The 72089-nt window shown below is 42.2% G+C and overlaps 2 protein-coding genes across 4 annotated transcripts; both read left to right on the plus strand.

Annotated features, from left to right (window-relative positions):
• The first annotated feature begins 22450 nt into the window (after window positions 1–22450).
• On the plus strand, window positions 22451–27683 carry psmb4 (proteasome 20S subunit beta 4). The gene is made up of 8 exons (XM_030063711.1): window positions 22451–22609; window positions 23579–23705; window positions 23968–24047; window positions 24448–24594; window positions 25212–25293; window positions 25748–25864; window positions 26512–26600; window positions 27530–27683. Exons 1-8 carry the CDS (start codon window positions 22494–22496, stop codon window positions 27540–27542), a joined length of 771 nt encoding a protein of 256 aa, XP_029919571.1. The 5' UTR covers window positions 22451–22493; the 3' UTR covers window positions 27543–27683.
• A 1990-nt stretch (window positions 27684–29673) lies between these two features.
• rfx5 (regulatory factor X, 5) lies at window positions 29674–50554 on the plus strand. 3 transcript variants are annotated; one of them, XM_030063682.1, is made up of 12 exons: window positions 29762–30043; window positions 33080–33100; window positions 33176–33330; window positions 34467–34500; window positions 35051–35133; window positions 35533–35658; window positions 36563–36679; window positions 36985–37063; window positions 37693–37891; window positions 39198–39292; window positions 39377–39508; window positions 39669–50554. In XM_030063682.1, the coding sequence occupies exons 3-12, from the start codon at window positions 33209–33211 to the stop codon at window positions 40932–40934; spliced, it is 2253 nt and encodes a 750-aa protein (XP_029919542.1). In that variant the 5' UTR covers window positions 29762–30043; window positions 33080–33100; window positions 33176–33208; the 3' UTR covers window positions 40935–50554. The 3 variants fall into 3 exon arrangements, with proteins under 3 accessions (XP_029919541.1, XP_029919543.1, XP_029919542.1); XM_030063681.1 differs by lacking the exons at window positions 29762–30043; window positions 33080–33100 and adding an exon at window positions 29674–29745; XM_030063683.1 differs by lacking the exons at window positions 29762–30043; window positions 33080–33100 and adding an exon at window positions 29674–29745 and having other exon boundaries at window positions 35536–35658.
• The last annotated feature ends 21535 nt before the right edge of the window (window positions 50555–72089 follow it).

Here is a 72089-nt window from a genome sequence, read left to right on the forward strand (position 1 = left end):
ATTTCAGAATTATACAAAAAGGCCTTTTTCAGGGTACACAAAATGGGTTAACAATTTAAAGCTGTTCTGCAGCAATGGAGGTTGATCAAGCCTTGAAAGCTGGTGCTACTAATTACTACAGGTGTTCCAACTTTTCTTGATTGCTTACAACCCCTTCTGTCTGCATAAAAGCAGTGTTGGAACACACTGTGGGACCATACCCTCATGAGCATCATTTGGACAATATTGTACTGCAGAAAGTTAGTGTGTTGCTACAAAAATGGAGAGAAAAAGGCAATTAACTATGGAAGAGAGACATACTATCATAACACTTAAAAATGTAGGTCTTTCCTTAAGAGAAATTGCAAAGAAAGTCAAGGTCTCAGTGAGTACAGTTTCCTTCACCATCAAAAGGCACTCAGAAACTGGGGGAAACTCTGACAGGAAGAGGTCTGGCAGACCCAAAGCCACAACTGAATCAGAGGAAAAGTTTCTGAGAGTTAACAGCTTGCGTGATAGGCGGCTCACAGGACAACAGCTTCAAGCACAGCTTAATAGTGGTCGTAGTAAGCAAGTCTCAGTTTCAACTGTGAAGAGAAGACTTCGAGCTGCAGGTTTAACAGGACAAGTTGCAGCAAGAAAGCCATTGCTAAGACGTCAGAATAAGACAAAGAGGCTTGCCTGGGCCATGAAACACCGCCACTGGACTACTGAAGACTGGAAGAAGGTATTATGGACTGATGAATCAAAATTTGAAATCTTTGGTTCATCACGCAGGATCTTTGTACGCCATCGAGTAGGCGAAAGGATGGCTCTACACTGTGTGACATCAACTGTCAAACATGGAGGAGGAAGTGTGATGGTCTGGGGCTGTTTTGCTGGATCCAGGGTCGGTGACTTGTACAGAGTGAGAGGCACCCTGAACCAAAACGGCTACCACAGCATTCTGCAGTGCCATGCCATACCCTCTGGTATGCGCCTAGTTGGTCAGGGGTTCATCCTAAAGTAAGAGTGAGAGGCACCCTGAACCAAAACGGCTACCACAGCATTCTGCAGTGCCATGCCATACCCTCTGGTATGCGCCTAGTTGGTCAGGGGTTCATCCTAAAGTAAGATAATGACCCAAAACATAAGTCCAAGCTATGCCAGAACTACCTCAGGAAAAAAGAACAAGATGGTAAACTTGAAAACATGGAGTGGCCAGCACAGTCTCCAGACTTAAACCCCATCGAGCTGGTTTGGGATGAACTGGACAGAAGAGTGAAAGCAAAGCAACCTACAAGTGCCACACATTTATGGGAACTTCTGCAACAGATTTGGGAAGAAATTTCTGAAGAATATCTGATTTCTATTGTAGAAAGAATGCTTTAACTCCAGTTGCTTATTTGTACTATGCTTTCATTTCAGAGTGCAATGAGACATTAAACTGAATAATTTTCAATAAAAAAATGGAAAAATTGGGTTGTTCTAAAACTTTTGACCGGTAGTGTGTGTGTGTGTGTGTGTGTGTGTGTGTGTGTGTGTGTATGTATGTATATGTATGTATGTATATATATATATATATATATATATATATACAAGTAAAAAATGGCAGCAACAGTAATATCCATAAACTCTCTCCAAATACACATATACATACACATACATATACATACATACATACATACATACACACACACACACACACACACACACACACACACAAATCAAATTTAACTTCTAAAACTGATTGTGTGAAGGAATGAACTGATTTCCAGAAACTTATTAAAAGATCACATTCCCAAAACATATGCACAAATGTTCCGTCGGACCTTTTACATCTTGGACATTTTGAAGAGATATCCTTTGAAATTTTGAGCATTTTCATTGTTGTTAAATACAGTTTGTGAATAAATTTGAAATTAGCTTCTTTAATTTTATTACTAGTGAATGGAAAATGTATTTTTCACCTATATTTAACCAACTGTTTTCTTCAAAAACCATTCCCAGTTCCTTCTCCCATATCTTCACTAAAGTCTGGAAAGATAACAAACCTCCTTGTGACAAAATATTATAAAATTCACTGATCTGATTGGAGTGAAATTTATGTTGAAGACGTAGATGAATCTTATCTGCACGAAAATAAAAGTAATGTTAAAGGAATTTGGAAAATTCTGAATGGAGTTATTAATAACAGGAATACCAATACTATTTATCCTGATCATTTTAAAGTCAAGGACAGACAGGTTACACACATTCATGAGATAGTTGAGGGATTTAATGATTTTTTTGTTAATGTGGGTCCTAATCTAGCTAAGGAAATAGCCGCAACAAATACCAGAGACAATTATAGGGAGATGGTGAGTGTTGATCCAATATTTGATTCAATGTCACTGGGTCCGGTTGACAGAAAGGAGATCATTGAGGTGGCAAACGATTGTTTGAACAAATTTTCTACCGACGTGGATGATGTAGACATGCACATAGTTAAGGCTGTAATTGAGGGAATAGCGGATCCTTTGACTTACATTTGCAATCTGTCTTTTAAAACTGGAATATTTCCCCGAAAGATGAAGATAGCTAAAGTAATACCACTCTTTAAGGCGGGTGATAAACACATCTTTACTAACTATAGACCAGTATCCTTGCTGCCACAATTCTCAAAGATTTTAGAAAAATTATATGAAAGAAGACTCATTGGTTTCATTGAAACCCACAATATATTAATGGATAGTCAGTATGGCTTCAGATCAGGAAGATCTACTTCAATGGCCCTGATGGAACTAGTTGAAGAGATAACATCTTGCATTGAGAAAAGGAAATATGTCCTTGGAATCTTTATAGATTTAAAGAAAGCCTTTGATACAATCAACCACGAGATTCTATTAAAGAAAATGGAAAAATATGGTATAAGAGGAGTATCCCTTGACTGGTTAGAAAGCTATATTAGTGATAGGCAGCAATTTGTCCAGCTTGGTAATTATAGATCAAGCTACTCCACCATTAATTGTGGGGTTCCACAAGGGTCAATTTTGGGGCCGAAATTGTTCATTTTATATATTAACGACATCTGCAAAGTATCTGATGTAATTAAGTTCATTGTTTTTGCAGATGATACAAATATTTTATGTTCTGGTCAAAATCTCCAGCAACTTGCCGATATCACCAACAAAGAATTAATCAAATTAAAACACTGGTTTGACAGTAATAAACTTTCGTTAAATGTAATTAAAACAAAGGCTATGATTTTTGGTTTGCGCAGATGTGAGCAGGAATTTCGCCTTGAAATTGATGATACTGAAATTGAAAGAGTTGTTGAGATAAAATTTTTGGGTGTATTAATCGATAACAAATTATGCTGGAAACCACACTTAAAATATTTGTCATATAAGATTGCAAGGAGCATTGGGATACTGTGTAAAATAAGGTTTTTCTTGAATCAAAAAGCACTTGCAACATTGTATCATGCACTCATAACTCCTTACTTGTCATATTGTGTTGAGATTTGGGGCAACACCTATAAAAGTAACCTTCAGCGGATATGCACTTTGCAGAAAAGAGCCATTAGGTTACTCCATAATGCAGGTTATCGGGACCATTCAAATAAATTATACTTAGCCTCTCAAATTTTGAAATTCCCGGACCTGGTTAAGTACAAAACAGGCCAATTCATGTACAAAATCCTAAACAACAATGTACCAAGGAATATTCAAATCCTTTTCTCTCGTAGAGAGGGGGGTTATCAACTGAGGGGAATTCAAATGTTAAAACATCCTGTGGTACGTACTACTCTCAAAAGAATGTGCATGTCCGTTTGTGGGGTAACACTTTGGAATAACCTTGAGATGAAGATAAAACTGAGTGGTAACATGATCATATTTAAACGTAATTATAAACAATTCTTTATGAATCATTACAAGTATATGGAGCTGGTTAAGCATTAGTTGACTTGCTTGTTATATTGTACAGGTATGATGTGTGATATGATAACTGTCTTTCTTTTGTATATTGATACATAGTACAGTCTAAGTACTTTCGCTTTAGAGCGCTTTTGTGTCTTCATACCAACTGTTGTGACACATATCAGAAGTTGTTTTTTTTTCTTTCTTTTTATATACGCTTTATATACGTACCTTTGTACTCACAATTTTGTGGACACACGACATTGAGGAATGTAATCTTGTATTTGGAAAAGGGGGGCAGGATACAGATAAGCTACGCTTCCTCCTGTCCCTCCTCGAGCCTTTTTTTTTGTATCTTTTTTTTTCTTTTAATCACTTCTCTTTTTGCTGTGTATAGACCTTGTGTCTTGTGATTGTTGTTTTTCTGGCATCGAGGTAAATAAAGAAACTGAAAACTGAAACTATAAGACATTCAACTCAATTATATCTAACCTGTACGATAAACATTGTCCGCTTATGATTAAAACTGAAGAAAACAAATATGTGGATAAGCCATGGATAACAAAAGGGATACAAAATGCTTGTAAAAAGAAACAATTATTGTATAAGGAATTCATAAAACATAGAACAAAGGGAACTGAAAACAGGTACAAGACATATAAAAATAAACTAAGTAGTATTATGAGAAACAGCAAAAAAAAAAAAACACATTATGGTAAACTACTTGAAAAAAACAGGTCCAATACTAAAAACACATGGAAAATTCTGAATGAAATCATTAAAAAATAAAAAAAAAATAAACGAAATTACCCACAGTGTTTTTATTTGGACAATAACTTGATTGATGAAAATAAACAGATAGCAGATAGTTTTAATGAATATTTTGTTAATGTAGGAAGAAACTTAACAAATTCCATTATCCCTCCAAGCAGTACAGATGGTGTAAATTGTGATATTATCAACAAAATTACTCAGTCAATGTACATCAGAAAAAACTGATGAAAAAGAAATATTTGATATTGTTTATAAGTGCAAAAATAAAAAATCAACAGATTATAATGGTTATGATATGTCACTGATTAAAAAAATTATTGATTGTATTATAAAACCTCCACATTATATCTGTAATCGATCTCTGATGGCTGGGAAATTTCCCAAACAAATGAAAGTAGCTAAAGTCATTCCACTTTACAAATCTGGTGATAAAAATCTGCTGTCTAATTATAGACCTATCTCATTGTTACCACAGTTCTCAAAAATTCTAGAAAAAATATTTGTTAGGAGGTTAAATGATTTTATTTCAAAACATGACATACTTAATGAACAACAATATGGATTCAGAAAAAAAACGAACCACTTCACTAGCACTGGTAGATTTTGTTGAACAAATTGCAGAAGACACTGAGAGAAAACAATACAAAATAGGGATATTTTTAGATTTACAAAAAGCTTTTGATACGGTTGATCATGAAATATTACTATCAAAACTACAGAGCTATGGAATCAGAGGTTTGGCCCATGATTGGCTAACTAGTTATTTGGAAGACAGGTATCAGTATGTCCACATTAATAATATAAATTCAGGTTTTTTAAAGGTTAGGTGTGGAGTGCCACAGGGTTCGGGACCATTGCTGTTCATCCTGTATATTAACGACTTATGTTTGGTTTCAAAGTCACTTAAGTGTATATTATTTGCCGATGATACTACTATTTTCTGTAGTGGGGAACATTTGAAACAACTTATGGATACAGTGGAAGAAGAATTGCAGATTATTAAAAAATGGTTTGATGTTAATAAACTATCTCTTCACCTTGGTAAAACTAAATATATGATATTTGGAAATCATGCTCCAAACATTGACAGAAAAATTTGTATAAATGAAATTGGAATTGATAAAGTAACCAATATAAAATTTTTAGGAATAATTATCGACAATAAACTCAGTTGGAAACCACACATAGAGCATGTCAAATCCAAAGTGTCAAAATCGATTGCAATCATGCACAAAGCTCAAGATTTCCTAAATCAAAGCTCCCTATACACACTTTATCATTCATTCATAGTCCCTTACATGACGTACGGAGCAGAGATATGGGGGAACACTTACAAAACAAACACAAACTCCATTTTTTTATTGCAAAAAAAAGCTATACGTATTGTAAGCAAAAAACCCTATAATGAGCCAACCAATTCACTGTTTATTCATCACAACATTCTCAAATTCCAAAACTTAGTAAATTACAAAATAATACAGATTATGTATAAAGCTAGAAACGGACTACTACCACGAAGTATCCAGAGGCTGTTTAAAATGAGGGACAGTGGTCACAATCTGAGGGGAACAATTGTTTTTGAAAAACCAAAGATCCGCACAAATGTAAAAGGTCATTGTCCGTCTGTTAAGGGGGTGAACTTATGGAATAGTTGTTCTGAAAACATAAAAACCTCGACTACATTGGCCAGTCTGAAAAAACTTTTCAAGAATATTTTAATTATGCAGTACACTGTCAAAAAATAGTAAGTACATCTTGTATCACATGAATCCACGCCATGCTGCTTTTTTTTTTTTTTTTTTTTTTGGACGAATCTATACCATGCTGCCTTTTTTTTTTTTGGTCTTGTCCTTTTGGCGTGTGATGTTTTGGTTGACATAAATTTTACCAATTAGTAGCTTAGTTAGGTTTGTATCTGTTGTATGAAAGCTGCATCATTGGTTGACCACTTAGGTAGTAGTTATGTTGAATTAGCTCATATTGTGTGTAAATGGTTTAGATTTGTAGATTTGTAGATTTATTTATTTTTTTAAAAGAAAGAAATGGGACAGTACATGTTAATGCACATATAAATGTAAACACGTGAGATTGTAGCCGTGTGGCTAATTTCCATCTCTAGTCCCATTGGCAGGTTGGTGTTGTACAACGTTCATTCACAATAACAACAAAACAAAACAACAGAACAAGACAAGACAAACAACATAGTTGATCATAAAACATACAGGCCAAGGCTCAGGGGACCGTGTGCATTTCACCACAGCTTAAACACTAAATTAAACACTAGAATTATATGTCGAGGGGCTGGTTAAAGTGCAAAGTGCTAAAGTGTAAAGTGCATTATTGTATTGCAAATTGCCCCCCAAAAAAAATATAAAGTGCTATTTTGATTGCCTAATACTCAATTGCATATTACAATAATCTAATACCAACGATGGTAATTTGATACCTAGAGTATCTAGTTATATAGAAGTATAAAGTGCTTGTTGCGTTGCACATTGCCCCAGTGCCTAATTAGTGAAAATTGCACATTACCCAATTACATATTGCAGTAGATGATTGTATACCAACAATGGTAATTTTATGATACAGAGAGTACCCAATTATGCGAGAATATAAAGTGCGTGTTGCATTGCACATTGCCCTAGTACCTAAAAGAAAAAATAAATGGAGATGTAGCCTAATAAATAGAAAAAAAAAAAAAAAAAAAAAAAAAAAAGGAAAGTTAATGAGGAAGAGGAAAGTAATAATAATGTATGTGCTCAATAGAAATTGCGGATGGAACCCTTGACATATTAGTTACATTGAACAAATATACAGGTTTATGCATGGTTATGGCAACAGTGTTGTTCTTCCAGTAGCCAAGCTTTAAGCTGTTTAGTAAAAGATGTCAGAGTCGGAAGTTCACGTATCGTGCTTGGAACTGAATTCCAGGTGTGAGATGCACGAACAGAAAAAGTGGCTTGACTACGTGCACTTTTTCTAAAAGGAACTTACTTGTGATAAGGGTGGGCGTTATAAGCTCTGCTTCAGCCTACACCCTTTCGGTCAGGCTTTGTTTTGATTACTTGTGCATTGTTGCTGATATTTTCTTTCTTTTTCTGTTGCTTGAATTGACCGAAATAAATCAAATCAAATCAAAATCTTCCCCTTAATTGTATCTGAGGTTATGACTGTGTCCTCTATTTCAGATAACCCAAGGCGCAGTTTATTTTCTTTAATAAGTGATAGAACAATGCTCCGTATCCGTAAATATTTAAAAAAAAAAAGTCTCTGTCAGAAATATTGTATTCTGATTTTAAGTCGATGAATGATTTTAATTGCATGTTCGAATTAAGAAAATCTTTAAACTGTTTTAAACCAAAGTTTGTCCAATCACCTACGCTGATTTGCTTTATGTTCAAGTCTGGATTTTGATAGATAGTGGAATGAATTGACGTACAAGTAGTAATACCGTTTTTTTTTCCTACAATCTCTCCATGCCAACAGGCTATTAAGAACAGAGAAACATTTGTCTATGGGGTTCGAGAAGCTTTGCCTCCATTTGGACCCACAGAGACTCCCGTCTACCCAATACCCAAGATACCAGATTCCTTAGCTGGGCTGCCCAGTAGTAATATTGGAGATTGGGGAGACCAAGACCTCCCATGGATTCCGGTTTCATTAGGGTCATTAGACTGATCCTAGGTTTTTTATTGCTCCAGATGAATTTTGAGATACAGCAATTTAATGATTTAAAGAATTCCATAGATAAGAAATATGGTAACATCTGGAAAAGAAAATTAAATCATGGTAGAACATTCATTCTAATAACATTTATCTGTCCTAATAAAGATGGTGGTAGGGAGGACCATGTTAAAAAGTATGATTTAATCTTTTGTCCAACGGGTGTGTAATTTTCTTCAAACAGATTGTCTAAGTTAGGAGTAATATTTATACCCAAATATTTAAAGCCCCCTGGTATCCAATGGAAGGGACAAGATGTAAGTATTTCTTCCGTTGGTGTCATGTATAAGAGAACCGCATTAGATTTGGTAAAATTGATCTTATAACCTGAGTAACTTCCAAACTATTTGATTGTGTTTAACAAATGTGATATTGTGATACTGTGATATATAAAAGAATATCATCTGCATATAAGGAGATTTTATCTTCATTATTATTGGTCTTCTGCAGCTTTTGGACAATTGTAAATTGTTTTGATCCATTCAAGAAAATTAACACCCAAATTAAATTTATGTAAAATAGAGAAAAGAAAATTCCACTCAACCCTATCGAAAGCCCTCTCTGCATCTAAGGATAGAAGAAGAGAAGGCTCCTGGCGGTTGTTGAGTGACTTAATTATATACAAAACTCTCCTTATATTGTCGGTAGCATATCTCCCCTTTATGAAACCTGATTGGTCTGGATTGATCAATTTAGGCAGAACAGAATCTGGTCTTCTTGCTAATAACTTAGATGAACATCGTAGAGGATCTTTACCACTTTTGTGTAAAACACTAATGTGTGCTAAATTCATTGATTGAGGAAGTAATCTTTTATAAGAGAAATTATTCAACATTGACAAGAAAATAGGCTGAATCTCTGGCCAGAATTCCTTATAAAATTCAACTGAAAAACCATCTGGTCATGGGCTTTTATTTATAGGCATTGTATTAATTGTAGCCAGAATTTCTATTTCTGTAAATGAGGAATTCAAAAGGAGTCAATCTTGAACACTTACTTCCGGTAGATTGACATGTTTAAGATAATCATCTAATTCATCTTGTGAATATCCGCCCTGTGATTGATAAAGATTTTTATAGAATTCAAAAAAAGTTTGGTTTATCTCTTTTGGGAGATAGGTCACCTTATTTACCTTAACATATATATCTTTAATGACCTTTTCTGCTTGCTCCTTCTTTAATTGGTGAGCCAATAATTTACCTGGTTTGTTTCCAAATTTATATTCCTTTTGTCTGATATAGTTCATTTTTTTGTATTATATCATCTGAAATCTTAAGATTTAATTTTGCTCTAGCAACAGTTAATTGTCTCCAATTATCATCTGTGGATGCACTCTCATGAAGTTTTTCACATCATGCTACTTCCTTCTCCAGTTCTTTTCTTTGAGTTAGTTTCTCATATTTTTTAAATGAAGCATATGAAATGATAAATCCTCTTAACGTGGCTTTTGCTGCTTCCCAAATAATGTTGGGATCTAAGGAAGGATCATTGTTTTCGTTAATGTAATTTGTTATCCACGTTCGCATTTTTGATTTAAATTCATCAATGCTGAACCCTTTCAACACTGTTTCTGGGTGCACCAAAACCCAGTGAAAGTGTCTGTATCCTGTCTTCTTCTAGCCGGTGACTACAGAGAAATAAAAGGCAGCCTGAACTGACCTCTTTGGCCAAAGAAAAAAACAAAACAACAGAGAACCCAGGCAGCGAGCACACACACACTTTGGACTGAGTCTAACAGTCCCACCGGGGGCTCAGGCCAATATAAACGGCCTAAGTTCACACACCAGCCACATTCGTCCTCTGGAGCCCCACCGTCTGCACAGGAACGAGTCTGCGGTTTGAGTTCCACGGTTCTAGTATGAGGGTTCTGTACACATCGGCCTTGCTGGCTCTGCTGGCTCTGTTGGGCTCCGACGCCTCAGCAACACTAGAGGACTGTGATCAGCTCAGCAAGAACCTTCTAGCCAATAACAAGGAGCAGGTTGGTTCTGGATCGAGTTTTTCACCTGGTGGTTGAAAGAGAACTACAAACTGCTTCCCCAGTTGAAGTACTATTACTTTGCTGGTATTTGACTACAGTAGAAGTAGAAGTACTGTACCTCTGCTGGTATGTGACTGCAGTAGAAGTAGAAGTAGTGCAGTAAAAATGTCCTGCAGCAAAAGTCCAAAGTGTCTCATTTCAAATGTCCTGGCAGTAAAAGTGACTGAGCTCCTTTTTCCAAACAGTAACTGTGTTAGCTGGGATCTTTTCCAGAGAACACGCTGCACACTGCATGCTTTTAAAGGGACATTACACTAAAACTAAGGTGAGGATCCTGTAGACTCAACTGACACATGTGGTGTAAGCACAGAATGTGATGGTAGAGTCTAAATGGTTCTCATCATCCACACTTGACAAAAGTAGAAGCAAGGAGGTTGCTATTTTCATCTTTGCTGACTTTTATTGTGAAAGGTTCCACAATCTGTCATTGATCATGTTGATCATTTTTTTCCATATTTTTTTTTTCTGCAGATCATAGGGAAATGGGTTCTTATCGCGGCAGATGCAGATTTTCCGTTTGGACACGCACTGCTGCAGACAGCAGCCAGCTCATACATTGAGCTGAAACACGGCCCAAACGAGACAATCACCTTCACTGAGAGGAGCATCTTGTGAGGAAACTCTTTTATTCTGACAAACCATCCATCATTTCAGACTTGCAATTGCTGACATTTGGCTTCTTTTAAAACATAGATATATAGATAGATAGATACTGTATTTCACCAATTAATTGCCCAGGTGTTTAATATGCAAAATCAACTTGGACCCCGGGCGTTTAAAAGAACCAGGCGGCTATTCACTGCAGGCCTTTATTTATTTTTGCACAGACCTGCACCAGGCCATTACTGTGATGACAGTTACTGTCCAACATATTTACAGTTAGTCCAATTAAGATTACGGTACACCCTTTTTTACTAATGTTAGCTAGCGCTCTTATTTTGACAGGAAATGGAAGTGCCGCACAGTTATTGTGCGGCTAACTGTTTACTACTGCAAAAATAAGGTGAATAGCCTTATTTTGGGTTATCTCAATATGATGCAAATAATTGCCCCAGCGGTTATTCGGGTGGGCGTTTAATCCACAAAATGGGTGCAGACCCTAGGAGTTTATAAGAACCAGGGGCTATTTGTGGCCGGGTGATTAATTGGTGAAATACGATAGATAGATAGATAGATAGATAGATAGATAGATAGATAGATAGTTTTGTTTTTAAGTGAGCAACTTTCATCATAAATTCACAGCTAGGGATTCCACCCACTTCCTGTTGTGCTTATTGCAAATCCAAATCTTGTGAGTGAGACTAGTTGGTGAAGTGGACAGGTTTAGTCTCATAAATAGGCAAAGTAGTCATCTGCATAGCCTGAGAGAAGACTGGTGTACTGAAGAGAAATGGGTTTAGCAGACTTGCAGTTTCCTCCAGAGGCCTGTATCACGAAGCAAGCTTAGTTTTCGCTGGATTAGCCAGACCTATCCGGATACACTAATCGAGATCATGGTGATCAGGGATAACCGGTATCACGACGTTGGTTATCAACTCGCTCATTCGATCCAGGTTTGCCTCCTCAAGAGCCGTGAACGCGCACGTATAAGGGGCGGGTTCCGAGGCAGCCGACCAATCACAAACATGAGCCACAAGGAAAAAAGCACAGCGTATGTCACGGCGGAGGTGAGGCATATTATAGGAGTATGAGGAGGAAAAACAACATCTACACACTAAATTGAACGCCGCGGCTGCTGTGAAGAGAAGGCAGAATGCTTGGCAACGAGTTGCCGACTGCATAAATGCGCAAATTACACATCGGTGGCTTAAGTGCATATCTGACGCTGAAACCTATGAACTCACTGCACTGCACAGATGTGCTGCGTGTATGAGAGATATTTAATTCTCTGGGTATAGGCTAATCCCTCAAGGGTTAAAAGAACGTGGGAGCACGTAAAAACACAAAAACACAACACAAGAATATCATTGCATTTTGTAAGTTCGCCATTTTATTATACATTTATTTATTGACATTTATTATACAGGCTATAATAAAATGAAGCGGACGCCAAAATTTAATCACGTCAGTCAGTGCATCAGGTTGACAGCCTGAATAAAATCAGATACTGAGCTGCGTTAGAACAGGAACAAAAGGCAACTATAAATGCCGACTCGCCTTCTTGAATGAAGGGTACAAATGATCCTTTTTCAAATTTGCATCAGCGAGCTGTCAATCAGGCCCCTTCTCTCACCCAGGAATAATTTGCCCCCCAAAAATATTTAGAGCTAATTAATTGAGCCATTTTAAATATCCCTAAAATGTTTTGAAACACCTCTAAAAATACTTTTAATTATCAAATTCCCTTTAATGATCTCTCATTTCTGTTTTCCTCTCCTACAGAGTGTCAGCTCTGTACCGCAGGCAGCTGTTAGCCAGGCCGAAGTGCTGCTTCACATTAGTATTACAGCCTCTCTCTCATATAGAGAGTTGTTGGCAAAATGTTACGGATATGGCCGGTCAAGGAAAATCCTTTAATGCCGTAATGCTCTCCTTATTTGGACTCGTTGTTCAATGGGATCCTCAATGATTGGGCTGGCTACGTTTTGGCAAACAGCTGATTGGCCAGGGGGCGGTGCTTTATGTAGGATTCAATCCTATCCTGAAAGTTAGCCTGCCCCGGAGCAGGCTAGCGTTCAGGATAGGATTAGGACAAGTTTTCTATCCCGATCAGAGGTGAACCAGCTTTGTGATACAGAAAATCCGGAGTTGAGCCTGAAATTATCTCGCTAACGCCTTAATCCCGCTTCGTGATACAGGCCTCAGGTGTGTTGCAGAGAGCTTTATTTGTTTTTATTAGCTTTATTTACTTTTATCAGTCTTGTAGATAGGTGTTTGGATAGATAGAGCCAGTAATCTTGTCTTAGAAATACAGAAGGTAGGTCTTGTCGTCACCATCATATTTTTTGATTTATGCGAGTAGTGTGAATGATCAAGATGTTTTAAGTGGAAAAGACTGAATTTACAGAATGTGAGTTTCATAGTGTTACATGTCAGACAGATTGTGTTTTTGGTTCTTTAGATAATTTTAGTATTCTTGTGGGTAGATTAGATTAGATTAATGGTCCTGTGGATAGTTTGAATTGTCTTATACCTAGTTTTAGTAATCTTGCAGGCAGTATTACTGGTCTCATGGTTCTTGTGTCTAAATGGTTGGTATTGTCTCCAGGAACAAGATATGTGTTTCATTCTACGCCAACCTTACTGTGCAGGACCCGGCCAGCGAGCACCTCACATTGCACGCAGACTACTTCTGTAAGTTGAAAAAATCACCGTTTTGCCTTTTTAACCTAATCGAGATGATGATGATGATGATGATGCTGCTGTAGATGCAGTATGTGTACAAATACATAGTGGAGGCAGTAGTTCTAGTGGTGGCAGTACTTGTTGTGGTGATAGCAGTAGAAGTGGTCATCATTTATATGAACTCTCTGTTTGCAGTTAAAGAGGAGGACGGGAAAGAATCTCTGTTCAACCACTCAGGCAATGCGACTTTCCACCATACTGAAGCCGGCTGCCTGAGCTTCACCTGGGACATCAAGCATGAGGGCAAGCCAGGCAGATACCTGCTCAGCTACAGTCAGTGCTGCACACACACACACACACACACACACACACACACACACACACACACACACACACACACTATCCATACATGTCCAGATTATACAGTCCATACACTTGTGCCTGTCTGTGAGCTCCTGTTTCATAAAGGAGAGTGAAAATACTCGTCATCATCGACTCACTTTCCAATTTATTCATTAGCTAAGTCATTTTTCCCCTGATTTTTTTTTTTTTTAATTGTTAATGTGTTCGCATTTTATTTATTTTTTTTAACCTTTTTCATATCGGATTGACTCGACACTAAAATCACATGTGACAGAAAGTCTTTGCCTGTGCTGACTCTTTCTTTAAAGGTTCTTCACTGTACCAATCTACCTACAGGCAGTTTGACGTTTGCAGAGGAAATGCAGAGAACTGACAGCAGTTTTTGGATTATATTATATTCGATTATTTTAGATAAATTTGATGCGATAAGATGTGACCAAGTCTGATGATGTTAGATTAGATGCGAATTATAAGATTAGATTACCATTCATTCCACATAAATATAAAACATGAATCAGTCACACGCTTAATTACTGGCATTTTGATGACCTGAGTGAAGTGTGTGTTGTGTGTGTGTGTGTCTGTGCACCAGGGAATCACAGTGTGTACAGCGACAAGTTGGCCGATGCTCAGGACTTCCATCGTAAACGTGCCAAGTGTCTCCAGTTTCCGACCGACAAAGGTTTCGTCTACAACGATGCTGCAGGTCAGTCGATTTTCCACCAACAGAAGCAGGAGAGCTGTGGTTTGGTTCAAGGAATACGACCATTTGGACAAAATTCCCTTTTGGCTGAGTCCTGGCTGTGGTGTGTCTGTAGATCCATTCAGTAAAAGTGTGTGTGATGATGAGGTAGATTTATTTCCAAATGCAGCTTCCTGTGACACAGTGAACTGTCCTGCTTTAGTCTTTCTCCTCCCCTCTCCTCTCCTGCTGCAGACTTCTGTCCTGAGGAGCACAAAGCCGGAGAAGCTGGAGAGGGAGACAAAACCGGAGAAGGACAATCCTGATGGAGGAAGCTGGAAGAAAAAAACAAGAACCTACTTCCTGTTGCACCAGCAGGTTAAAGCCGGTTTCCTCCAAGATGCACCTCCCAGTTCATGAAAGGGCTCTTAAAATAAAAACCAAAACCTCAATGTGTGTTTGTGTGAAATCATGCCCCCTGCTGTCCATGAGTAAAAATGCAGAAATGTGAACCACATCCAGTCTACAACACTGGAATGCATTTTATTACCTTGCTGACAGTCTAATCCTAAATATATTAAAAAATCATATTGATTGGTATTGACCAATTGACCCCACAGTAGATGGCTGAGGCCACTATGGTATCAGAAAAGGTCTTCAGGAGCGCCCCCTGCAGTCTGAAGGACCTCAGCCTCCTCAACAGATAAAGCCTGCTCTGGCTGCTCCTGCAAAGGGACATCATATTGTCTGTCCATTCCAGCTTATTGTGAATGTGAACACTCTGGCACTTATAAGATGTCACTATCTCAGTGTCGATTCCCTGGATGTTCACTGGTGTTGGGGGGAAGCGTCTGCACCTGCGGAAGTCCACCTGCAGGAACCAGGCCACAAAATCCTTTGTCAGCTCTCTGTACTCCCTGTTGTCACCGTCAGTGACGAGACCTGCAATCACAGAATCATCAGAGAACCTGTGCAGGTGACAGGTGAGCTGTGGGAGGAGCCTGCAGTATAGAGGGTGAACAGGAACGGGGCCAGGACTGTTCCCTGAGGAGCCCCTGCACTGCAGATGACCATGTCAGACACACAGCCCTGAGACCTCACATACTGGGGTCGGTTTGTGAGGTAATCCAGGATCCAGGCTGTGAGGTGATGATCCACCCCTGCATGGTGCAGCTTGTCCCCCAGGAGTGTCGGCTGTATAGAGTTAAACGCACTGGAGAAGTCAAAAAACGTGATTCCTGCAGGGCTCCAGGCTTCTCCAGGTGAGAAAGGGCTCTGTGTTGGATGAAGATGGCAGCATCATCCACCCCAATGCCAGGTGAGGTGCACTGGGTCCATAGATGTGCTCGCCAGGGGGCGGAGATGAGCAAGAACCAGCCTCTCCAGGGTCTTCATCAGCTGGGATGTTAGTGCCACTGGCCTGTAGCTGCTGAGGTCCTTGGGATGTGGAGTTTTTTTGTGGATGTGGAGCACAGATACCATGCAGGATGTTTAAATCACAGCTGCTATCACAGCAGACGAACAAAGTTCATCTGGTGGGATGGGGGCGGGGGGGTTGTGCTGATTGGAGGAGGACAGAGGAGTGGCTGTGAGCTGCATGCTGGAGGGGGGAAATGCACTGTGGGTGCAGATTGCAGTAATAATAATAAAAAAAACATTAGACACTGACTGGGGTCAAAGATGACAGGAGGGTGAAGTTAAATTAAATGCTGAACTCTTCCAACACTGTTTCTGTGTGCACCAAAACCCAGTGAAAGTGTCTGTGTCCTGTCTTCTTCCAGCTGGTGACTTCAGAGAAATAAAAGGGAGCCTGAACTGACCTCTTTGGCCAAAGAAAAGAAAAAAACGACAGAGAACCCACGCAGCGAGCACACACACACTTTGGACTGAGTCCAACAGTCCCACCGGGGGCTCAGGCCAATATAAATGGCCTAAGTTCACACACCAGCCACATCCGTCCTCTGGAGCCCCGCCGTCTGCACAGGAACGAGTCTGCGGTTTGAGTTCCACGGTTCTAGTATGAGGGTTCTGTACACATCGGCCTTGCTGGCTCTGCTGGCTCTGCTGGGCTCCGACGCCTCAGCAACAGCAATGGAATGTGAGCTGTTCAGCAAGAACCTTCTAACCAGTAACATGAGCCAGGTTGGTTCTGGATCGAGTTTTTCACCTGGTGGTTGAAAGAGAACTACAAACTGCTTCCCCAGTTGAAATACTATTACTCTACTTGTATGTGACTGCAGTAGAAGTAGAAGTACTGTTCTTGTGCTGGTATATGACTGCAGTAGAAGTAGAAGTACTGTTCCTCTGCTGGTATCTGACTGCAGTAGAAGTAGAAGTACTGTTCCTCTGCTGGTATGTGACTGCAGAACAAGTAGAAGTACTGTTCCTCTGCTGGTATGTGACTGCAGTAGAAGTAGAAGTACTGTTCCTCTGCTGGTATGTGACTGCAGTACAAGTAGAAGTACTGTTCCTCTGCTGGTATCTGACTGCAGTAGAAGTAGAAGTACTGTTCCTCTGCTGGTATGTGACTGCAGAACAAGTAGAAGTACTGTTCCTCTGCTGGTATGTGACTGCAGTAGAAGTAGAAGTACTGTTCCTCTGCTGGTATGTGACTGCAGTACAAGTAGAAGTACTGTTCCTCTGCTGGTATGTGACTGCAGTAGAAGTAGAAGTACTGTTCCTCTGCTGGTATGTGACTGCAGTACAAGTAGAAGTACTGTACCTCTGCTGGTATGTGACTGCAGTAGAAGTAGAAGTAGTGCAGTAAAAATGTCCTGCAGTAAAAGTCCAAAGTGTCTCATTTCAAATGTCCTGGCAGTAAAAGTGACTGAGCTCCTTTTTCCAAACAGTAACTGTGTTAGCTGGGATCTTTTCCAGAGAACATGCTGCACACTGCATGCTTTTAAAGGGACATTACACTCAACTGAAGTGAGGACCCTGTAGACTCAGCTGACACATGGTGTAAGCACAGAATGCGATGGTAGAGTCTAAATGGTTCTCATTGTCCACACTTGTTCCACAGTTAGTTTTTTTGTTTTCCAGTTGAGTCTAAATGGTCCTTGCTGCAGTTTTTCCATCATGCAGCTTTTATTGTGAAGTTTGGAAATGACAAAAAGTAGAAGCAAGGAGGTTACTGTTTTCATCTTTGCTGACTTTTATTGTGAAAGGTCCTACAATCTGTCAGTTATCATGTTGATCATTTTATTTCCACATGTTTTTTTTTTTTTTTTTTTTTTTTTGCATTGTTTTCTGCAGATCTTTCAGCACAAATGGGTTCTTATTGCGGCAGATGCTGATTTTCCGCTTGGAACGGCACTGCTGCGCGGATTGGCCAGCTCATACATTGAGCTGAAACACGGCCCAAATGAGACAATCATCAACTTCACTGAGAGGAACATGATGTTGTGAGGAAAACTCTTCTATTCTGACAAACCATCCATCATTTCAGATTTACCATTGCTGACATTTGGCTTCCTTTAAAACATAGATAGATTTTTTTCAAGTGAGCAACTTTCATCATAAATTCACAGCTAGGGGTTCCACCCACTTCCTGTTGTGCTTATTGCAAATCCAAATCTTGTGAGTGAGACTAGTTGGTGAAGTGGACAGGTTTAGTCTCATAAATAGGCAAAGTAGTCATCTGCATAGCCTGAGAGAAGACTGGTGTACTGAAGAGAAATGGGTTCAGCAGACTTGCAGTTTCCTCCAGGTGTGTTGCAGAGAGCTTTATTTGTTTTTATTAGCTTTATTTACTTTTATCAGTCTTGTCACTGGTGTTTGGATAGATAGAGCCAGTAGTCTTGCCTTAGAAATACAGAAGGCAGGTCTTGTTGTCACTATCATGCTTTTTGACTTGTGCGAGTAGTGTGAATGATCAAGATGTTTTAATTAGAAAAGACTGAATTTACAGAATGTGAGTTTCATAGTGTTACAAGTCAGACAGTGTTTTTGGTTCTTTAGATAATTTTAGTATTCTTGTGGGCAGATTAGATTACATTAGTGGTCCTGGTGGATAATTTTAATTGACTTATACCTAGTTTTAGTAATCTTGCAGGCAGTGTTGGTGTCATGGTTCTGTCTTTAGGTGCTTGTGTCTAAAAGGTTGGTGTTATCTCCAGGAACAAGACATGTGTTTCGTATTTAGCCAACATGACTGTGCAGGACCCGGCCAGCGAGCACCTCATATTGCATGCAGACAACTTCAGTAAGTTGAAAAAAATCACCATTTTGCCTTTTTAACCTAATCGAGATGATGATGATGATGATGATGATGATGCTGCTGTAGATGCAGTATGTGTACAAATACATAGTGGAGGCAGTAGTACTAGCGGTGGCAGTACTTGTGGTGATAGCAGTAGAAGTGGTCATCATTTTTATGAACTCTCTGTTTGCAGTTCAAGTGGAGAATGGGAAAGAGAATCTGTTCAACTACTCAGGCAATGCGACTTTCTACTTTATCGAACCTGACTGCATGAGCTTCACCTGGGACATCGAGCTCGAGGGCAAGCCAGGCAGATACCTGCTCAGCTACAGTCAGTGCTGCGCGCACACACACACACACACACACACACACACATACACACAAACACACACACACTATCCATACATGTCCAGATTATTCAGTCCATACACTTGTGTCTGTCTGTGAGCTCCTGTTTCATAAAGGAGAGTGAAAATACTCGTCATCATCGACTCACTTTCCAATTTTTTCATTAGCGAAGTAATTTTTCCCCTGATTTTTTTTTTTTTTTAATTGTTAATGTGTTCGCATTTTATTTATTTTTTTAACCTTTTTCATATCGGATTGACTCGACACTAAAATCAAATGTGACAGAAGATCTCTGCCTGTGCTGACTCTTTCTTTAAAGGTTCTTCACTGTACCAATCTACCTACAGGCAGTTTGACGTTTGCAGAGGAAATGCAGAGAACTGACAGCAGTTTTTGGATTATATTATATTCGATTATTTTAGATAAATTTGATGCGATAAGATGTGACCAAGTCTGATGATGTTAGATTAGATGCGAATTATAAGATTAGATTACCATTCATTCCACATAAATGTAAAACATGAATCAGTCACATGCTTAATTACTGGCATTTTGATGACCTGAGTGAAGTGTGTGTCGTGTGTGTGTGTGTGTGTGTGTGTGCGTGTGTGTGTGTGTGTGTGTGTATGTGTGTGTGCACCAGGGAGGTATGGTGAGCATAAGGGGGAAGTGTTGGCCACAGCTCGGGACTGCCTCCATGATCATGCCGAGTGTCTCCACTTTCCGACCAGCTTTGATTTCGTCTACAACGAGGCTGCAGGTCAGTCGATTTTCCACCAACAGAAGCAGGAGAGCTGTGGTTTGGTTCAAGGAGTACGACCATTTGGACAAAATCCCCTTTTGGCTGAGTCCTGGCTGTGGTGTGTCTGTAGATCCATTCAGTCAAAGTGAAGTGTGTGATGATGAGGTAGATTTATTTCCAAATGCAGCTTCCTGTGACACAGTGAACTGTCCTGCTTTAGTTTTCTCCTCCCCTCTCCTCTCCTGCTGCAGACTTCTGTCCTGACAAACCTGAGGAGCAAAAAAGCCAGAGAACCTGAAGATGGACAGTCCTGATGGAGGAAGCTGAAAAAAACAACAAGAACCTACTTCCTGTTGCACCAGCAGGTTAAAGCTGGTTTCCTCCAAGATGCACGTGCCAGTTCATGAAAGGGCTCTTAAAATAAACACCAAAAGCTCAATGTGTGTTTGTGTGTGTGTTTTTGTGAAATCATGCCCCCTGCTGTCCATGAGTAAAAATGCAGAAGTGTGAACCACATCCAGTCTACAACACCGGGACGCATTTTATTGCCTCGCTGACAGTCTACCATCATTAATATATTAAAATATCATATTGATTGGTATTGATATGTAAGCCGCTGCACACACACACAGCGTATGTGTGTGTTCTGGGCAGTTACACAGATAACTGCCCAACTCACATCAGATAAATATTCAACCAGCTGGTGTTTACTTCAGGTCCAGGGTTGGAGCACGATAAAGGCAGAGGACTGTAAAATCACTTTCCATCTGTTTACTGTGCAAGTTATTTCCTGAGCTCAGACATGACATTTGGACGGATCTGAATCTGTGATGCGACTGTGATGTAATATGTAACGGTCAGGCACACCCTCGAGTGTAATAATGCGATTATGCAACTTTTACCAACAAAATAAAATGTATAATCATAATGTATTCATACTGCGGGCATTTCGTACAATGTACAGATGCAAACAAATTGACAAATTAATTAAATCAATGGTCTAGGCAACTCATAAAGACTAAACAAATTAAAAACGATTAATAGGCTAATTAATAACTGATAACATTAACACATTAATAACAAGAAAAAAGCTATAGCCGCACATCTCTGTGGAAAATCTGACAGGTACTGTCCGTGGTGCTGAATCTGCCTCAGCAGGTACTGTCCGTGGTGCTGAATCCGCCTCAGCAGGTACTGTCCGTGGTGCTGAATCCGCCTCAGCAGGTACTGTCCGTGGTGCTGAATCTGCCTCAGTAGGTACTGTCCGTGGTGCTGAATCTGCCTCAGCAGGTACTGTCCGTGGTGCTGAATCTACTGAGGCATTTCATTCTCTTTATTATAGAATTTAAAGCTCCATAAAATTCACAGAAGATCTTGTTCAGCTCTTCTTTCCTTACAGCTGAGAAATCAGCTGTTTGCCCGGTGTTTGTCAGGTAGTCTTGTAGACATTTGACGGCCCAAGACGTTGACCGGGCCGTACCGGCTTCATTTCCTGACCTCTCCAGCTGATCCAGCTCTCCACTCGTCACTCTCGCGTATCTCTCCTTTTTCTCTTCTGTCTTGTCTTCCTCGTTCAGTCATTTATCCAAACTTAGGTCGCCAAATAAATCAAAATTGACAACAAAACGGTCCAATATGTAGACTAACAAAGTTGACAGCGGCTTTTGATGCGGGTTTCAGTGAAACGTTTCGTGTTGCCATGGAAACCACACAGACTCGGGCAAAAATATTGCCGGGCAGAGTAATATTTTCAGTGATGAGTTTTTTTTTTTTTGTTTTGTTTTGTTTTTTTTTTTTCATTTGAGCACAGCTAGCCGTGCTCATTTGAGCTCATTCTAAACGTCTAATTGACCAATCAGATTGCTCGGTCGGATGTACGTGTTATATAATAGACAAAGTTACTCCCTTGCAGGGTTCCATGCCTACCTACCCCCAACTTCAGAGTTTGCAAGTCCACACTTGGCGAACTTGGTATTGAGAAACACCCGTTATCATGATGATGATGATGATGATGATGATGATGATGACGATCATTATTACATCTAATCAGGTTCCTATGTAGTTTATGTTTTCTGTGACACAAAGCAAGGCTTACAAAAACGTGAAGAAAAAAATAAGTACAACAAAAAATGAAACTCCCTCAAAAACTTTGAAAATAATGCACACATTCATTGTTTTCATCTTTTTTGTGAGGAAGAAACTGTTGACATGTCTTGTTCCACTGCCTTCAGAACTTCAAAGCATTGAGTTTTTTTTTTTTTTTTTTTTTTTTTTGTAAGTTTATGTTTGTGAAGGTGGAATTTGACAAGAAGTAAAATTATATTTATAAAGAAAAAAAAAAAAAAAAAAAAAAAAAAAAAAAACAGGAGTCATGATCATATTTTCCCAAATGGGTGGACTGCCCCTTTAGCGCGTCGCCGCCTCGTCATCAAGCCAGGAAGAGGCCGTGTCGTCACTTCCGTCAAACATTCAACATGGATTCCTGCGGCTTGAAGCTGAACCTCTGGGGGAGCGGACCGCAGCCGGGCCAGCTGTACTCCCTGCCCGGCCGCAGCCAGGCGGCGGCGGCCGGCCCGGTGCGACACACGCTGTGAGTGACCCCCCACCGGCCGGACCGGGCCGCTGCCGGGCCGCGACCCGCAGGCAGACCCGCCGCTTTCGCTTTGGGCCGCCGCGCTGCTGCATCATCATGCTAAGCTAACAGCTAACAGCTAACAGCTAGCCAACTGCCGCTTTCCCGTTGACGTTAACGCTCCGCGATACTTTACAGCGTCTTCCACACTTGATCTAAATCCTGTTTTTATTTTATTTGTATTTCCGGAGGTAGAAGCGAGTGTCCGTGTCTGTGTGCGCGGCTCATGTCGCGGTGCCGGGACGGTGCTGTGTGGTTAGCCGGCTAGCTGGAGCTGGGTTAGCTAGGTGGAGAGAGAGAGCCCTGTCTTTCTCTTTCTCTCTTTTCTCCCCTTCTCTGTTTATGTGAGAGAGGAAAATGTCCATGAATCAACACTTAAATAATGTAAATTACCCAGTTTCCCCCCGGGGACCACTAAAGAGTTCCGTGGTTCTGTAAATGTGAATGTATAATTAATGTAAAAGGGTTGAAGGACAGCCACATGTTGTCAAATCCTATAAAAATGACTAGCAGGTCGGATCCGGGTCTCCAGTTGTGTTGCCACACGTTCTGGTTTTCCAGGGATTGTTCTCTCTTTTTTTTTTTTTTTTTTTTTTTTTTTTTTGAGGCACTGCCCCGGAAAGTTACTATTCTTTCCCGGGACACGAATTGTCCCGTTTTTTTGTGAAAATGTGGGCTGCTTCTTCTAACTTATAATGTTAAGAGTTCCAAATAAAACCCGCATTCTTACCGGGTTCTCCTTTTCAAACGGTAGCAGCATAGAAACAGAATGGATTAGAAAGGACATTCCCATTCAAATCAACACAGCAGGGCTGGCAGAGTGTCCATTCTATCCATTCAAGTTCTGTCAAATCAAATGTGGCAACCCTAGTTTCCAGTCCAGATTCACTATTGTGGCCTCATGTTTCTCCTCCTTCCTCCTCCCAGTAACCCCATGGTGACCGGGACGTCGGTGCTGGGCGTGAAGTTCACCGGCGGCGTGGTCCTGGCCGCAGACATGCTGGGCTCCTACGGCTCCCTGGCTCGCTTCAGGAACATCTCCAGGCTGATGAAGGTGACGTAGCGGCGCTCGGCGACGGCCAGCAAACCTTTCGCCTCCCATTTTACATCAGCCACACTGACCAGTTTCAATGGGAATGACAGACGTGCACCAGTACATTATCAGTGCCAAGCCGATCAGTCTAAACTGTAGTCATTTGGTGTTTGGTGCATGTGACCCAGCAGCTGTGGCTCCACTGCTGTGTGTGTGTGTGTGTGTGTGTGTGTGTGTGTGTGTGTGTGATGCCACTTGCTGACGTGTGTGTGTCACGTTGCAGGTGAACAACAACACGATCCTGGGCGCGTCTGGAGACTACGCCGACTACCAGTACCTCAAACAGGTCATCGAGCAGATGGTGTACGTTCCTCTCTCTCTCTCTGTGTGTGTGTGTGTGTGTGCGTGTGTGTGTGTGTGTCAGAGATGCTGAGGATGTGCAGAGGTTCAGTTCTTAAGGCTGAGCAGTCTGTGATGTACAGCAGTGTATCAGGGTCATTGTGGGGAAAAACTACGGTAACATTCAGAGAGAATTTCCAAGATTAAAGTGGTAATTAATGAGATAAAAACTCACAAATTTACAAGAAAATTAAATTAAATTTTTTTTGCCTTTATAATCTCAGGATTTTCCAGGGTTTTTTTTCCTCATGAATTTCCAACTTTAATCTCAGAAATTTTATTATTATTAATTCATTCATGTATTTATCTCTCTCTCTCTCTCCCTGTCTGTCTCTCTCTCTCTCTCTCTCTCTCTCTCTCTCAGTATTGACGAGGAGTTGCTGGGTGACGGTCACAGCTACAGTCCGAAGGCGGTTCACTCGTGGCTGACCCGGGTCATGTATAACCGCCGCAGCCGGATGAATCCTCTGTGGAACACCGTGGTGATCGGCGGCTTCTACAACGGAGAGAGGTGAGCGTGCACGCCGAGCCCCGCCCACCCATCTCGAGCCCCGCCCACCTGTCTCAAACCCTGTTTACGCTCGGCTTTAAATCCAGATACAGGCGTAGCCTTGTGTCCGTGTAGCCGGAAAAACCTCCTGTCTCCAAAATATTAATTTTGCAAGAAGCCAAACATTCAGTAACTTGACCTTGTTGCTTTTTTCAGCTTATCCAGTGCAGATTTTGCAAGTTTTTTTTTTCAGCTGGGAGTCACAGAAGAGCACATAAACTTTCCTTTAAACCCTGATTTTCTTTCTTTGTTCTCCAGAATATCACTCTTGTAAAACACGACGTAAAGAGAGAACAAATGAGGCCAAGAAAATATCATTTTATTACCTTACAGGGAAGCAGCCAGACCTCCATGTTTTTCCAGTTGGTGACTTGTAGGAACCACCAGGCGACGCCCACATGTTCTTAATTATTTTAAAGGTGTCTGGAAAACCACGTTTGTTCCTGTTTCAGACGATCGGTGTTCAGATGTGGAAAATGCCGACGAGTCAGAGACTGACTTTGTGTTTTGGTGTTTGTTGTTGAGCTGTTTTCTGCAGGAAAAATGAACTAACACGTCGGCCTGTCGCCTCTCTCTAGTTTCCTCGGTTACGTGGACAAGCTGGGCGTGGCCTACGAGGCTCCCACAGTGGCCACTGGCTTTGGAGCATACCTGGCTCAGGTGAGGGAAGCTGTGTGTGTGTGTGTGTGTGTGTGTGTGTGTGTGTGTGTGTTTGTGTTTGTGTGTGTTGGCCTGTGACTCTTTGCTCTGTTTTCCCTCCCAGCTGAGGCTTCACTCAGAATTAACCACGGTTGCCATGACAGCTGGCGTGTCTGTCTAAACAGATGATTTGACATCATCTCAGAGAAAGTGATAATTTGATACAAAATATTAATTAAATGAAATATATTGTAATTACATTGAAATTTGTTTATCATCATCATTATTATGAGTATTATTATTATTATTATTATTATCACTGTTTGGCTCCAGCAGCTGTTAATCACGTTAGACGTCTCAAACAAATACGAGCAGAAAAGGTCTGCAGTGTGACCCTGTGTGTGTGTGTGTGTGTGTGTGTGTGTGTGTGTGTGTGTGTGTGTGTGTGTGTGTGTGTGTGTGTGTGTGCGTGCAGCCCCTGATGCGGGAGGTGGTGGAGAACAAGGTGGAGATCAGTAAGCAGGAGGCCCGGGAGCTGGTGGAGCGCTGCCTGAAGGTGCTGTACTACCGCGACGCCCGCTCCTACAACCGGGTGAGTTCAGCCATTTACCATCTCAACTTAATATTCCTGTTTGATCTTAAACTTAAGGTATTTTTTAAACTTTGTCAGAGAAGACTTAAATTCATCAAGTCCATTTCATAATTTCACTCCCACAACCGAAATACATCCAGACTTCACATTTGTCCTCACTTTCATACATTCAGAAATACAATGACCTCTTAAATTATAGTTACTCTCTTAATTTAAAGAAATCTTGAATGATATTTGGAACAATATTATTTTTTTACTTTATAAATCAGCTCTAATATTTTAATATACAATAACCTGCAATTTTAAGGTTTTAAGTTGAATAAATAATTAGTTGCTCCAAAATATCCAACTTTATTAATTATTCTAATAGCTCTTTTTTGTAATTTTACTAATGTATCTGTAATAGTTACTTTATGATACCATGATAATTGGGTGCCCATTTGACGTGTTGCTATACTTAACTATTGTGATGTGATATTATAATTTATAGTGCTATTTATTGGATCCATTGCAGCTGCACAAATTCTCAAGAGAAGAATTAAATTAAAAGAAAGAAACAGAGAAATTTGTGCCGTAGAAAAACGTTAAAACAGAACAGACTCCAAACTGATTTATTTTATTTATTTATCGTTTGCCCCGTCTTGCAGCATGAGATCGCCATAGTAACGGAAGAGGGGGTGGAGATCATCGGCCCGCTGTCCTCGGAGACCAACTGGGACATCGCTCACATGGTCAGGTGAGGTCAAAGGTCACCTGAGCGCTCTCATGGAGAAGTTGAGGTTGTGAGGTCAGGGAGTTTTTCCAGATGAGTTGGCGTCTGGTGGAACGGCCCGGTGTGTTTTAGAGCTCGTCTCACACACACACAGACACAGACACACACACACACACACACACACACACACACACACACACACACGGTCACATTTGAAGGAAGAGCTGGACTGTAACTTTGTTTGGCAGACTAAGAAGCAGCTGCAGTCCAAAGATATTATAGTTTTCCATTGGTTTTTATTTCATTTTGACTTCTTGTTTTCATTTTCAGTTTGGTTTCAATTAGTTCTCTAAGGCAGGTTTGCTTGTTTAGTTTTTTTTATTCAATGAAAATGTTTAGTTTTAGTTTCGTTTTGATTAGCGTCAGTGTTAGTTGTCAGGGGTGAGATTCAGAATCTAGTAGTAAGTGGCCCCAAAAACATCAAATTATTATGAAAAAGGTATAAAACTGCCAAAGATGAAAACTAAAGACATTTTCCCAACGATTTTAGTTTTAGTTTGTTTGGTGAACTCAACAGTTTCAGTCAGTTGTCATTCAGTTAGTTTTTTTCTAACCCTAAACCTACTTTATACTTTTATTATTATAATTATTTATGCTAACTGGCTGTGTCTACCTGTTGGGAAAAAGCCTGTTGTACATGCCCCCTGTGGCGTGTACCTGCAGAGAGAAATCCCAGGTCATCTTTGTGAACAGGTGTGCAGCGCTCACCTTGATGTTTACCTGCTGTGTTCGTCTGAAAATGAAAAACGAAGATTTATCGAGAAATTGGTCTTAAATTTAAATTAAATGTGCCTTGAAGAGGTATTTAAAAGTGTGAAATATAATTCTCTGACACGTGTAAACACCCTGTGTGACATCTCCTTGCCTGTGTGTGTATGTGTGTTTCTCTGCAGTGGGTTTGAATGAAGACTCTGCTGGAAGTCCTCGCCAAGCTCCTGTGTCGCCGCCGCCGCTCTCACACGACTCGGCAGCCCCTGCTTCAGTTTCACTTTGTTTCTGTTTATTGCCACTTTTGTAAAATGAAAAATAAATGTCATTAAAGTAAAATTACATCGTTTTTGTAGTATTTATTTCTTGTTTGATTCTTTTAAGTCCTAGTTTTTACCGAGCAGGTTCAGCAGGTGGCGGTCACACAGCTGGGGAGACACGTGACACACACACATACGCACGCACACACACACACACACACACACACCTACACCTGTTACAGCTGTGTGATAACAGTGTAATAAACCACTAATGTGAAACTCTGAGCCAACAGGAGCATCTTCATCAGTCTGGGCCGACGGGCACCGAGCCTCAGAAACAACAGAGGCGTTTACTCTTTCACACAGGGTTTGTTTTGGCTCACTATTTTTATATATACATAAAATTACCATTTATAAACTGAATTTTGTGTTCATTCTGTCTCCTCATCTTTGAAGATTTGAAACAGTAAAGTCTGATAAATATACAGAAACAGGACATCAGGAGAGGTAAATACTTTTTTCACAGCACTGTAATTTACCAAACAAAAACGTGAATTATGTGAATTACATGAAAAACAAAATGAAAATTAAATGTCCTGACTTTCTGTCATATGGTCAGAGTCGATCCATATGTAATACTTAATAGAAGGTTAATATTAGCCATTTGAATCAGCCTGTAACTTCTGACAACATGCAGGTTGTCTCCCCATATCTCTGCACCTAATTCAATGGATTCAAATCCCTTTGTTTAAAAAAAAAAAAAAAAAATCTCATGACATTTTGAAGTTGCACATCTGCTTTTGTGATACATGTGTTGAGGTGGCCATGAAACCAATGCAAAAATATGAATAAAGAAACTTTATTTTGTTGATTTGATTGGACAGAGCACATTAATGAATATCAGTGTAAAACACAAACATAAATACACACCATCTTTCTTGGCTGTGCTTTGCTTGTTTGCTTGTTGCCTGCAGGATGAACTAGTTTGTCATGAGCCGACATCGGCCTGAAGCCATTCCAGTCACAACCAGAAATACTTCATTAATGCCCCATGCTCAAATTCCCAAGAGAATTAAATTATAGAAATGGAAAATAAGAAATACAAAGTAAAAATATGTGCCTTAGAAGTTTGTACCAAAAAGGTTATGTATAAATCTCCTTATGTATAAATCTATATCTATATATCTATATGTCTATATATCTATATATATAGATATATAGATATATATAGATATATATGTGTGTGTGTGTGTGTGTGTGTGTGTGCATTATGTCTAAATATTTGTATTATTCCTACAAAATATTACAGCAATAATAAAGAAATTACAAACAGCATACGTTTAAAAAAAAAAAAAAGTTTATCTATACACACCATATAGACACAGGGATATTGTTCTGTTGAACTGTTTTAAGTGCTTCAGGTCCATTAATCAAATTAACTGACCAACAGAAAATTGATCATTTTCAATAATGGACTGTTTCAGTTCTTCATCAAGCAAACATGCCAAACCTTGTCTCATGTCAGCTTCACCAGGATGCTCTGACTGTCTTTTTTCTTTTAATGTCATCATAAAGTCCATATTTTGGTTTTTTTCACTGAGGAAGATGTTTGAGGACGTCACTTTGGACCGTGATCATTTCCCATCAGCCTTTGGCCTCATTTTATACACTTTATACACTAAATGCAGCACTGCGTCTCTACCGTAAAACATTGCTTGCCTGTGAATTTTTGTTTATATGTGTTTCTGTTTGCTTGTGGTCTGTTACGTAACACACACGTGTCTGTATTTTCTCACTGTTTCAGAATACAAACATTTATTGGCAAAATTCATTAAACGTGTTAAAACTTATTTTGGTTTCATTTTCTTGCCCGCCTGGTCGCTGTTGCTATGCAGATTTCGTGAGAGAAATTCATCTGTTTTGTAACTGGGCAGACCAGGAAAACACATCCAACCAGAATAATCTTTCTCCGAAAAATAATTCCGCTCAGCCAATAGGATTTCACGCGCTTTCGGTATCTGGGTAGGACTTAAACAGCTGACCAATCGCAATAGACGCTGGCTTTGTAGTCAGGCAGACATAACAAAGTCGTCCAATCACAAAAAAATCTGAAAGGGGATTTTTGCTCTATCTTGGCTCAGGTACTTTCTTTTTCTTTTGTAAAATAATTCCTGTAACGTGTGACACGGAATAGGCCATATAATAATCCCAGTTTGTATAAACTTGTCTCAGGAATTATTGTGACCTTTAAAACGCGAGCTGAACATGTTTTGAGGGCTGTTTCAGGGCTTGCTAATGCTAGCTAACAGCAGCTAACTCGTCTAGCCAGCTAGCTCCTTTCGGTTAGCAGCAGCCTTGCTAGCTAGGAAAGCGCCTGTTTTCTCTTGATTTTCCTTTCTCTCTCCTCTGAGAAGGCACGCGCCGCCCGGCTCTGTGCAGGTGTGGCGCAGGTGTTCTACCTGCTCGGAAAAATGCAGCTAAAGCTCCGCAGTGAAGCTAGCTGCGTCCGCTAATGCCCCGAGGAGCCCTGGGCTAGCTGCTGTGGGGCTAGCTAGTTAGCAAGCTGGCTAGGCTAGCAGGCGGTAGCATGTCGCTGTGCTCGGTGTGTGTGTGTGTGTGTGTGTGTGTGTGTGTGTGTGTGTGTGTGTGTGGGATAGTAAATGGTGGCACATGACCCGCTGTAAACAGGACGGGAGCAGGAGTCACTTTGAGCGCGGCGGCTGCGGGTTTGACGCTCCGCTAGCAGGCTAAGCTAGGCGGCTGGGCTCGGCGCGGCGGCGGCAGGAACACGCTCCTCTGCCGGGCTGCCCGCCGCTCCGCCCGCCGCTCCGCCCGGCTCTGACAGCCGCTCCGCCCGGCTCTGCCCGCCGCTCCGCCCGGCTCTGCCCGCCGGCATGTGTCGCTCTGGCCCCTGACAGGCACAGGGCCTTCATGGCTGTCACACATGAAGCATGAAGCTACAGCGGCAGGCTGGCCGAGGCAGAGCTGCAGGTTACTCTGTGTGTGTGTGTGTGTGTGTGTGTGTGTGTGTGTGTGTGTGTGTGTGTGTGCGTGCGTGCGCGCGCTGTTTGCAGTGACAGCACAGAGGTGGGAGTGTCTGCTGCCTGTCTGTCTGCCTGTCTGTCTGCCTGTCTGTCTGCTCTCCATAACAAACTGCAGCTGCTGCGCTGCATGGAGCTGCATGACTGTTTCACTGTTTTCATCGTGCGTCTGTGCAGCGGGGATCTACTGATCACCTGTTGGCAGGTGGAACACGTTCTGCTGGTGGAACACGTTCTGCTGGTGGAGCGTGTTCTGCTGGTGGAACACGTTCTGCTGGTGGAGCGTGTTCTGCTGGTGGAACACGTTCTGCTGGTGGAGCGTGTTCTGCTGGTGGAACACGTTCTGCTGGTGGAGCGTGTTCTGCTGGTGGAGCGTGTTCTGCTGGTGGAACACGTTCTGCTGGTGGAGCGTATTCTGCTGGTGGAACACGTTCTGCTGGTGGAACACGTTCTGCTGGTGGAGCGTGTTCTGCTGGTGGAGCGTGTTCTGCTGGTGGAACTCGTTCTGCTGGTGGAACACGTTCTGCTGGTGGAGCGTGTTCTGCTGGTGGAACACGTTCTGCTGGTGGAGCGTGTTCTGCTGGTGGAACTCGTTCTGCTGGTGGAACACGTTCTGCTGGTGGAGCGTGTTCTGCTGGTGGAACACGTTCTGCTGGTGGAGCGTGTTCTGCTGGTGGAACTCGTTCTGCTGGTGGAGCGTGTTCTGCTGGTGGAACACGTTCTGCTGGTGGAGCGTGTTCTGCTGGTGGAACACGTTCTGCTGGTGGAACACGTTCTGCTGGTGGAGCGTGTTCTGCTGGTGGAACACGTTCTGCTGGTGGAGCGTGTTCTGCTGGTGGAACTCGTTCTGCTGGTGGAGCGTGTTCTGCTGGTGGAACACGTTCTGCTGGTGGAGCGTGTTCTGCTGGTGGAACACGTTCTGCTGGTGGAGCGTGTTCTGCTGGTGGAGCGTGTTCTGCTGGTGGAACACGTTCTGCTGGTGGAGCGTGTTCTGCTGGTGGAACACGTTCTGCTGGTGGAGCGTGTTCTGCTGGTGGAACTCGTTCTGCTGGTGGAACACGTTCTGCTGGTGGAGCGTGTTCTGCTGGTGGAACACGTTCTGCTGGTGGAACACGTTCTGCTGGTGGAACACGTTCTGCTGGTGGAACACGTTCTGCTGCAGCACACAAAGTCCTGTAAAAGCCACAATAAATACAGTGAGGCGCTGTCAGATGGGGAAGCACAGGGTGCATTTGTATGTCTGGGTTCCACAGCCTTTGTAACAGAGCTGACAATGTTAAATCATTTCATTCACAAATACTACTACTACTAGAAATGATAATAACAGTACTGTATTTATATAACTTGTTTTAGACAAGATCTGGGATGAAACTCGGCTGTCATGTAACATTTTTATATTTTTAAATTTTTTTTCACATTCTATCATTTAAGAGACATTTTGCTTACCTTACATACAATCAAAAAGGCCTTTCTTCCTTCAGGCTTTTTCCACCAATCAGGACGCTGTGTAATAGCATCCTGATTAGGCCTTGAATGACCCCTGTTTTATAGTTTTAAATGACTGTCACCAGAATATAGCATCAACTTTTTCATAGTTATCCAGACAGGCTTCATTTAATAATGATAATAATACATAGAATTTTCTGTTTCTGAAGAACCTTTAAATGTGCTTGCCTGTGTTGCTGATTGTGTGGCAGGCTTTAGACAGGCTTTATTTGATAACAGCAACAACAACAACAACAATAATACTTTATTTATTAAGCATCTTTCATACAGGGGATGTAGCTCAAACTGCCTTACAATAAGGTGAACAGGAGAATAAAATGAAAACAGGCAATTTACAACAAGTGCAAATCGTGCACAAATCAACTGAATAAGAAACGAGAGGCAGCAAAAAAAAAAAAAAAAAACAACGTCAAGATATATAAAAGATGGAGATAAAACAAATTGAGATGTAGAAACAGTAAAATATGTAGAAGCAAAGGAAGACAATGTAAAATAAAGGAGGATACAACAATAAACTATGTAAAAGAACAGGATAAAAGTACAACAAAGGAAGTGTGACAGTTAATTAAAAGTGAAGTTGAGTAAATCAGTTTTCAGTTGTGGTTTAAAAACGTCCACAGAGCTCGTTGCAGCTCTTCCAGCCTCGGGGAGGAACGAGTTAAAAACGTCCTCACTGATGATTCTCTTCTTTATGTGACTGTTTTCCTTTTAAAGGGCTGCTGTTGTCAGATGGACTAAGTTATCATTATTATCATTACTTGTAAGTTGAAGGACATGTTATATTAACAGGATAAAGGACCAGATGCATTGCTTCCAAATAAAATACAATAGTCCAGATGCGCTGCTGTAGATGTCTTGTTGGTTTGCACTTGGTTTGTGAATGATGCTTACCTGCACCTTGTCCCACCCAGACTTCCTCTTTCAACAGGAAATACATCAACTCAACAAAGTAAGAGTCCATTTCATTTTTACAGCAGGATAACTGAAGTGACAGATGCTTTCTCTCCTCTCCTCTTCCTCTCAGATGAAGCTGTGTGCCGGTTAGTTTCTGGTCCGGATGGCGGAGGACCAGGGTCACCAGCGGGCCGAGGCGTCCCGGCGGGGGGAGGGGGGTCTGGAGGGGGGGGAGGGCGACACCGAGCCCAGCATGCTGCTGCAGAAACTCAAGAGCAACATCTCGTGAGTTTCACTTCTCTCTTCCAAACTTTGTTTATGCTGAGAAAAGCTGATGTTTGTCACACTTCACTTCACGTTCGTACGGCTCCCAGCGGACCTTGAAAATCTTTGTATGGATTTTAAAGGGACACTTCACCCAAAATGCATAATGCTTGTATCCAGTCCTCGTTATGTGTTGCCCTCAGCCTCCAAAGTTTTAACACAAACTGTCATAGTAAACTCCAAGAAACTCCAGCCATCTCTGATCCAGTGGAAAACTGGGTTAGTAATTTTACTATATTAATTATTTTATTGATTAGTGGCTTATTTGATAGGGACCATAGTCATAATAGTGAGTCATATCATTAAACTGCAAACTCGTGTTCACACACACTCAGAGGGTCAGATGAAGCTCGCTCTCGTCACGCTGTGTAAGCCGCGTCTCTGACATCCAAGTCGTATGATCAGGTTTCTCTGCACAAATCCTCTCGTGCAGCGTGGAAATTATTTTCACTGCATCTTCGTCAGGGACTGAAGGCGGTACTTGATACAAAAATTAAGCGTGAAGTGTTCCTGTAAGGAAAACAAAACAAGGCCTTGAAGGTTTTTGGAAAATGGATGGATGTCCTTGAAACTATTGGGTGAACACACACACACACACACACACACACACACACACACACACACACACACGTAATTTAGTAGGCAGTGGGCAGGTTCCTGGACATTTCTTTTTACCAGGATGGCTCTGATGGTTGACCCCAAACAAAACATGACCATCTGGAGTCCTTGAGTTTTGGCAGACAAGACTCTGAAAGTCGCTGAAAGGCTCTTGGATCTGGGAGTTTTCACTGTAACAAACAAAACTGTGAAGGTGGAACAAACAAACAAACAAACCAACAAAAAGTTACAACTCACACAGGTTTTTTTTTCAAGGCTGCTGAGAAATGTGTGGAAATTCAAACCTCAGAGAAACAGAGTCATTCCTCTCTTTAGGTTCATTAACTGGGACATTTGTGATTTTCGTGTTCCGACTGAAATTGAAGGTTGACATGTCCGACAAACTCTAAACGACGTATTTATCCATCTGAAAGTTCAGGTTCAGCTGAAGCCAGGTGTGAAAAGACGTCTCTGAATGATCTGTGTGTTTTCTCCTGCAGGAAGAACGTACAGACCAAAGTGGATCAGATCCTGGTGAGAATCTCCCTTCACTTTGAAATGTTCCAGCTGAATCCACAGGGTGGCGCTGCAGCCTCTCCTCGCTGTTTGCTTATTTTTATTCATTTCAGCTGTTGTTTAATTCTTAAACAGCAAGTTATTATTTTACTGTGTAGTTACTCAGACTGGGATGATTTGTTTATCTCCTGATTTGATATTATCATGATACCTTTGATATGTGCTGCAATTCTTACTACAGTTGATATTACGATTTATTGGTCAAAAAATGAAAATCAAAAAATAATTACTCAAGTGATTTTTCCCCTACCCCTACTAGTTTGTCCAATCAAATCACTTGGCTGGATCTCACTGCTGCATAATGAATTAAACCTCTCCTGTTTTTATGAATGGCAGGAAACTTCTGTAAACAAACAGGTCACCACTAGGGGGCTCCAGTCGGTTAGTTTTGAACAAAGTGGCATCATGTGGGTTTCTAGGCCCTCCCTCTGCTAGCGGGGGTCCGGCAACAAAACCAGGAAAAGGGGAAAGTGCGTGTCAGATGTGATTTGATTTTGTCGCCCAACAGCAAGATGTTCAGCGATTCTCCGACAACGACAAGCTCTACCTGTACCTGCAGCTGCCGTCAGGCCCCAGCTCCGGAGACAAGAGGTGTGTGTGTGTGTGTGTGTGTGTGTGTCTGACGACTAATTTCCCTTAAATTTAGACAAGTAAGAAAACACTCCGACAACAGTCCAGCCAGAGCACAGTTTAATAGATATGGCTAAACACTGTCAGAAAAAATACATCATCATCAAATACGTTATCGCCTGCAGGTCCCTCACTCTCATCATCTCTGGGGTCAGTTTGACCCCGTTCAGAGTTTAACGTCTCAAATTACAGGATTAATTTTTTGGCTTCATATTTAACGACTTTTCCTTTCTCTTCTATGCTTTTATTAATTAGAGGCCGCTCAAAAAGGAGCAAACATAATTAGTTGTAAAGTGTGATGTAACTTGATAATGAAGTGTGTGTGTGTGTGTGTGTGTGTGTGTGTGGTGTTGTACACAGCAGCGGTGGCGACTCCAGTTCATTCAACACAGCCGACCAGCTTCACACCTGCAACTGGATCCGCAGCCACCTGGAGGAGCATTCAGACACCTGCCTGCCCAAACAGGACGTCTACGAGACCTACAAGTCAGCACACACACACACACACACAGCCTCTGATGTGGTTTACAGTTTACAGGTTTACAGTGGAAAAAATATCCAGAGAAATCATAAATGTGTGAGGGAAAGATGCTCGCCCTACTGGCTTGATTAAAAAAATTCACTTGCTCACAAACTCCGAATGATCAGAAAAATTATGTTAAGTTAAATTATGTTATGTTAAAATTATGTTATCACACGTCTGTGATCAATAATCAGTCCTGATGGGTGAGTCGTGGCACTCTGTGGTCTCAGTTTGAGTAACTGAGCGCTGCTGTGGACGGTTAGGGTTACAGCCGGCGAACAGTGACACCTGCTGGAAACAAGAAGTCATGACAACACGGCTGCGACTGAATTTACGGGAGAACTTGAAACGTTTCATATCTCAAATTAGAACAAAATATCTCAGTTCCAGCACAGATATTTGTTAATCTGTATTTGTTAATTGTGTGTGTGGCCACAGTCTCACAGGTTGCCATAGCAACAACGAGAAATGCCCATTTTCTCCTAGAAGCTGCAGTTAGCACACTTCTTTTGGTGCAGGCATGTCGTCTGTGTTGGCGAGTCACTCTGCTGGTCAGTTTTGCAGAGAGCAAACCAGACTCTCACTTTCCTTGTTCTTCTTGTTCTCTTTGTGTTTGTTCTCCCCGTCCTCGTTCCTCTTTTCGCTCACTCTGTCCTCATTCTCTTTGTCCTTTTTCTCTCTGTCTTTGTTCCTCTTCTCATTCCCTCTGTCCTCATTCTTCTTCTTGTCCTCCCTGTCCTTGGTACTCTTCTCTTTCTTCCTGTCCTTGTCCTTATACCTCTCTTTCACTTTGTCCTTGTTCCTTGTTTTGTTCTCTGCCCTGATTCGTCTTCTCGTTCTCTGTCCTCGTTCCTCCTCCTGGTTCAGGCGGTACTGTGAGAACCTGCAGCATCGTCCTCTGAGTGCGGCCAACTTCGGGAAGATCATCAGAGACATTTTCCCCAACATCAAGGCTCGGCGGCTCGGCGGCAGGGGACAGTCCAAATATCCTTTGACCGTCAGGTTCTGGTTCTCCATCATCGTCTGAACAACACAGACGATTAAGGGACCATCCCGGTGATTGTGCATGTTTGCTGGAGGTGGAACCACATGTTCCTGGAGGTGGAACATCTCCTTGTGTTGGCTAGCTCTGGAGGAAGTGTGATCAGATGTGTCGTTGCTGGACAGATGTTGCCAGACAGACTTCCTGTTGAGCAGACCTTCTTGTTAGTTCAACTTCCTGTTAGTCAGACCCCCTGTTAAGCAGGCTGCAGGTTGCTGGTTAAATTCCCTGACTTCCTGGTTGGTACGTACTGCTACAGCGGCATCAGGAGGAAGACGGTGCTCAACATGCCTCTGCTGCCCAACCTGGACCTGAAGAACGACCCGGTACGCTGAGAAACACACCACTGCATGTATTACTGCATACTGTTACTGCATAGATGACATGTACTGTAGTACCTACTACTAAATGCAGTACTACTACCTTTACTACTATCTGTCTACTGTCTGCTTCTACTACATATAAACCTGTTAGTGCATATACTGCATAAACTACCTTATAAAATACTACTCCTGCCCACAGAATACCACATAAACTTACACTGATGTTACCAACTGTAATAATAATTCTAGTACATGTACTACTACATGTATTACTGCACTTTATACTATACTACACTACTTATACCAGTACTTAGACTGCTACTAAATCTGCCTACACTGCCACTACTTGACTAGCAGAGATCCCGTCTACATCCGGAGCGTGAACACGTTCCGCTGTCGGTTTTAAACACGCAATGCCTGGTGGCTCTTCTTCATTTCCTGCTGCACAGGAAGTGAAGAAGAAGAAGAAATGGGTAGTTAGCAGCGATAGCCACTGAATGCTGAACAGACAAAGAAACCGCGCCATCTACAGGAACTAAAATTTTTGTTTGTTTTTAGCATCTGTTGTTGTTGACCCTTGTTAACGTTCTCCTCCTCCTCTTCTTTTTCTTCTTCTTCCTCCTCGTCTCCAGTCGGAGCTGACGGAGCTCGTCCAGACGTACAAACAGGAAGTGACAGAGGCGGCGTGCGAGCTGATCTGCGACTGGGCGCAGAAGATCCTGAAGCGTTCCTTCGACACCGTGGTGGAGATCGCTCGCTTCCTGGTGCAGGAGCACATCGTGAACCCACGCTGCAGTCAGGCGGAGCTCGTCACCTCCGCTGCACTCGCAGGTCTGCCGTGTGTGTGTGTGTGTGTGTGTGTGTGTGTGTGTGTGTGTGTGTGTGTGACATTCAGTTTCAGTCAGGCAAAACAGTTCCAAATGTTTCCACCCAGTTCAGCTGATCTGAGCGTTTAACAACCAAGAGAAATGAAATTTGAGAAATGTGTATTTTAAAAAGTGAGAAACAGTCCTTACAAGACGGTGCAAACAGCCTTTGGTCGACGAAGGGTTACAGTTTGGTGCTTTACACCACACCACTGTTTACTGTCAACCCACCAGCTTGACGACAATGTGTTTGTGTGGGACTGTAAACAAATGTACAGCGTTTGTGACTTTTGTTGTGTCTCAAATCGCGCACTTCTGCACTTACATTTAGTATTTTGAGTCCATAAGTGCGTTCACAGTGAAAATACTAACAAAATGCAGTGCACTGCAAATACCCGGATGTACACTCAAAACGGTCAAAAAGTTGAGAGTGGAACGATGGACACTTCTCACCCTAACGGCACCACTGACCCGAAGTAGCTACCTAAAAAAGCTGACTTGACTTTTCCTTTTTACGACTGTTAATATGTCACTTTATTAAGTTTTAATTTTTTTTCATGCGAGAAAGTAACTAGATTCCAAATATGTGGTCAGTTTGTCCAAATAACGTCTGTTTTGAAAATTGCTTCGACGTTTTCGGATAACTGTCAAGCTAGCGATTGTGCAAAGTACAGTCACTTCCGGTTGTTCACAAAAATAAAACTAATACCTTAGAAGCAGTGGTGATGCTTTTATTTTGAAGATAGGATGTGTACACGTCTACTTCTGGTTAACTTTATCACCGAAAACCAAAGCCAGCCGCGGCTCCGGTCGGCATCAGGTGGGCCGGCCGCGGCTCCGGTCGGTACTGCGCCCACCTGGTCAGGTCTGCCGGATCTGACAAGTGAACGGCCGGTGCCGCGGTCGGCTCGCCTGATGCCGACTGTGGCGATCGTCATTTCCGGTAAGTGCACAACGGGAAGTGCGCCAATTGAGACACCCTTCACTGTCGAAATTCGCGCACTGTGCCGGTAAGTGTACTGTCAGCTAAGTGTACTTACAGACAGTGCACTAACGGAAGTGCGCGATTTGAGACACACCATTTGACTTGTAGAGAAAGATTAAATGTCTTTCAAAAAACAGTGCAGGGCTTCTTAAACGTCTTCAGTGTCTGAGCTTCTCCTGAAATCGTTTGTTGCCCAGCTGGGACGAAAACATTCAAAAAGAAATGCAACACGTGCACCTATAAAGTTTCTCTCTCAGAGTTCACTGACTGTGTTTTTCTCCTGCAGGAGGTCCAGCCAAGCCCCACAAGGTCATCAAGAAAACACCTGTCTCCTCTAAAGGAGGCGGAGCCGAGAGCGAAGGCAGTGCCACCGACTTAAAGGTTTTCACTTGAGCATTTGATGTGGCAAACACTGATCACACGTCATGTCGCACTGCTGCTAACTCTTCCTCTGTCTGTCCTCAGAGAGATAAAGAAGGTGGAGACTCCTCTTCTTCGGCCAAACTTCAGCCTGGAGACAAATCAGGATCAGCAGCCAAACCTTCCTCGCTCGACGCTCCTCCCCCTCCCTCCTCCTCTTCCTCTCTGCGCCCTGCGGTAGGTCATGACCTCCAGGTATCTGTGGTTCTGCGCGAATCTCCTTTTTTTCTTTCCTTTTTTCAAAACCGTTTTCATGAAGGGTGGTTCTAGAATTCCCGATGGGCAGAAAAACCTAAAGCGAGACTGAGCTGACTGAGTTTGCCTTGACTTGATGCAGGTGGAGGCCTTCATGAAGCACTTACCCAGAATCCTCCCTCGGAGCTCCGTTCCCGACAAGACCCAGCTCTCTGTTCGCTCCTCCCCGCCGTCCCTGGCGCCCAAAGACACCTCGGTCGTCGGGGGGGCGTCTGGAGGCGGAGGCCCGACCGCCGCCGCCAGCGGTGGTGGGGTGAAGGTCATCGCCATGGCAACATTACCCCAGCAACAGGGCGGGGCGGTTCCGGTGATGATTCTGCCCCAGGGCTGTCTGTCGTATGCCGAGAGGGAAAAGGTTGCCCCGCCCCCACCGCCTCAACCTCCTGCTCCTCCTGCACAGCAGCAGCAACACGCGCCGGTCACCGTTGCCCCGGCGGCGCCCACCTCTGTGGTCCAGAGGGCGCGAGGGAACGCCAACAAGCGCCCCCTGGAGTCAGTGGCGTCGGGCGCGGGCGGCGGCACGGCCGGGGTTTCCACCAGTTCTGTCACCAGCGCTCCTCCGGTGAAACGGAAACGCGGCCGACCGAGAAAACCTCGGCCGGAGGACGCCCTTCCCCCTCCGCCTCCTCCTCCTCCACCACCTCCCCCTGCTGCTCTTCCTCCACAGCCTCCTGCTCCTCCTGCGTCCTCCTCCCACCCTCCTATCATCACCTCCCTCACTGGCGGAGTCATCCAGAAAGCCTCGTCCTCCTCCTCCCAGCAGGTGGTGGAGCTGGTCTTCCAGGACCAGCAGGGTTTGGTTCTGACGGGCCAGCTGCCGGCCGTGTCGGACCCGGGCCACCCGCTGACCGTGGAGCACCGCGGGGTGGTGGTGCAGTGCCAGGCGGGTCAGGCTGCCGAGCCGGACCGCCACGCCAGGCCCCTGCTGCTGCTGCAGAGCACGCCCACGCCCAGCTGGGACCTGGCAGGCTCAGGTCGCACCGCCATGGTGGAGGTCATCCAGAGGGCGCCGAGACCCGGAAACAACAACAATAGCGGCGTAGCCACTGCTGCTCCACCTGCAGCGCACCATCCTCTTCCTCCTCCTCCTCCTCCTCCTCCCGCTCTTCCTCCTCCTGCTCTTCCTCCCCCTAAGCACCATGAGGATCGTGGGGAGGTGGAGATAACGCTGACGCCGGTGGAGCCGCATGCCACTCTGCACATCAGCACCCCACCTTCCTCCTCGTCTTCCTCCTCCTCCTCGTCTGCCGGCTCCTCTGTGTCCACAGCGGTGCAAGTTGAGGTTAAGGTTGAGGAAGAGGAGCCAGCGAAGAGTAGCAGCACCTCCTCTAAGAGAGAAGGACACTAGCCCCGGTCCTCCTCCTCTCCTTCTCTCCTCGTCATTCATTTTCATATTTTTCTGCTCCCCTTGCTCCCGTCTGTCTGACATTAAACTCCCATCCTGCCCTTCTTCGTCGTCACCTACAAGCTTTTAACAAGCTCTTACCTCACCTGACAGCCTCTCTCTCTCTAACTCTCATCCGTTGGTGGAAATCCCAGGTCGGCTGCCGCAGGCGGCCGATCGAGGAGGATAAATGAAGCCAAAACCACTAGTAACTAACCTTCCATCGGCTCCCCTTGCACTTGTAAAGACACTGCCGGGAGCAAACCTCCAGGCAGGTGGCAACCATTTTGCTGTGATTCTTTAAACTGCATGTTTGTCTGTGTTTTGACTGTGGGTGGAAACGAGAATAATGACTCTGGACTCCTGAGGTGGCCGGGCCTGAGGGAATACTCTGCTTCCTCCGCTGCCTTCTGCCTCCCTTCCTCACTTCCCTCCAGCCTCACTTCCCTCCTCTCTTGATTTCTGAAGCGCTGGGGAGTAAAGGTCGGTCAGAGCAGGATATATGATGCCCTGCCTTTTTCTGACCATCAGTGATTTTGCAGAGCAGAATGCAGATAGAAGAAAGGAACGGGAGGGGAAAGTGAAAGGGAAAAGGATGGAAGGAAGACATGTGGAAGCAGGACTGGCAGGAGGGAAGGAGGCGCGTGTTTAGTATTGAGTCAGGCCCCGGACCGAGTTCAGCCTGAAGTCGCTAGAGAGAAGATATTACGGGTCAGAGCCTTGTAAAGGTTCTTTTGTGCTAAAAAAAATTAAAAAAAAAAAAAACCTCTTCTGCAGAGCTGGGCCTCGATTCACCTTCAATTCAAACGGAGGATTCTCAGTCAAATAATACTTCAAAAAAGAAAGAGAGTTTGAGGATGTTTAATTTTATACGACTTTTAAGTGGAGCGGCTGAGAGCGAACGTGGTGTCACGGCAGGCTTGGAGAGTCTGGAAATGTACAGCAAAAGCTTTTTTTTCTACAAGCCTTTAATTGAACAAGGAGGTCTGGAAAAGTATGGAAAGGTTGCAGCGACGTGGAAAAAAAAAAGATTCAGTCAAGAGAATGAATTGGACTTTTGTATTGAATGGGAATCGAAGCGCAGCCCTGCTCTCTTCAAAGAGCTCTTCTGTTCTACACAGCTTTGGTTTGTTGTGTTTTTATTGGTTTTAGTCTGTAGATAGATAGGCGTGTATGCGTGTGTGTCTGTGTATGTGTGTGTGTGTGTGTGTGTGTGTGTGTGTGTGTGTGTTCGAACGGCTTCCCAGAAACGTGGCAGCAGACAGGGGTGGCTGTTCTCCCCAAGGCACTTCTAATTACAAATTGCCCAAAAGTACTACATTAAGTGTTGCGTGAGTTTAAAAAAAAACAAACAAAAAAAACAGAAATTAATTTATTTATTGAGCTACTTTTTTTTTCCTAGGAAGAGTTTTGGCCAATCGGAGTTTTTATCGGACGACAAAACAAAATGTTCAGATCTGCTCGCCAAGGATGAAATCGCCTCGCGTGGTTCCTTCGTCAGAGCTCACCGAGGAGGTGGGAGTCGTCTTTTTGATTTTCTGTAATATTGTTCAAAATCTCAAAGAAACACCAGCTGATCGACAACACAGCTGACTTTTACAGTGTGTGTGCGTGTTTGTGTTTTAAAGGTGCATTCCCCCTTATTCTGCCCGGCGACAGCGGCCGGGCCTGCCAGTGTTTTTTAGACGTGCGATGTTGAATGTTTTGTTTTTTCTCCTTTTACCCCGACATGCTCTCAAAGTGAGAGAGACGCCATCTTGTGATACTGACATTAGCACTTACTGATCCCTGGTTGAGGTAACTCTGCGTTCACGCCGCCGGCAGCTGCGTCATCGTGCCGCCGTCTCGCCGCCGTTAGCGCGTGATTCGCTGCCTGTTGGTGGTGTCATCAGCACGGGGTTTCAGGTAACACACCTGCACAGCGGCAGCTCGGTTTCAGAGGCTGCGATTCCATCCGTGCAGTGTTTAAATTTCAGAACTTGTTTTGTTTTTTCAAATTCAGTTTGACTTTGCAAACCACGATTCAAGTCAACAATTCAATGTATTTTTAAGCAACGTTTTTTTCATAATCATGACTGAATTGATCCAGAGTTTTTCATATTGTTTAGGCCAAGGTCAGAGCCGTTCATTCTATTTCTTTATTTCAGCAGATTGATGCTGCTAAATCGGCAGAATTTGCAATTGCCGGTTGCTTTTGTTTTGCCTGTCATGGCGCTGCATTGTTCTGAGAGAGCACCGATTAGGGAACATCTGTTTGAAGATGGATGCAGCCATTTTTCAAGCCTCGGTTTTTCAGTCATTTGCTCTCGTCGTGTCTCAAACAGAAGCTGTAGAAAACTGTGCGTATTGCATTTTTGTAAGTGAAACCAGATCGTCGCTCAGCCCTACAGGAGATGAACGAACGGACGACGGCTTCTTGATTTGTCGCTCGCCGATGGTTCTCCGTTTGTCGGAGATGAAACTGAGCGCGCGCTGCTGTCGCTGGCGGTGTGAACGCAAAGCAGAGGAAGGAGTGATGAGGAACAGAGGCCAAATCTAGAGACGGGAGAGAAATGAGCGTCTTGGCTTTCGGTCTTTCCACCCGTCTCTCGGCAGAAATCCTGACTCGCGCTGCACAGACTTGAGGCCAAAAACTGAACGTTCTCCAGAGCAGAAACGCTTTTGTATCAGGAAGATAAAACATGCACTTTGTTCAGATATCTGAAATGTTGGCGTACTGTTTCGCCCAAGCAAAGGGTTCAAAAGAATTTAAAATCAGTTTAATTGTTTATACTGTTTTCGATTTTAAACCACATATATGTGAACAGTTTGTTTTTGAGGAAGGGCAAAAAATAAAAATGGTGCGGTGGGTTTCTGTCCGGTTTCCAGGGGCCAAAACTCTTGAGAAGCTTAACCCTTTGAAACCCAGGAGCCCGCGGGTTTAACATAATTATTATTATTTTTTTTAAATCTTAGTGACAACCTTGTGCTTTTCCAGTTTTTGGTTGGTGATTTGCTCATTGCCTTTTCTTTCCCATATTTTTGAAAGAAATCAAATGACTTGGCTCAGGTTTCAAAGGGTTAAACGACCACCGACGTTTCAGTTGAAGCAAACAGACGACAGAAATGTTGAAACCCCCGACAGCGCCGCCTGGAGAGACCGAGGGACAGACCTCAAAGTGTGTGAACATACCGAGGTTTTCCTTCACTGTTGAAAAAAAAAAAAAAAATGGCACCAGCTCAGGCACAAAAAAGTCAAAGCACAAACCGATGAGCCAAGTAGCACTAAAAAGTAGATTTAGCTTCAAATGCCGCAGGATAAGTAGAGCTTCTCATAGACAGCTAGCTTCTGTAGCAGTGACATTTACGCTAGACGATTAGCCGGCTAACCAGCTTCGCGTGCGCCGTTGTGTGTTGCCATGTCCTTTGCACTAACAGGCTCTTCCTGATCACCATTGTAACTGTCTGGATCAGCAGTGTGACATCACCTCACGGCGTCCGCGGTGATAAACGACTGGCACGACCCTCCAGGAAGACAGACCTTCACCGCTTGTCATCGTCGCTTCTTGTGTTTTCTCGGAAAAGGCTCCTTTTTTTTGCCACAGACTCGTTTTCCTTTTGATTTTTCTTGGAATTCCTGTCGATGGACTTCCTTTCTTCTTGGGGCCGCTTCCTGCTCAAGCTCAGTTCTTCCTCTGTTTATTCCATAACGCATCACTTCCTGTTCCTGTGCAGCAGGAAGGAGCTGCCAGACACCGAGGCTTTGGAACAGACAACGCAAGATTGAATTTGCACGTGAGCTGGCCGAAAATGCTGCGGGTTATTGCTTAAAATCTTAGAACCGTTCGTGCAACCCCTAAAATAACCTGAAGAATCCTGCTGCATTGACTTTATCTTCCTTTTCAAAAGCTTGAGAGGAGAATGAATTAAGGCACATAGACCCCGCCGTCTCTTTCGCCGTAGTGACTTATTCACTGTAGTATCATGTAAAAAAACAAAACAAAACAAATTTAAAGAGTAACTAAAGCCCAAACCCAAATGTGGGTGAAGCCTGACCTCTACTGGTGGAGACTTCACACAGATTTGGGTTTGGAAAAAATCAAACAGATTTCCAAAAATATTCTATTTTTCTATCAAAATATTAAAAAATATCATTATTATTATTATTTGGCCTCCTGGAGGACAGTGTATCTTTAGTGGAAAATCAATTGTGAACCAAACTCTCATGGATTATTTCTGGCTCCGCCTCTCGGGCCTAATACACACCACCCTTTCATCCCAGTGGTTGACTTTATCCATGTGAATCTGAATTTGCTTGTGAACAAAGCAGTTTTTGAGCAGACTGTCGCTGCATTATGCCCCGCCCCAGCTTCCTGTTTCAGTCAGAAAGAGGTGAAATCCCTGGAGCGGGACGCCGTTGAAAAGCCGCTTCCCCTGTCGTGACGTGAAACTCACCACTTCCCCAGACAGAATGTCACATTGCTGATCTGCGTTTTATCACCTCTGCCAAACCGCCTCTCGCTCCGCCTGAGGGCGTCTTCATCGCTGGTGCTACAAACCGCAGGGCGCGACCGCCCTCGACATTCTCCATCGTGGAATCGCTGATTTGTACAAACACTCTTTGTCTACACTAGCATATCAAGGTGTTATCACACTGACTGCAGCTGGGTTGTGCTGTGTGTGTGTGTGTGTGTGTGTGTGTGTGTGTGTGTGTGTGTGTGTGTGTGTGTGTCCTCGTTTCCCTCCGTCCTGTGACAATGGGAGGTAAAGATTGGCTAAAGGGACACCGTGACATTTTGACTGTTACAGCAACGCTTGTTGCATCATGGGAAAGTGAGTTTTTAAGAATTTCCCGTCTAGCTAAACGTAGAAAAACAGCTCGTTAGTGTTGCTGGCGTTCCTCAATGAAGTGCGATGGTTTCCCCTGTTTCACTTCCTGTTCTCCTGCTAGTAGTCAGATCAGGTTCATCATCCCTGAGGCGGCCGTGGACGCTCACCTGCCGCTCAGTCTCAGAGCCAAAGGTAATATTTGATTTAGCTCCTAAAAACATCACTAATTTTAACACATGTACCAATGCTGCGTTTGAGACATCCTGGGAACTGTCAGAGGTCCCAGCTGCCGTTAGGAAAAGTGCCCCCAACACCCCCTCCCCCAACAGGACGTCCCGCTGGGGCTCTCAGCAAAATGACATCAAAGCAAGTTCCTGCTACGACAAAAACCTTCTGTCAGGTGAAACCTGTCAACAAACAAACTCTAATATTTTATTTGTTTACTGCATTCTGCCATTTCTTTTTGTGCACCAGCGACTTTTTGTATCTGACAGAAAAATATGTAATGATGCTTTTGGGATATGGCAAGAAATGAACGTGCTAAAAATGGAGCTGTGGAACGCACCCTGGTGCAAACTGGGAGTGCAAACTGGGCACTTCCCAGCTCCCAGGACGTCTCAAACACAGGGGTATATGTGGACGTAAAGCCGGGTATCCTCGGCCTCAAACATATTGGAAAACACCAAAAACAAAACAAAACAAAACAAAACTTGGTTTAAAGTTTCCCCGTTCCTTTAAAGCAGAGCAGACCTCTGGTTGTGTAGTTCCCTTTGCTGGTGTTGCTCTCTTTGCCAAAAGTGTTATTTTATTTTAAGTGCTAGTTTTACCTGATTCTAATTTGAGAGTAGTATAAAGTCACATATTCCTAGGAAAAAAGGTCACAAAAATGCCAATTGTGTGGTCAGCCCAGTAAAACTAATATCAGACTGAGAGTGATTCTGCTTTCAGAAGCTGATGTTGATAGCCTGCCAGTTTATCAGCGGCTGTGTTGAGGAATGCTAGCAATGCTAACGAGTCGTTGTCCAGTGAACTGAAGTGCCAATACAGAAAAACAAAGTTTAAGAAAATGTCTCGGTGTGGCTTTAGCGCTCCCAGCCTCAGCCCTTTTTAAACTGAAGTGAAACAAATGAAAAGTTGCACTGCTGAAAAGCTGAAAAAGAGAAAGACGTCGTCGGCGTATGTGATGGACTTCTGTTATATGCATTGAGAAAATACAACTACAAGTATTTATGATTGATGTATCGTTATGCTTTCTGCTTGCACTCATCTAGGGGCCAACTGAATGGTGTTGGCTTTATTTTTTATTGCTAGAATAAGGTCAAAAATAATCCTACTTTAAATTGTACAACGGAGAGTTTAGCAGTATGGAATAAGAGGGAATCAGAGTCTATTATATAACTGTGGCAGTAAGTGGAAGGCTTTGGAGAGAAGACAGAAGGAGCATTTCAAAGCAACCTTTCACTTTTGTAAAATTAATTGTTAACAGCACGGGGTGTGGGGGGGTTCTGTTTTTTTTCTTTATGGTCTTTACAATTTGACACAGGATACATGCTGCACATTATGATTTAGAAAAAAATGACGTCTAACTGTGCAGAATTATGTTTGCCTCTGTGCCAAAAATCCTCTTAGTGGAGGAATTGTCCTGCTAGATTTTGAACAGTTAAAACGTGCCAGTACAGAAGTCCTGTAATCTAATTTTGGATGGAGAGCTTGTAAAACTGTCTCCTTTGTAATTCCTACAGCAGAAGAAAAATATTCATTTTTCTGCACAAAGCGACAGCCTCGTATGGCGATGTATTGAATTTGAACACATCGTCCTGTCCTAGTTGAGTTTTAGAAGAGGCGACGGGCCGCTCGACTGCGTCAGACCTCCTGAAAACACACGAGAACTGACTGTTAAATTTGTAAAATAAAAGTGAAAAGTTGCTTTTGCTTAATGTTAAAAAAAAAAACAAAAAGCAAAATGTGAGTGAGCCCAGAGTTGTGAACCCACTGCAGGGCCGCGTTACGATTGGAAAGTTTGCAAAAAATTAGAATCAAGGTTGTAGAAATTCACCGCTGTTGATCAATGTGGAGATCGAAAGGGAGTCAGGTTCATGATCGGAGGGTTGGGAGCAACCCAACAAAGCTCCGACTAGCCTGGTCTGACCCAGTTTGGCCTGGTTTGGCCCAGTTTGGTCCGGTCTGGTCCGGTCCAGCCCAGTTTGGCCCGGTCTGGCCCAGTTTGGTCCGGTCTGGTCAGGTCCAGCCCAGTTTGGTCCGGTCTGGCCCAGTTTGGCCCGGTGTGGCCCAGTTTGGTCCGGTCTGGTCAGGTCCAGCCCAGTTTGGCCCGGTCTGGCCCAGTTTGGCCTGGTGTGGCCCTGCAGTGGGACGCGAGGTGTTTGAGTGTGTTGTAGGAAGTGGGAATCTTTCACTGTGGAGCCGTGTTGCTCAAAAAAAAAAAAAAAAGAAAGAAAAGAAAACAGAAACGGGTCAGATAATCAAAGATTTAAGGATCGGGATTCGGGTAGCGGTGCCTTGACCTCGAAGGGCTGGACTCAGTGTTGTGACACGGTGTCCTGTGATGTCACTTCCTGTGTAAGACTGTGCAGATCTGTCCGTGGTGAGTAAAGTCGCTGTGTGTATCACTGTAAACATCAGGAAACCTGGGAGAGCCTCCCTCTGCTGCTAGTGCTCGTGTTTCTCCACATTAACAACTACATTTCCCATCAGCCCCGTTGCTTCCAGGAAGAGCAGCGCCCTCTTCCTCTCAAACTGTGGAAAAATATTCACTGCAACTGCACTAATATCTGTAATAACACAATTTAATTTGCGGATGACGTGTTGATGTTGACATGATACACAAAGCAGATCTGAGTGCGGCTTCATTCACTTTCAGTTCAGCCAGATGAGCACATTGATGCTGAAAACAGATGTTTTTTTCACCAGTCACAAAAACAAACAAAAAAAGGGACGAGAGGGTTTTTAGAAGCCGCGCTGCAACAAACTTCCTGAGGGACAAAGCAGAGGAAGATGATTTTGTCAGTCACACTGAAGCAGGAAGCGTCTGAGTGAGCTGAAAGTGAAGAGGAGGCGCTCGTGTCTGAGTCTGATGGTCGAACACTGCAGATGATGATGATGATGATGATGATGATGATGATGATGATGGTGGTGCTGGTGGCTTACCCTGCTGTGATATTAGTCGTGTCAGCCAGCCGCGGACCCACTCAGTGTCTCCTGTCCACCATTTGCCAAAGCATTTTTATTTTCAGTTTTCCTCTAATAATTGCTCAGATAATTCAGTTTCCAGTGCAGGTATCACTTCACCTTTTGTTTTTCTTGTTTGTAAAAACGTGGGAGACCGCAGACCCCCTGCACTGGCAGATCGTCTCTCGTTAGTATTCCTCGAGCCCAAAGCACACGGCTAATTAAAATGCTCTGGTTGGTTTGTCGTGCACTGTTCACCTTCATGTTGGTGATCAGGTGTCACTCACCTGTGGACAGGAAGTGTGTTTACACCTGGCGGCTCTCAGCTTCAAATAGAAATCAAAGTGAGATCAAACTCAAGTAGAGAGATCTACCAACACTTTCCCAAAAGATGCACAGTCGTGCAGACGTGGCGTGAGCAAACTCCCCAGAATGCATCGTGTTGTGTTGTGGAAACGAGTACGAAAGAAAGAAAGAAACTATTTTCTCCAAAAAGATCGTTATTGACGTTTATCCACCATTTTTACAGAATCTTAAGCTCGTATGAGAATGTTAAATTGAGCTAGTTACCGCTTTCTGCCACCGGGGGGCGACAAAGTAAAATTACAGTTACACAGTTTGTTTTTATTTTGTTTGTTTGTTTTTTTTTTTCAAACTCCATTTTGTTTCTGATTGGAGATTTGAACGCCAGGTGTAAATAAATGAGGACCTGAGTGGGAACCCGGTGCAGAGCCCTGCACCGCCATTTTGGCTCAAGCCCATGCAAATAAGAGAAAGAGAGTTGTTCTGTTGTTGTGTTTTACTAAATCTCTAAGATGCTTCTTGTTAATTTATCACGATGTGTTTTGTTTTGTTTTGTTTTGTTGATGTCTGTCTTTGCTGGTTTCCTGTACAGCTTGTTGACGTGCAGTTTTTTTCATTATTATTAATATTATTGTTATTATTATTCTTGTTGTTCTGAAGCTTTTTTCTGGATATCTTTGCTTCGGGAGACGGTGCCGGCTTCCTGCATGTTTTTTTTTTTTTTTTTTTAAATCCTCTCTAATGAAAACGTCGCTCCTCGACTGCAGAGGAGCGTCAGACCACATGTCCTGTTCTGTTTTGTTGTTTTGTTTTGTTTTTTGTTTTTGGAAAAGGTTTGCAGTTTTTTTAATGTTTCTGTTTTGTTTTGTTTTGTTTGTTTGAAGCGTTTTGGCCTGAAATCCGCTGGCTTTTGTTTTGCACTTTATTCTCGGTACGATAACAGACATCTCCGTCGGACGGAGAGCGGCGCCGGCGGAAACACCAGTCCACTGCTGGAGGAGCGACAGGGACTGGTGCATCATGGGATGTTGGCGGATAAAAGCGTTGCTACAGTGGAGCCTGCCCGTTGGTTTTCATAACCACCATAATCAGTGAAATGCACCTTTTTTTTCTGTGTCGGCCCTTTCTGTTTTTCTAGCGGCTGTTTGTTTTGTGTTTCTGAGCGTCGGTGTCGGTTTGTGAAGTTTTAATGTTCCGGTTCGTTCTGACAGAAAAAGAAACGACAGCAGCAACAGTCTCAATCTATTTTCCTATCGGACTGAAAATAAATGTTGAATTCACTGGCAGGAAGCCGCTCGGCCTCGACTCTCTTCTCCTCCACTCCCTCACTCACCGGCTGCTCTGACCACCAGGGGGCGCTCTGCTGCAAGACACAGCATGCCCACAACAGCCAACACCACAGATATCATACTACAGACATAACAACAACAACAACAATGACAATAATTATTAGTTGTAGTAGAAGTGATAACAGAAACAACAATAATACCAGTAAACGCTGGAGGGGTTGACAGTCTGAGTCCACAGGGATGCTGCACTGTTGGACTGTCAAATCCTACTGGTACAAAGTAATTAATATATAAATTAACAGTCATTATGATAATACTCATTATTATAAATACATAAATTAATGACTGAGTAAATTAACAAATGCATAAATAATGAATGACTGAATAAATGAATCAAATGAATAGATAAATAAGAAGGCTAACTCCACTGGGAATTTAAAGCACATTTTCAGTCAGTCATTTCTTTCCACACACACACACACACACTCCCTCCCTCAGATGGTGTTTGTTCCGTCTCTCCTCTCAGATGTTCCAGGGTTCGAGGCAGAGATCAGCTGATCAGCTCCAGAAGCTTCTCCTGCTTCCTGCTGCTCTTTCTCTCCTCCAGCAGGTTCACTTCCAGGTGCTCCAGGTGCTTCAGGTGCTCCAGGTGTTCAGTCTCCTGCACCTGAAGCTCCGCCTCCCTGCGTTGTCATATCAACACTGGACCCAATCAGCAGCACATCAGACATTCAGTGCAAATGAACAAGATCAAAACATTTTATAGAAAAGTTTGAGTCTTATGGTGCTTTTCCACCTGTATCGACTCGACTCGACTCGACTCGACTCGGTTTGAGAGCTCTTCCATCAGGTGGTGGTTCCTGGTACCAGGTCCCATTTTAGTGCCGACTCGGCCGGGGCTCCAAGCGAGCTGAGTTGAGCTGAAATGTGACATAAATGCCGTGCAGGCCGCTGATTGGACAGGGAGCGACGACATGAGTGACTCCTTCACGAAAACCAAACCCGGCATTAAAAAAAAAAAAAAAAAAACGGCAGCAGCAGCCGTGCGCATTGATCATCACTGAAGTTGGCAAAGTCGGAAAATGGCGAGCAAACCGGCACCGCGGTCACATGAAGACGTGGAGACTTTTCTGTGCTCGGTGGCCCAAAGAATCCAGAGGGAGCTGGACGGTGCGCCGCCTCGCTGTGACGACTCCACCCACGGCGAGGTGGGACTCGATTATAATGGAAAACCACTGAAACCGAGTCGAGGCGAGTAGAGTCGAGTAGGTCCTAGTGGAAAAGCGCCGTTAGAGTCGAGGCTCAGACGGACAATCCAGCAATTCTAGAAAACACCAGAGAGCCGGACTGCTGGTCGGCCGCAACGCCAGCAGAGCGGCAGAAAAAAATGTGGGAGGAAAATATTTGGATGAACAGAAAAATGAGGAAATAACGGGGAAGCGCAGGCCGCCTGATGCCGGAGCAGCCCGGCGGACCATGGGTCACATGGTCCGGTGGGTCACATGGTCCGGTGAGTCTACAGTCATCGTAAAGCGCTTTGAGCGGTCAGTAGACTAGAAAAGCGCAATAAAAATGCAATCCATTTACCATTTATAGTCCACATGCTGCAGACTGTGGGGAGACTGGCGGTGTAATATGATTTTATGATATGATAAAATAATAAAAAAATAAAATAATAATAAAATAATAAAATGATTGTGATTTAACTAATTCAAAGATGAGCTTCCGAGCCGCGGCTTGTAAAGAGCGAAATAAATGCAGCTGTTTCTTATCAGATTAAAAAATGAATAAAAACTATAAAAAGAAGAAGAAGAAGAGTTTCTGATGGAAACGCAACAGAAAAAGTTTGGATTCAGTCGGAGGGCGTCTGTGACTCCGCCCCTCCTCCTGTTCACACGGAGCAGGACACACACACACACACACACACACACACACACACGAGACACAAGACCAAAAATGACATCACATTTTACATAATATTATATAATATTATATGGGTGTTAACTGTTTTAGTGTGTAACGTGAGGTGAGGCGGCGCTGTGTCGTGGAATTTTCCAAATATTATGACTCGTTGTAAGATACACGGCATTTTATTCTCAATCTCAGCTGAAATAATATCAATAACATAAAGCATGACATTAGACTCTCTGAGTTTTACCGGCTGCATCTCTGACGTCACAGGGAGATCCACTTTTCTTCTTTAAAGTGACGTGAGGTTGTGATGTCATGAAGAGCGTGATGTCATCAGAGGGCGGAGCCGCATGAGGAGCAGACGGGCTGCAGACGGCCTCACACCAACCCGCTCAGAGACATTTAGCTGAGCCACCTGCTGCTTTCTTTATCACTGTGAAGGTAAGGAGCTTTTAATCTGAAAAGGTGGTCCACGCTTGTATTTCCTGTCAGCTGGACGACGGCAGGTAGTTTGTTCAGGTCTTTTCAAACCGGACTAAACTTTTCCAGCTGCGCCGCTTCAGCGCTCTGCTCCTGATGAGGATTTCATCTGAATTCCTGAGCTTTTTAAGGGTTTAGTTCATGTGTTTTCACCAGTCTGTTTATTATAATGTCTTATTTTATTCTGGACTATTATGTATGCTGGACTCTGAGCAAAACAGCTGATTCATGACGCAGTACACGCATGTAGACGTGTGAACATAGAACTGAAATGAATCATTTGGCCCCAGATCAGCCCCATTGTGACGGACAGGTGATCCAGCTGTGAGTCAGCGGCAGACCGACTTCTGATATCAATATCTAGTGTATCAATGTGTGAGCGCCATCTTTTCTTATAAAAGATTCTGGATCTCGGTTACATGCATCCGTGTCAGACGCGCTCCAGCACTATTGTTTTTAAATGACCATGACATCCAAACACTTCTCTGGTTCAAGATATTTATTTCCAAACGAACTGAGACTTCTTACCGCAGCGTGGAGTGACCGACAGATCAAATCTTTTCCATTCCATTAAACAAAACCAAAACACAACGCTTGGCAGCGGTCTAAAACTGTACAGCTGCGTGCCTGAAACCGAGAACCTCCACGGCCCCAACAGCCAACCCTAATATAAGCCAGGTGCTGCAGTCACCTGTCTACAAAGAGGAGGCGGAGCTGAGAATAGGCATCAATAATACACAGCTATGTCAGCTTCTAATAATCAAAATTAGCCATCATTTCATAATTGTTATCAATTCAACTCATAATTCAAACCAGAATATTTCATGTTCATATCTCATAACCAATCATGTAAATAATAACAGTAAACCAGATAAGATAAAATATTAATCAAAATGTAAATCAAGCATTTGGCTCCAACACAATGAATACAACACATGCAGTAGGCAATTATGAGGTACTAGAGAGAGAGAACTTAATCTGTAATATTTATACTACAACATTTATTTTGTGAACTACAGTGAGAACGTGTCAGACATTATAACAATAATAATAATAAGAAGAAAGTTTATTCATAAGATAAACCCCTTGAGTTGTTGCGACTCTTTTGAGGGGGAAAGAAAATAAAAATGATAATGTACTTCGTGTGTTCAGCTAATGTGTGTGTGTGTGTGTGTGTATGTGTGTGTGTGTGTGTGTGTTATGCGTCACATAATAACAAAAAGTGTGTTTACATGTATATTACAAATAAGGAACATTTGGAAAAACAACAGCTCAATAGACAGAGGTCGCTAGAATCACAACTTCTAATATAAACTGCTCACAGAAAAGACAGGAGAGTGATAAGAAAAGAAAAGCACACGATTCAAACATCTCGTATCATCATCATCATCAGCATCATCATCATCAGCATCATCATCGTCAATGTTGTACTTTGACAGAGCATGTCACTGCAAAAAGTCAAAATCTTACCAAGATTATTTGTCTTATTTCAAGTAAAAATGTCTTATTTCTAGTCAAAATATCTCATTACACTTAAAATAAGACATGATCACCTCAGAAATAACTTGTTTTTAGACAATTTTAACTTGTTTCAAGTGAAAATTTACTTGAAACAAGTTAAAATTTGCTTGAAACAAGAAACAAATTCTGCCAATGGAACAAGCAAATTTTTACTTGTTCACTTGTGTCACAAGTAAAAATTTGCTAAAATTGTCTAATTGTCTAAAAATTGTCTAAAAACAAGTTATTTCTGAGGTGATCATGTCTCATTTTAAGTGTAATGAGATATTTTGACTAGAAATAAGACATTTTTACTTGAAATAAGACAAATAATCTTGGTAAGATTTTGACTTTTTGCAGTGTAAAGATCCACTTGAAATGCACTGCAATCACCAAACGACAACGGAAACACACCGCTGAACGTCAGCATTCAGACGGTCACTGAAACCTAACTTTGGCAAGTCTTGTTATCGGACCATCACAGACCTGGCATCTCTCAAAAAAGCATCTGCATGTCAGATGTCTACAATTTGCAACCCAATCCTTTAACATATTGCAAGAACTGCATTTTAAGCTAAAGGTCTCAGGCATGAGAATCTCTGTGACCTTCTCAGATGTGAAGGCGGCCCTGCACACTCCGCACTGCCGTGTCAGCTGATCCACACAACCGGAACAGGACACGTGTCCGCAGGGGAGGCGCAGGGTGGCGGTCTCAGCACAGCGGCAGCATCGGAAAGGCTGCTCGTTTTCAGCTTCGGGATCGTCGATGATCAGCGGCTCCCAATCTCTGTTTACTGCGAGACGAAAACACAGCGTTAGAAATTCAGCACCCGAACGCTATAGAGCCCTTTCCAGCCCACGTCATCACAGGACGCGGGCGCATTGTTGACCCAAAACAACCGAAGACACAACGAGTAGCAGACGTAGATTTCTGTTTTTTAGTTTATAGTTTTTAGAGTTATAGTTTTATTTTAAACAATCTCAACTTGCCAAGCTGTTGCGTGTACGGGTGTATGAATCGGAGTTAGAAGGAATTCAAACTTTATGCAATTCCAAGAGGAAACAGGCCTTTTCAAAAACACAGAAGGAGCCTGTGGTTGCAAGCCATTAAACGAACCGACTGCACCGAGGACTTCATCAGGAATGCTCACGTTTGCGGTGCTCATTTCATATCTGGGAAGTTATCGTGGCCATCTGGTTTAGCCTAACCTGGATGTCTTGAAATGTAGAGTAAGGTAACTAAGTTCGGGAATTGTCGAGTAATGGCTAGGCCTGTTTCCTCTTGGAATTGCATAAAGTTTGAATTCCTTCGAACTCCGATTTCTGCACCCGTACACGCGACAGCTTGGCATGTTGAGATTGTTTAAAATAAAACTATAACTCTAAAAACTATAAACTAAAAAACAGAAATATACGTCTGCTACTCGTTGTGTCTTCGGTTGTTTTGGGTCAACAATGCGCCCGCGTCCTGTGATGACGTGGGCTGGAAGGGGGTCTATAGCGGAACCGTGCAGATGTGAGCAAAACGATTCAGATAGTAGCTTACCGATTGTCACTTCTGTGAACTTTAACTGAGAAACGGGTTTCTCTCCCACGTCCTCCCCGCGATTGTTCACACAAACGGCGTTATCTACAAAGCGGCCGTCAGCTTTGATGACATCAGCAATTTTAGCCGTCTCGTCCTGGTAATGCAGTGCGGCCGGTATGTACTGCCCCTGTATGGGCTCTCCATCTGCACCCTTTTTGAGTAAAGTGTACGGCGGGTATCTGAAAACCCCCGCTTTCGTTTTAACTGTCAGATGTCTCACGCTTCTGTAGAGGATGGTTTCACCGGGGTTTTCAAATGTTTCATCGTGAGGTATGGTGTTTATTCTGACTAAAGGCATGCCGTGATCCAAGAGTGCCTCACACTGAGCTTTTGCTGAGACGGACAGGTCGGGGGTCCACACGCAAGAGCAGGTTCGGCCGCACTCTTTTATGAGCTCGTATATCGTCAGCGGTTCAGTACAGCGGACTGACAGCATTTCACGTGTCCCGTCCACCAGCACTGTGACATCGTGAGGTCTCTGTAGAAAAAATAAAACAACCGATATTAGATTAAACGACAGTAAGACAGCGAATCACTTAATAAGTACAGTGCAGACTAGCAAGACTCTTACGTGTTCAGAGAGCATTTTCACAGATGTATCCACGTCGCCGATCTGAGGTTCCTTGGATAGGGTCCAACCGCTGTGTTGTAAGTTTCCACAGATAGCACTGACGTGGTTGTAAAAGCTGAGTCCGGGTGTCACGTCTGTGTGCAGGACGCTGTACCTGTTCTTGTGGTGAGATCTGTCATAGGGGTCCAACAAAACCACAAACTTTTCAAGGTGCATCTTCTTGATGGATCGTGGCGCCCAAAAAAACTTCATTACATGCTCTAGCTTGTCTAAATAACTTTGAACGTGCACAGACTCTAATGCTACACATATGAGTGTAATGTGCTGGTCGCAGAATTTCCCTCTGCACATCCACCATTTGACCGCATGCTCCGTGTTTAAGTTGGCATGTGGTAATGGGGCACTGCACCATCTCACGATCACTGTCAGGTACTCCATCGGGGCGAAGCTGGATCGGAGGTTGCCTGAAACTCGTAGCAGAGCTGATGGTCTGATGGAGAGAGAGAGGGAGAGAGTGATTTTTTTGTTTGTTTTTACAGAACAATTTATGCACGTCTTTATTACACAGGAATTTCCTACACAACATATATCTTAAGTGAATGGAGTTCTACTACACAGTTTTTACTGCAGTAACACCAGTTGAGCCCCTCCAGCAGATGGCACAGCACACACACACACACACACACACACACAGACCACTGTACCTGAGCACAGACTCAGAGACTGTGAGCAGATCCAGACTGAGGGACACAGTCTGGATCTGGAAACACACCTGGACTCCCAGGGAGGACAGACAGAAGCTCCTCTGTACCGTCCGCTGTTGCTCTTTTAAATGCCAGGAGGAAAAGGTAGGCTAGATGCAAAATAGTCTCCCAAATTCTCTCTCAAATTCAAGTGACCATTTAATTATTTTTATTTTATTTTATTCTATTCTATTCTATTCTATTCTATTTTATTTTATTTTATTTTATTTTATTTTATTTTTATTTTATTTATTATCTATTATTATTACTTTTTTTTCTTCTTCTTCTCTATATGTCATGCATGTTTGTATTTTTTGTTGTGTGTGCTCCCTTTGTTGTTGCAAAACTAATTGCCCCATTGGGGACAAATAAAGATATATTGATTGATTGATTGATTGATTGATTGATTGATTGATTGACTCTGCTCGCTGTGCTCACAGGGACAGGTAGAGACTGAGCAACACTTTTTACTCCACTGTGACAAATACAGACTGATTAGACAAATGTTCTACCCCAAATTTAAAACCAAATATAAAGAATTTGAGACACTTCCAGATGGAGACAAACTAAAATCTGTTTTAGGCGAGAAAGCAAAGTGCTGCACACGAGCAGCCGAGGATGTGGCCTCCTGCCACAGAAACAGCTCACAGGAGGAAACCAGCTCTCCTTCCCTGTAAATATGGAATGAGAATGAGAAGCTGGGATCTAAATGGTTCTGTTGTGCCTCCGTGTTCCTGTGGCCTGGTGACTGAAAATGTTTAAATTGTTAAGCTGTTTATATCTGTGTTGTTATCGTGTACGTTGTATCATTAGCCAATTATCCATTTGTTTGTTTTTTATTTTTACTAATATTATTGTCATTATCACTATTTGCTTTGGCAATATAAGCACTGCCTTGTCATGCCAATAAAGCTATTTAAATTGAAAATTGAGAGAGAGAGAGAGAGAGACAGTAACAGTGGTCCCTCTCCAGCAGATGGCGCCATAGGTTAGCTTGAACAGCATATATGCCCAGAGCCGGCCCCGTGTGACTGAGTGAATGAGCGATAATGAGACAGCGAAAGCGACAAGGCAATAAATTCCCTGACAGAAAAGGCACGCAGGGCGTACTATAACATCAAATGTTCACTAAATAAATTCAATCCCCAAATTAAAATTTGGCTAAAACTATTTAACAGTGTAATCCAACCCATCCTTATGTATGGAAGTGAAGTGTGGGGCCCTCTAATTACCCAGAGGCACAGCTCATGGGACACGACACCCACAGAAAAATTCAACCGTCAATTCTGCAAGGAAATCCTCAAGGTCCACAGAAACTGTCCAAACCCTGCATGTAGAGCAGAGCTGGGACATGTCCCTCTTTCTCTCCACATGAGCCAGAGGTCAGTTAAGTTCCAGGTTCACTCAGCACAAGCTGATCCTGATTCCTATCACCACAGAGCCTTTATCAATAACCTCCTCTGCCCAGAGACAAACATCAGAGAAACCTGCCACCTCAAACTCCAAGACCTCCGTCATCTCTCCAAAACACACTGGATGTCTATAGACAAGGAAAACAAAACTAATGACATCAACAACTGGAAAAACGAAATGAAATCCACCAACAAATTGGAATGTTATCACTCACTGAACAGAGAATAGGCTACTCTCTAGCAAATGACCTAGAACAGATATTTAAACAGTGAATTAAAAGGTTACTATATACAGTTCATGTTCTGGCTTTTATTCCTTATATTCCTTATTAGGGCATATCAAATCAGATAACTTGTAGCCTGATTGACTTTTTTTTTCTTGTCTTTGTGTGTGTAATCAACTTGTGAATTTTTATAGTGATATCTGACAGTAAAATGTTGAACCCCTTTCCCCTGTGTGTTAAAGGCTGTTTTTTGGTATTATATGGTCATATAGAGGTGATTTTCCAAACTTTCCACCAATGGGATTACTTGGGATTTTTTCCCCTCACTCAGGACAAACTGAGGATACAGAATCAGTTGAGTTTGCCTCTCTTGCAGTTTGTCCCAGGTTGACCTCAATTTCAGGCATCAGGACCGCCCGCATACAACCCACACCAACCAAGTTATAGCCAAAGTTTACAGAAACAAAACTACATCAACCATTGGACATCTATCACAAAAACTCAGAGCAAACTTCAATTCTATTTGACTCTAAACAGACAGTAGGCCACTCAACAGCAGATTATCCGAACACCGTAACACAGACTGAGGAGCGTCTGTGTCCGCTCCTCTTTGAGAGAGAGAGAGAGAGAGAGAGAGAGAGCGCAGACTGTAGGCTATATAAAAAATAAATGATCGTCACCGAGAGAGCACAAAAACATCATAACGTTTTTTTTAAAAAGACTTCTAGGAAAGTTCACCACACAGTAGGTTATAAGCAGACACCGATCTATGCCACTCCTTGAAACTCAAATCGAAACTCAAGTCCACATCATGCGTGTGGAGAAATTACATTTTTCAACGTTCAGTTGGCAGCCACAAGCCGGCATTCTATTAGGCCAGACAAAAATCATTTCTGGGTTCCGGTTCCCGACCGATTGTCCCATTTACCCCCGCTAAATAAAATTAAAAAATTAAAGAAAATAAACTACTTATTCATGCCCTTAAATGACAAGGGACTGGAACCCAATGTATTATTATTATTATTATTGTTGTTGTTGTTATTATTATTATTATTATTATTATTATTATTATTATTATTATTTTATTTATTTATTTTTTTTTGCCTTACCACTGGCGAGACACACACACAATGCTGCACAAAGATACTGCTGGTAATGCTTGTCTTACCTCAGTAGAAGAAAAGTGTGGTTCCGGTTCAGCTGGATCCGTCTGATGCTCCTATGAGGGACGGGAGTTTGCAGTGAAGATTTAGAAAAGAACTGTGGTCTCATTTATAGGCGATAAGACACGCTCCGCCCACAAGCGCCTGTCTTAGCCTATCAGATTCTTGAGAATTTGGATAAATCATGTCCCACTAAGAAAAATGCTATTTCTGTTGGAAATTTACAACATTTTAATGAATAAAAAGAATCAAGGGCATAATCAGGGGGTCCTTTGCACATTTATAAGGTTCTTTTATAGATTTATTTTAAATTTTTATTAATTTAGTGATTATATGTTGGCCCATAGCCTACAAAATCAGTTGTCCTCGGATAGAAGATAGTCATTTCAACTTGATTAAAACAACAAATATTGATAATTTCATTGAATAATATATTTACCACTTGAAAGAGTACATCATAATATGTATTAACCCCCTGAACCCCAAACCCGCCGGCGGGATAGAAAGACATGTATTTTTTTTTTTTTTTTTAAATCGCCAAAATTCAATCGTTTATCATAGCTGGAAGCTTTAAAAACCTATTTTTTCGTGGGAATTTGAATTGTCGGACGGTCCCTGAATGCAACATGTCCGACTTCCGTTTAGCGGTAGGAAAAAAGGACGAAACTAAGCCTAAAAAATGATTTTTTCATCCAAATCATTTTATTTTACATGCTTCATTCAACAATTCGTCAAAAAAATAGTCGTTTACTCAATCCAGGTCCAGGTCTTCAGTGGATCTGAGACATCCTGATAGATTCAGGTGAGTCCAACAGTCGCATGATAAAAATTCATTAAATTTCAGTTTGCAGGCAGCAGCAGTAACATGGAAGGGCACAATGTCGTAAAAACGCCTAAGTTTATACAGGTTGGAAAAATGTTAATATTTCAGGAAATAAATCATGTGTACAATATGTTTCTTTGGTGCTGTTGAGTTATTAAAGTAATAGTCTCTTTAATATAAAATATGTTTTTCAAATAATAATAATAAAAAAAAAACACGGTTTTGACAAAAACAAAGAAGCCTAATAACTGGAAAAACGCCTGTTTTATGAAAAGAATGCAAACCACATTGCTGAACAGCCAAGACGTTGGCCTACAATGATATACCTTCAGATTCTGTCATTTAACTCACTTTTTTTTTTTCCAAAATTAAAACCTGTTTTATCCAAATTCCCAAGAATTCATTCATTCATTCATTCAGTATTATTTATTCCTTTCATGAAAATGCACAATAATAAAATTAGTACAAAAAAAAATCACAGCACATATTTCAAATTGATGCTTTCCATGATTAGAAAGGAGCAGAGAGAAGAATATAATTCTTATTTTTTGGCTGCCCCTTACTTGAACAGAAATCCTAGATGGGCCGTCGTCTCCAGTTACCCTTTTCTCATCATCGACTGCACCTTGATTACAACAACTGAAAGCAAAATAACCCATTAAGTAAAAATAAGTCAAATTAAGTATAATATAATAATATTCTCATTGTGTTACAATCCAAAACATACTTAGCTTTATTCAAACTGAAAATATTCTTAGACACCTTTGTTTTAACATATGATATATGAGATTTCCAAGTCAAATTTTCATCTATTATGACCCCTAAAAACCTAAACTCAGATACTTTCTCAATGTTAACTCCATCAATAGATAATGTGACATCATCCTTTCTTTTATTAGCAAAAACCATAAACTTAGTTTTTTTTTTTTTCAAATTTAATGATAAGTTATTTTCATCAAACCAAGATTTATGTTTAACCATTTCATTTTCAATGTTTTCCGATAAAGTTTTTATATTATCTCCAGAGCAGAAGAACTTTGTGTCGTCTGTGAACAAAACAAACTGCAATAACTTTGAGACTTTACAAATGTCCTTAATATATAAAATAAAAAGTTTAGGCCCCAAAACCGAACCTTACAGGAATCAGTGGTGTCTGACTTCATTTGACATGAGAGACAGACTAAGGGGAAAAAAAACTTCTGGAAACTTTTTCTTGCTTTATTTCTTGATGTGAGAGATGCTTCAGTGACCACCAAGAGCCCTTCCTAGCCTCCTCCCCTCAAATGCCTCCTGTCACCTCGGCTCTCCTGCTGTCACATCATTGGCACTGAAGTGTGAGTGCTGAGGCTGCTGTGACCCCCCCTGCTTTCCCTGCAATGCTTAGATTAGATTAGATTAGATTCAACTTTATTGTCATTGCACATGTCACAAGTACAGAGCAACGGAATGCAGTTAGCATCCAACCAGAAGTGCTTAGCAGTGAATTGAATACAAATTTACAGTATATACACATTATATGTTAAACATATTACGGTATGTATATATATACACACAGGCCAAATTACTAAATAACTATTACCATAAAGTGGAGGTATGAAATGAATAATGTACATTGCAGTCAATGGCAACTACAATGGCAATAAAAAAAGGCCATTAATTATTTTATTATTATCTCACGATGTGCGAGAAATATGAAATGACAAGTTTGTTGGCTGTGATCTGTCTGCTGAGTGATAACGGCCTGATGGAAATTAAATTAGACAATTCTTAATTTTTACAAATGAATTTCGTTAAAGGGAGTTTTAAAAGTCATGCTCCATGCCCTGGATGCTGTGTCCTAAATCATTTTATGTTGCCCGACCGATGCTCTGAGGTGACTGTATTTTTTTCATGCTGCTAAATAATATTGTGCACACATTTCAGGTTGACTGTCAGCCTGGCTCTTTTTCAGCACATTCACATGTTGATTTCACACTTTGATCTTGATGTTATCAGTGAAAGGACAGTGCATCACAGCAGGAGGTGCAGCCGAGACGCAGACACCCCTTTTCCACCGGGGCTGGTTCGGAGCCAGTGCCTGACTTAGCAGCAGTTTTTTGGTTTTCCACCGCCCAAGCAGGGGCTAAACTGGTTCCAAACCGGTTCCAAGCAAGCACCAACGGCGGGTAGGGGCTAAACAGGAGCCAGAGAAAAATTTGACTTTCTTTCATTTTAACCAAATACCAAATATTTCACTAAATGTCGTCCTGGTAGCCTGGAAATGACAGAATAAGAGAAGAAGAGATCATGAGCACAAAACTGAGCATAGTGATTTAAATGGAGCCATGCAACAGCATCAGAAAGTCTAAACACACTGCAAAACTCCAAATCTTGCCAAGATTATTTGTCTTATTTCAAGTAAAAAATGTCTTATTTCTAGTCAAAATATCTCATTACACTTAAAATAAGACATGAAAAACATGAAAATTCACTTGAAATAAGTGAAAATTAGCTTGAAACAATAAACAAATTTTGCCAATGAAACAAGCAAATTTTCCCTTGTTTCAAGGAAAGTGACAGTTGTCTAAAAACAATTTACTTCTAAGGTGATCATGTCTTATTTTAAGTGTAATGAGATATTTTGACTTGAAATAACAAATAACCTTGGTAAGATTTGGAGTTTTTGCAGTGCAGGTCATAAAAGCCAACCTGACGCACACCAGCCACACTGAGATAACACATACCCCCCACTCCCGGGAATGAACCATTCAAATTTATGGTACCCCCCCCTCCCCTCCCTAAAATGTTAGGTGAATTTGCAGTAAACATTCTCTGCTAACTCCCTGCCCTGGATGCTGTGTCCTAAATCATTTTATGAAATGCCCGACCGATGCTCTGAGGTGACTATATTTTTTTCTTGCTGCATATGATCTCTGTAAGATGTGATCAGCTGCATTCACAAACTTCAGACTTTTCTATCAAACTAAACTAGACGGGTCATCCTGTGTTCAAAACCAAACAATGTGTTCAGATCATGTACAGAGCAAGATAAAAAAAAAAAAAATACAGTCACCTCAGAGCATTGGTCAGGCACTACATCAAATAATTTAGGACACAGCATCTGGGGTGTGTAGTTAACAGAAAATGTCTATTGTAAATGCATTTAGCAGAATAATATTACAGTCAAAGCGATATCTAGACTACATTCAGCACTTTCACAACAAAAAATTAAACTAAATGGAAAGCACATTACTGCACAATCAAAGTCACTGAGATTCATTCTCCAACAACAATATTTCCCTCCAACAACTCAACTTCTGCCCAAATGAGTAGATTCCTTCAGTCAGCTCTACTGTACTATAACACAGCTGACAGCAGAATACAAAATACAGCTGTCAGTTTGAACAAGGTTCTCCTGTGAGCTACACATTCAAATGTGAACTTACAGTGAAGAACTGCATCCAAACTCAAAGATTTTGAAGTGAAATTTTACTGTATTTATGGAAAAACTGAAATACTGTAATTCACATTCAGTATATATACAGAAATACAGAATACAATTTATAGGCCCTTTTTTGTAGGTGCATCCTGATTGATTGGTGAATGGTGATTTGTGGAAAGGGTAGTGATGCAGGTGCACTAGTGATCTCACAGTGATGCAGGTCATTTCTACCAGCTGTGAGCAGATGTTTTGCTTTTGACCTCCACAGTGAAGTCAGTGGAGTCAGGGCCATGGAAATGACACATGTGAGAAGTGAAAAATGTGTGAATCCAATGAAAAGGTATGAACACATTTGCAAAAGAAAACTTCTGCTGTGGTTTGGAGGTGAAGATGACGACAAAGTGGATCCAGTTTCATTGCTACTGGAAAGCGATTGAAAAAAAAAAAAAACTGTAGGCCTAATAGGCCTACAAGCCGAGTCAAAAAAAAAAGGCGAGCGCGCTCTGCTGTCTCGTCTGGTCGCCCTGCTAACAGACGAAAAGATCCACAGCTCCCACCGGCGCGGAAAGTGGGGGTGCTGATGGTGCTGTTGCACCCCTGCTTTTTCTGCAATGGCCATAAAATTAAAAATAAAAAAAAAGGCTATTAATTGTTTTCGCTTCCTGCTTTCTTACAGTGCAGATGCTTTTCTGCTTGCTCTCGCCTCTGCTTACATTTTTCTACTGATATTCTTGTTGTTGTTTTTTTCCATGATAAAATATGGGCAGCAGCTCCTGAATACTTTAAATCACTGGGACTGAAAAAACTTTTTCTAGATATAGCAGGCTATTAGTTATATTTTAACATTTTTATAACCTCCTCAATAAGATAAGATAAGATAAGATATTCCTTTATTAGTCCCACGGTGGGGAAATTTCACGCATCACAGCAGCAAAGTGGATAGCAAGATACGAAGCACAATTTACACAATAAACAGTATATACAGATAACACTACCAAAGAGCAATATAAACACTGTAAACAAGGAATGAGCAATATAAACACTGTAAACAAGGAATGAGCAATATAAACACTGTAAACAAGGAATGAGCAATATAAGGGCGTTAAGGTGCTGGGAGAATGTTTGGGAGATCAGTTTATCAAGTCTCTTCCTGTCAGCCGTTGAGATGCTGCTCCCCCAGCAGACCACTCCATAAAAGATGGCTGATGCCACCACGGTGTCATAAAAGGTCTTCAGGAGTGCCCCCTGCACTCCAAAAGACCTCAGTCTCCTGAGCAGATAGAGTCTGCTCTGGCCTTTCTTATAAAGTGCAGTTGTGTTGTGGCTCCAGTCCAGTTTATTGTTCAGGTGAACACCCAGGTATTTATAAGATGTCACCATCTCAATATCTGTTCCCTTGATGTTCACCGGTGTCGGGGGGCAGAGTGCTCGTCTGCGGAAATCCACCACCAGTTCTTTGGTTTTCCCCGCGTTGATCTGGAGGCAGTTCCGCTGGCACCAGTCCACAAAGTCCTGCGTCAGTTCTCTGTACTCTCCGTCGCCCCCCTCTGTGATGAGGCTGACGATTGCAGAGTCATCAGAGAACTTCTGCAGGTGACAGGTGGGTGTGTTGTATGAGAAGTCTGCAGTATAGAGGGTGAAGAGGAACGGAGCCAGGACCGTTCCCTGCGGGGCCCCCGTGCTGCAGACTACGGTGTCGGACACACAGTCCCGGGTCCTCACATACTGTGGACGGTTGGTGAGATAGTCCAGAATCCAGTGTGTGAGGTGGTGGTCCACCCCGGTGTGCTCCAGCTTGTCTCTCAGAAGTACAGGCTGTATGGTATTAAAAGCACTGGAGAAGTCAAAAAACATGACTCTCACAGTGCTCCCAGGTTCCTCCAGGTGAGAGAGAGCTCGGTGTTGGAGGAAGATCACAGCGTCATCCACCCCAATGCCAGGCTGGTAGGCAAACTGAAGTGGATCCAGTGATGGTCCCACCAGGGGGCGGAGATGAACAAGGACCAGCCGCTCCAGGGTCTTCATCAGGTGGGATGTTAGCGCCACCGGCCTGTAGCTGTTGAGATCCTTGGGGTGCGGAGTCTTGGGCACAGGTACCACGCAGGATGTTTTCCACAGCTGTGGCACTCTCCTCAGCTTCAGGCTCAGGTTGAACATGTGCTCAACAATCCCGCACAGCTGATCTGTGCAGGACTTGAGGAGTCTGGAGCTGATGCCGTCTGGACCTGCAGCCTTTCTTGCCTTGATCCTCCGGAGCTGGTTTCTCACCTGGGTCGTTGTGAGAGACAGGTTGGAGCAGGGGGGCTCTGTGCTGGAGGGTGTGAGTGGGGGGGTTGGGTTGATGAGGTGAGAAGTGGGGGGTGGCTGTGAGCTGAGTGTTGTAGAGGGGGAGGGGGAGGGGGAGGAATTTGGGCAGTTAACACAATGCGATGTGAGTGAGGCCTACTAGCAGCACAAGCCTGTACTGCAGCTAAAGCTACTAGCAGCAACATGCCTCCCTTCTCCACAGATGATTACCACAAACTTTTATAGAAGATTACAGTGCTGGAAAACAAAATTCCCCCTCCTCCCTAACTGATATGTGCTGGGTCCAGGCTGCAAGGCTAATGACACTCGTATCTCCTCCCAGGAAAAGCCGGGGCCCAGTGTGCCGGGAGCCAAATTACTGTCTTGATAGTGTAGGATCCAGGTTTTCTAAGTCTGGAGCCCCCACCAACAAGGGGCATACCTGCCGTTTGACCGGAAGCTGACCGCGCCTGGACGGCCATCTCTGCCTGCCTGAGAGTAGTAAATGCAGCCCGTTTACAACCTTAGTGACCACATAGCAGAACACCGGAATAAACACTGGCCCCTACCACCGAGAGGCCCCGATGTCCCGCTCTGCACCATCAAAGGTCTTAACATCTCCTTGGATTAACCAACCCTTAATTTATAGGTACAAGAGGTCAAAGAGGCACATTCCTAAACCTTGCATCCTCTCCTGATAAGGGGAGGAAAGACCCCCACCTACACCTACACTCACTCACACACACACACACACACACACACACACACACACACAAAGGACATCGTGAATCCCTCAGGAGCTTTGTTGCATCCTAAAAAGGTGGACTTTATCTTTCTAAATGGACTGTGCAGCTACATGAGTAACCAAACGTTCAGCAAATCAGTCACAAGGGTCAGGCTTGTTGGAGCAGCCTAAGTTACATCTTCATGAATGAACTGGTAGATGTGGATGCGACCGTGTTGTGATTTTGTATGTCATGTTTGGTATCATTGTGCTACTCAGGATAAGGTGAAGTCAGTTTTTAGGTCTTCTCCAAAATTCCTCTTACAGGTTGGATGATATGAAAACCTGTTAGAGGAATACTTTCATCCCAGGGCAATTCATTCAGACTCTGGTGCGGTCTTTTAAACTTTTCTTGGCTTACGCGCCGCATGTCCAAATTGGCGATAGAAACAGTCAGGGCTCACTCTCTGGGTACACACTGGTTCATTTTGCACTGATGCGAGATCTGTTTTGTGCCATATTTTAGCCACTGTCTGTTTTTACCCATCTCATGTTTCCTTACCATTTTGTCCATTTACTATGCCTCATTGTTTGTTTGTCTGTTTGTTTGTGTTGTCTGCTGTAACCATGTATATATTTCACCTATCGTAGCATGTTCTGTATAATCAGTAGTTGTAGTAATAAAGTGTGTTTAAATTCACGTCCGTTGTTGAGTGGTTTTGTGAGTGGAATTCTAGATCCCTAATCGGAAAAGATCTTGCTGCCCTTTTGTTGTATTTATGATTATTTCCACGTATAGGCTATCATCTCTAAGGGTGTAATATTCTCGATATAGACTATTTTTCTGCTTGATCACCAGAAACGTAGTTCAATCGGTCGTTGTTACATCTCTCCTTCGGCCAAGTTGCCGTAATAAACTAATCATCACTCTCAAGGTGGTGAATAGTTTATTATAATTTCCCCATTATTTATGATAGTCTATCCAAGCGAGTAATCCTACAGTTATTGGTGGAGAATGCAGAGCTAAATCCTACACACCTCAAATCCAAATCTTTTCTTTAGTATTTCTGCAGCTGGATAATAGCCGTTTATAATTTTGAATTGTAACTCTTTTGCTTTTGGGGTTGTTAGCTCCCGATTCTTTTGTTGAAAGCCCAAGAACAGACCGGAGTCAGTCTTCAATTTTCTGATGCAATATTTAATATGGTCACATATAAAGCAAGGCAGCGCTGGTCTCAGTGTGACAGAGCTCCCGCAGGATCTCAGTCAGAAAGAGCCCCGATATCAGGAAATGATACACATTTATGTTCTTGGGCTGGGCCTGCCCCGTACAGAGGTTGGACTTTTAGATGCAACCGAGAATAATTGGCCAGTTACCCGGACATGGACAGGCCAACCACTGTCCATGCCTTGTTTCTGGAATGTGTGATGCTATGTGTGTGAATGTTGACTGGGCATGTATCTAATGCAACAGACCTAAATAACAAGATAGAGAAAATACATCTGTCTCCTGCTGTGTCTGTCCTCTGCTTAGCAGCCAAGCTGCCCTGAACTATGTAATACATTAGATAATGCAAGAAACACTGAACTTTGAGATACATTGGATAATGTAAGAGACATCGAACTATAAGGCCAATTGTAACAGGGTGATTGGCTCTTTTAAATATTTAATATACTTGTTTGAGACTTTTAAATTACTTTCACTTGTTTTAATGTTTATAGCTTTTTCATGGTCATGAAAAAAATATCCTTTAAACATACTCTGTATTACTTTAATATTGCACTTCTTATCACTAATTTTAATTCGTCCAATTTTAATGTCTGGTAATTTTATCTTTATTTTTGAATGTAAGAGTGTGTTTCGAATTAACTGAATTAGGGGAACTGGTATTGCTTTACACAATTTATTATATTCTCTGTAAGAACATTGCATATTAAATTTGTTTTTCATTGATTATTATGTTTTATTGATTGTTTTTATTGTCCTTTTGTACGGTGACCTTGAGTGTCCTGAAAGGCGCCTTTAAATAAAATCTATTATTATTATTATTATTATATTAAATTTTTCATTAAATGAATCTAATGTCCTGTATGAACCATGGTTATCCAACAGGTCAGCTACAAATATTATTTTCTTATCATACCAACTCTGCTTGAATAAAGTTTTCCTATTTACTGTGATTGTTCTGTTGTTCCATAAGGTGGAGCCATGTGGACTAAAATTGTGGGCAAATAACATTTTCCAGTAGTGTAAAACTTGCTTATGAAATTCAGATAATTTAACAAGCAGTTTTGTGATTTCATAGTCACATTTTAACAAAAAATCAAGTCCTCCTATTTTTTTGGAATATATTTTTTGGGGATGTGAAACCATACTGATTCACTTTGTGACAGAAAGGCTTTTATCCAATTTATTCTGAACATTCCCACCATCGATTCAAAGTCTAACGTTTTTAATCCTCCCTTGTTGTTATCTTTAACCAGTTGTGTTTTTTTGATGTACTGTAATGTGTTTTGTTTCTCCATATGAAATTGTATATTATAGAATTAGCTTTTTTAACATTTTGAGGAGCAACATATAAAGATTGACATGGATAAACCAGCTTTGAAATGCCCTCGGCTTTTGACAATATATTTCGACCAAAAATGGTAAGATCTCTCCTTAGCCACTGATTTAGAGGTTGTTTTTTTTTTTTTCATTTTTTCTAGTTTTTCATGAAAATTGTTACTTTCCCTTAATTTGACATCCTTAATCAAATTTATACCTAAATATTTTACTTCTTTTTTTACAGGAATGGACATTACATGAACTTCACTGCAAGGATACAGTGGGAGTAGTTCACATTTGTTCAAATTTAAATTCAAACCAGATGCTCTGGAAAATCTTGAAAATGATGTTTAAAGCTTTTCCGACTATTGATTTATCTTTAAGAAACAATACTGTATCATCCGCAAACTGACTTATCCGAAATTCATATTCAAAAAATGTAATCCCTTTAAATTCTGGATGATTCATGATTAAATAAGCCAGTATCTGAGTACACAAGATGAAAAATTTCGGTGAAATAGGACATCCTTGTCTAATTCCGCGAAAAATCCTTATTCTGGGGGTTATTCCTGGATTAAGAGAGATGTAACTAATTATGTCATTATAGAACATTTTCATAACTTTGCAGAACTTTTCTCCAAATCCAATTTTTTCTAGAGAGACAACTTGTAAGCAACCTTTTCCTAAAAAAAAGGTTGCTTTCAAGCTGTATCTCATTGGAAAGAGGACGAATCAGGCTTTCTAACGGTATGAGATACAACACTATGGGGGAGAAATTATAGACTGAAAAAGCGGTGCAGAACTTTTTTTTTTTTTTTTTTTTTCCCTAGTATAGATATCTACGTAACCGCCTATGCACAGAGCCAGCCCTGTATGTGCATTTGCCTGTGTGTGTGTGTGTGTGTGTGTGTGTGTGTTCTTTTATATATGTTTTTTACTCTATGCAGTACACTAGCGGCGCCCCTCCAGCAGATGGCGCTGTAGACTAGCCTTCACCTTCACCTGTGCACAGAGCTGGCCCTGTGTTTGTGTGGATGGATGGATAGATAGATTTACTTCACTGATCCCAAACTGGGAATTTCTTGTGTTATTCTTGTGTTACATCAGCAACAGAAGATATAAATGGAAACACAAAAAGAAAATGAAATAGAATAGAATAAATGCAGAAATATATACAATAAAGACTAACCTAAGAATATGAGATATGAAATGTGAAATATACAGATGTAAATAAATATGAAATATACAGATGGTTGTATTAACCTAAGATACAATATATAAACAATAAAATTCATCTATACCAAGATATCAAAAATGTGATGAGTGGGTTGTCATATTTGGTGAGTGAATTCCTGCTCCCCACACGATGACTCCTCTTGATTTTGGTGACCTCATGACCTTCTGTTAGGCCAAACAAAAAAATACCTAGGGAATATATTTTATTTTATTTTTTATTTTATTTAGCATTTTAAAGATGGGTAGGGGGGATTTATTTTATTTTATTTATTCATGGGAAGGATGGGTAGGTAGGGATTTTATCTTATTTTATTCTTTTTTTTATTTTCGGAAACGATGCAAAAATAAAAAACAAAAATAAAAGCCCTGCTTAATTTTTGACCAATACCAACAAGGTCACACTCGGTCGCATAGTGCCTTTATTTTATTTTATTTATTTAATTTTATTTTTACACAGAGGCCAATAAAATAACCTGACTCAGGGGGTCAACGGGACACTCGGTCAGGAACCGGAACCCAGAAATTTTTTTGTCTGGCCTTAGGTGCCACCTTATGCTCTTCTGCCTCTTTTATTCTGAGTGTCCAGCCATTTCAGATCCCCTCTTTCTTTACGGGCGGGTAGTGAGCACTGCTCTGTGAGGAGGAGCAGGGTGCTGACATCTCCGCTCTTGTACGAGTCAGAGAAGAGTGTCTCTGGTCTTTCCTTCAGGAGTTTTTGTTTGTATGCCTTCCTGGCGCTGTCGTTTTTGATGTCTTGTGGGTACAAGAGAGGAATGGGCTCTGTAGGCAGGGGCGGGGCTATTAATGCTATTAACCTGTTTGCTAAATGTCCATAGTGAAATAAGCTAGCTAGCTACAGACTAGTGTTAGCCTGTTTCATCAACATTTAGTCAGTGCAGGGA

Source organism: Myripristis murdjan, chromosome 11, assembly GCF_902150065.1.
Source record: "Myripristis murdjan chromosome 11, fMyrMur1.1, whole genome shotgun sequence".
NCBI lineage: Eukaryota > Metazoa > Chordata > Actinopteri > Holocentriformes > Holocentridae > Myripristis > Myripristis murdjan.

Excerpts from the sequence above, each read along its gene's own strand:
- psmb4 (XM_030063711.1), top strand. The coding sequence starts at position 22,494 with ATGGATTCCTGCGGCTTGAAGCTGAACCTCTGGGGGAGCGGACCGCAG. Across the intron at positions 24,048-24,447 it reads CAGGTCATCGAGCAGATGGT|TATTGACGAGGAGTTGCTGG; the intron begins GTACGTTCCTCT and ends TCTCTCTCTCAG. Across the intron at positions 25,865-26,511 it reads ACGCCCGCTCCTACAACCGG|CATGAGATCGCCATAGTAAC; the intron begins GTGAGTTCAGCC and ends CCCGTCTTGCAG.
- rfx5 (XM_030063681.1), top strand. The coding sequence starts at position 33,209 with ATGGCGGAGGACCAGGGTCACCAGCGGGCCGAGGCGTCCCGGCGGGGG. Across the intron at positions 39,293-39,376 it reads GCAGTGCCACCGACTTAAAG|AGAGATAAAGAAGGTGGAGA; the intron begins GTTTTCACTTGA and ends GTCTGTCCTCAG. Across the intron at positions 39,509-39,668 it reads CTTCCTCTCTGCGCCCTGCG|GTGGAGGCCTTCATGAAGCA; the intron begins GTAGGTCATGAC and ends GACTTGATGCAG.